Below are 72089 nucleotides of genomic sequence, written 5' to 3' on the forward strand. Positions count from 1 at the left end.
TTTTTAAATAAAAAAATCTTAGCATTTAATAAAAACCATTAATATTAATTAAAATAAAACATAAATTTCATTAACCATAAGATTGAAAATTACATTAGAAAACTAGAAAAAGAAAATAATATTTTGTTTAGAGAGTAAATTGATTGATCTAATTGTGGGTGGTAAGGTGGTGGTAATATGGATCACAACCGAAGACTAAATTTGGGTTGAAATCATTTAGGTTGTGGGAATAAATTTTCAAGAGGTGTGTAAAAGGTTTGTGATACAATTACGCCTCAAGGTCCATCAGATAACACGCCATCTACATACAAGGAACGCAGGCCCAAGAGAGAAGTCACGAAACCGGCCAAGCTGTTGGCACATGGACGGATTTATTTCACTGAGGATGCTTTGAGTTGGTACAAGCACCTCGCCAATAACCAATGGGCACATGGACGGATTTATCGAGAGCATTAGAACTTCGCTTTGGACTATCCACCTACAAAAACCACCAGGCATCATTTTTAAAACTCACACAAACAAGCACCGTGGCTGCGTATCAAACTGAGTTTGAGAAAGTAAGCATATGTCACCGGTCTCATGTCAGGAGCTCTCCTTAATTGTTTTCTTTCCGGTCTACGTGCCAACATACAAAACGAGATAACACTCCATCATCCCACCTTTCTTCATCAAGCATACGGACTTTCAAAGCTGATTGAAGAGAAAATCACCCTAGCCAAGCCTCGTTTTACTTATAATCGCCAATACCATACTAGCACATCTTCAGTAAACCCACATGCCACATCGATAACAACCTCACCACAAAATAAAACCACCACTCCTCACCTACCCACCCCAACCAAAACATGTTCCCCATTACCATTCACAAATCTATCACCCAAAGCATTACAGAAAAGGCGTGCATAAGGCTTCTGTTTTCGTTGCCCAGAGAAATACTCACCAGGTCATAAGTGCAACCCACCATAATTCTTATGGATAGTGGGTAGCAAAGGGAAGTTGATGTTGATGAGAGCGACATCACCATGCCACTGATCACTGAAGCAGTACATCTCACCAATTCTTCTAACTATCTACTACAACGCTTTTTGGTCTTGACTCACCCCAAGCACTCTGAATCACGGGCTACATCGAATCTCAACCGGTCAAAATTTTACTCGAGTGTGGGAGCACTCACAACATCATTCAACCAAGGATGGTTTCATTCTTGAAATGATAGTTGGAAGCCATTCAACCTTTTCCCGTCATGCTCAACAGCGGAGATCACCTTCAATGTATACGTATCTGCTCAAAATTGGTAGTGCAACTAGAAAACAACCCTTTTACTATACCAGTTTTTATTTTACTTGTAGCTGGGGCCGATTTAATTCTTGGTCTAGCATGGCTATGCATGTTAGGCCCAATCCTGGCAGATTTTTCCATCCCATAGATAATGTTTGATTAATGGCCCAATGTTATCACCCTACATGGAGAGCCACTGTCAATACCAATCTCAACCACATCCTTACAAACCCTAGTCCAGAAAAAGAGTATAGCGTATCTACATGCTATGTATTTCCACTTCGAACCAATAGATACACAAAAAAACCCAACCACATTAACCCCACAGTAAAACAACTACTCCAAACCTACTATGAGATCTTTGATAAACCAAGCACACTACCCCCGTTACGATTTCAAGATCACCGTATACCTACTTTAGCCAATTCCAACCTAATCAATGTTAGACTTTACTGATACCCTTATTACCAGAAGGAGATCATGACCAAACTCATTATGCTTGAAGACAAGATCATTAAGTCAATTCAAAGCCCATATTCTTTTCCTATTCTATTAGCACGCAAGAAAAATGGCACATGGCACTTCTGTGTTGATTACATGTCTTTAAATGTAACTACAATCAAAGATCAATTTTCAATACCAACTGTCGGTGAGTTACTGGACAAATTTTAAGGGGAAAAAATCTTCTCCAAAATCGATTTACAAGCAGGCTATCACCAGATTTGTGTGGCAACCCAGGACACACATAAAACAACATTTTGTATAGTGGATGGACATTACAAATTCCTCATAATGCCCTTCGGGTTATCTAATTCACCTTCTACCTTTTACGAAACCATGAATGACATCTTTCGTCACATTCTTCTCTAATTTGTTCTGCTCCTCTTTGATGATATCTTAATATACAGTGCAACCATGGAACAACATTATCAACACTTACAATCAGTATTTTTTTAGACTAGCTCAACACCAGTTCCATGCCAGGCTATCAAAGTGCATGTTTTCCACAGACATCATCAAGTAAGTGGGCCATATTATTTTAGCGGAAGGAGTCTCAACTGATCCAGAATTACATGGGTTCTTAGGCTTGACTGGATACTACCCACGATTTGTTAAAGACTATGCCCACGTCGCTCCCCCCCTCACCAATGTACTCAAGAAACGGAACTACGAACTAAATGAAGCAGCTCTCCACTCATTCCACTAAATCAAAACAACCATGACTTCACTGATAATACTTATACTTCCAAACTTTACTACTCCATTCATGTCACAATAGATGCATCAATTGTAGTAATTAGCAAGGTGCTATCCCAACACGACCGACCCATATCCTTCTTTAGCATGAAAATGTGTCCATGAATGTAAGAAACCGATGCGTATGTCACGGAACTCTTCGCCAACACAGAAGCAGTAAAAAATGGTGCCAAGACTTGTTAGGCCGAAGGTTTCGTATCTTTACTGTATCGACAAACCTACAACGCTATTTTGACAGTTGAATCCACCTAGTTGGATGATCTACACGCCTTCTACAAATCTTGAACATGTCAATTGCTACTCAACAAACTTCTACACAACCGAGACAACCATGATATTTTCTAGTTCCAAGATGGGTTACTACACCAAAAGACCAAATTATATGTTCCCGATGAGTCTTCTATTCGCAACAAACTACTCTTGAATACTACTCATCTCCGCTTGTAGGTCACTCCGGTATCACACCCACAATCCATCGATTGACAACTACATTATTATGGATTAAACTAAAATAAGAAGTCACCACCTTCATCCAAGAATGTCACATCTGTCAGCACGTTAAATACCCAACGCATAATCCTGATGGTTTACTCCAATCACTTCTTATACTCGCGTTAGTTTGGGACCATATATGTATGGACTTCATAACCTACCTACCAGTGTCAAATGGTAAATCAGACAAAAGAGTAATAATGAACATATTCTCCAAATTCTCACACTTTTTAGCTTTACCACCAATATTCAGAGCTATCTATCTTGCTACCATGTTCCTATAAAACATTTACAATTTATATGGAGTCCCTCAAAGTATCATCATGAACAGAGAACCAATATTCTTGAGTCCTTTTGCAGGAGTTATTTAAGAAATTGCGCACCAACTTACGTTAATCTACTGTCTACCATCCACAATCCAACAGACACGCTAAGGTGATCAACCGTTGTCTCCAAAACTATCTTCGGTCCTTCACCAATGAACAACACAAATATGGAGTACTGGTATAACACAACCTATCACAGCTCAATCAAAATGCCTCCATTCCAAGCACTTTAATACTTTATGGAAGACAAGTTCCTGACATTAACCGTTACCAACCCGGACTGTCATCTATGGTCTCTATTGACGCTACCCTTAATGAACACAACTGACAAAAATGCCACTCTTAAATCGAATATGGAAAGTGCACAACAACGGATGAGGGATTTAGCAAATGCCCACAAGTCTGACAAGGAATTGAAAATTAGGGCCATGGTTTATTTGAGGCTTCGCGATTATCGACAAAAATCCGTTCAATCCCAAGCAGGCAAGAATCTAACCAAGTGATTCTATGGACCCTTTCTAGTCATAGAATGCATAGGAGCAGTAGCATATCGCCTCAACTTCCACCAAACGCATGTATACAACCAGTGTTCCACATCTCCTTGCTCCAGTAAGCATATATGAATCCTACACAAACACCACTGCCTGCATTTCCAACTGAGGATACATAACCAATCTCGCCAATGAATATCCTAGAGCATCACTTCCAAGGAAAGATACTGCAAGTCGTTACCCAATGAAAGAACCACGTAGTAGCAGAAGCCACATGGGAAACCTATAATGACTTTCGTGACCGCTTTCTAGAGTTCTATCTATAAAATACTAACGACATGCAGCTTGAGGACGAGCTGCTTGCCAAGGAGGGGGTAGCTGATACAATCACGCCTCAAGGTCCACCAAATAACGGGTTATCTACATACTAGGAAAGCAGACCCAAGAGAGAAGTCAGGAAATTGGACAAGCTGTTGGACTAAGCTAAACTGAATCAAAGACAAGAGTTAGATGATCACTTGGTCTCCTCAATTGGTTATCAGTAGATATATTCAATAGCAATAAAGTAGGATCACATTTCCATTTTCTGCATGCGATTCTCCTTAGCTTTAGCATTTAGTTTTGTTTTGCATATTTATTTCCCTGTAATGCATTGAAGTAATATACCAAAAATTGCTCCAATCTGCTCATCTTGATCTTTATTTTCTGGAGATTTCCTCTCTCGAACGTGGCTTCTATCAGTTTGTATGTTGTAGTGATAAAATCATAAAATTTTGGTAAATATATAATGGTAAATGTTTTTACAAAACATTAAGTACATCCAACGACAACACTACTAAAAAAACATGCCTTTTCTGAGGGACAATTTCCTCGGAAATTCCTAGGAAATTGGTGGTTGCGAGGAAATACCAAGGAAAAGTTGTGCGTAGGTAAAACCCTCATAGGAAATTTTTGTGTGGAATTTCTGAGGAAACTTCCAAGGCATTTCCGAGGAGATATTTTTTGTCGGAATTCCCGAGGTATTTCCAAGGCTATATTTTTCTGTGTAGTTTCCTAGGAAATATATTTGCAAGGAATTTCTTAGGAAATGTTTTTCTGAGGGATTTCGTAGGAAATATATTTCTGAGAAATTTCCTAGGACCATACCTTTTTGACAGTTTTTGGTGACACTTTTGGTGGCAGAAGATTCTTAAGACTTTATTAGGAAATAGGCAGCTTTAAAAAAAATTAAAAAAGATGAAAATTTTATTGGCCAAAATGCAAAATAAAAATAAAAATCAATAAATAAATAAATACAAATGACGAAATTCTATTTGACATTCATACACAAAAACAATAAATCTAAATCTAAAATTATATAATACAAAACAAGTTTTAACAATCATCTAAACGACAAAACATAATAAAAATGTCTAGAAAAACATACAAATATTTACTAAAATAACCTAACGAGCATTCGGTGGATTGGGCTGATTGTCGGGATGGTTATTACTATTGTGTCTCATGATTTCGACCATTTGTGCTTGTCTTTCGGCTATTTTGCATTGTCTTTGGGTCATTTCTTGATAACTATGGTCCAAATCCCTAATGTAAAAAAATGTTAAAACAAATATACATACATTAGTAAACACAAAAATAGTAAAACAAAATATATATTAATATTTTTATCTATTATTGTAACATACAACATGTATTTACAAACAAGTATTTCCTAGGTCTTTGTACTTGTAAATGTAAAGCCTCTAATGAAAATAAACAATGACCTTAAGTAATTAGTTGAATTTTTTGAATCTTACCAATGTGATCTTTCACATGTTGTCATCTAAAGTTCCATGTCTGCTCTTTCAATTTAAGGTTGAGACTATAGTGCATAGCCTATGCCAAAGTTAATAATGGAGACTAGTATAATTAAAAATCTAATCCAAAGTTTAGGACTTTTATCCAGAATTTCTAAAAAGAAAAGTAGTTAGTTCATAATCATTCAATTTGGCATTTTACTTAGCATTTTATCAAACTATCAAGAAAGATTACAAAATCACCCAACAAGTAGATTAACATATTAGTTCAGTCATTTAGACATTTTATCAATCACATGGTGATATTTAATAAATGTAATAATATGATAGCTAATTGTAGAATTCATAAAGACAACCTTGATAGCTAATTATTTAATTCATAAAGACATAACATTGATAGCTAATTGTAGAATTCATAAACACATAACAATGGATATATATATATATATATATATATATATATATATATATATATATATATATATATATATATATATATATGATACAATTTATAGAGTGTAATAGCAATAAAGTAGAGTAGGTTTAAATTACTTTTTTTTTTAAAAAAACAACTTACTTGTTCATCATCTTCACTTCCACCTGCTTTGACATCATCCACACAAGATGCTTCCAACATCATGAATCTGCTAAATACCAGCCACCATAACAAACCACCTAGTTGGACCGCCATTATACTGCCAACAACAGCACCCTAACACTGCTTACCATCTACCATCAACCACCGACATTCACCCACTACGCCCACACTACCATCTGCTCCACCAAAAACCACCATCGAACCTCCTGCCATCAACACACCGATCCATCTCCATCCTTAACCTCTACCGGAACCACAATCGAGCCCAACTTACCCCACCGTCGTTGTCTTCATAGCTAAAAACACCAATATCATCCCCGTCGCATAACCACCATACACAAAATGCTTTAACCTTCACCCTCCACCACCGGCTAAAAACTCAAACAAACGCTTCATGTTCGACCATATCAACCATCTTTTACCATGACCCAATGAAGAAGAAAGAAGAGTTTGTGGCGTCCACTTTTGGCTGCATATGAAAGACACACACAACATACAGATAGGGCACAATAATTACTCGGCTTAAATGGGCTAAAGATTTAAATTTAGGCTTGTGAAAATACTATCGTTAATTAATTTCTTCGAAACTTCCTCAGTTATTCCGATACATTACCGAGGACCAAACTAAAAAATGAAAAAAAATATAGTTTCCCACTTTAAGTCATCTTTATTAATTATTATTATTAATTTAATATTAAATTTATTTATATCATCAACTTATTATTATCATTATTTATATTCTTGTTGTTGTTGTTGTTGTTGTTGTTATTATTATTATTATTATTATTATTATTATTATTATTATTATTATTATTATTATTAACAAGATTGTATTAATACATAGACACACATATATTAAAATATAATAATGTTAAAAATACTAATAATGTTAAAAAAAAAGATAATAATAATCATAATAAAATAGTTGGAAAAATAATGAATAATATTCAGTTTCCTCGGAAATGCGTAGGAACTTTCGAAGAAATTCCTAGGAACATAATTTCTTTTTTCATATTTCAGGTTTCAAACGCCACTTTTTTAGTTTCCATTTTTGTAAAACTTTGTTCTTAGCAAGTTATACTTATTATCCATATACACAAATATAAATATAGAATAAAAAATGAATGTTTTGAGTAATAAATTATGAAGGTGCAAATGCATGTGTTGGGTCAAAAATATGGTTTATATTTTGCTTTTCTAGGCAATTGTGTTTTTCTGTAATATTTTATGAGTTTACGGTCAGGTTTACGGCCAGGGAGGTGTTTACGGCCATAAAGTTTACGGCCGTAAACCTTGTTTACGGCCCAACCGTAAACTCATTCACGGACCATGTTCATCAAGCTCATGTTTCTTATGTATAAATATAGGTGTTAGGTGGTTGAGGAGGGATTGATAAGCAGAAGAGAATAGGGAGCTTAAGTCTGTGAATCTCTTGTATCCGGATCATCATTCTATTCATCAATACATTGAGATTCATATTATTCTTCTTCTCCTTCTCTTCTATTTGATCTGACATCATCCGTTTGATTGGGATTCCGCACCATCAAACGGATCTGATTGATACACAGGCAAATTAGGGACTTACAATTGGTATCAGAGCAAGGATTGTATCAGTCAATTTTGTCAGATCTGGAGCTTATTTGATCTTATTTTCGAAAGATTTTTGTGTTTTTGGATAGATATCTGAAAAATAAAGGGGGTTTGTTCTTTGCATTTTTCATAAAAACGAGTTTTTGATCGAGTTTTAGAGCAAAAAGGGATGAAAACGTCATTTTTTGAAGGGTTTACGACCATTGAAGGGTTCTCGGTCGTAAACAGTTTGCGCCTAGGGTTTCTCGGCGACGGCTAGGGCTTCGGAGTTTACGGCCTCGGAGTTCACGGCCTGAGGTTCACGATCCGAGATTACGGCCCTCGGTTTACGGTCCTCGGTTTACGGCTAGCGATACATAGGGTCTGAAGTTCGGACCTCGTCCTCGCATTGCATCTTCGCCTCGCACCTCGCACGCGCCTTATTTAGCAAAAAATAGGAAACAAATTGGGGGTGTCGGGGTTCAAACTCGGGACCTCTGATTCATCAACCCAGCACCTTAACCAACTCTTCTAGCTAGCTGGATGATAAATCCCTTCGTTTCTTAATTCAAAAGGCTTCGCTGCTGCAACCAAGTTTCGCATTTTTGACACTTTTAACCCCAATATTCAATTTCTTTTAATTTTAAATTCCTTTTTCATCTAATAAATAAATAAATAAATAAATAATAATAATAATAAATAAAAAAATTGTTTTTATTTTTGACTTTTTATTTAAAATTTTGACTTCGACTTTCAATTTTGACCTTTGACTTTAAACTTTGACTTTTTCGTTTAATTTTTGAATTTTCAAATTTAACTTTTCGGTTTGACTTTTACGTTTGACTTTCTCAAGTTTGACTTTTGAGTTTGATTTTTTTAAATTTGACTTTTAAGATTGACTTTTGAGAAAAAGGGCATTTTTAAATTTGACATTTAATTTTATTTAGCTTCGAGTTGTGCTTTTAATGGCTTTTGAGGTCAACAAGGGAATTAAAGACATCAAAGAGAATCGTCAGGATATGTTAAGACAAAATTTCAACATGTTCAACTACATTCCCGGAGAAACCATGGAGGCTCGGCTGCAGCGATTTACCACACTCACTACTAAGATGAATATAGTTGGGATCTTCTTGACCAAATCTGAGATAAACAAAAAGCTACTTAATTCACTTCCAAAATCGTGGGATATGAACGTAGCTGTCATCAAGAAGACAAAAGATCTCAATCATCTTAGTATTGCTGATGTAATTGAAGAGCTTGATGCTTTGAAATGTGGAAAAACAATGAGTTCCACAAACGTCCCGGCCAATGAAGTTTCATGTACTCCATCTTGTGAAAATACGATTAAAATTCTTTGTGAACATAATGATTTGCTAAGAAGTGAAGTCGAGGACCTAAATACAAAGGATATCAACTTAGGAAAGGACAGAAACCCCTGAAGGCTGAATTAGAAGCAAGAACCAAAGACTTTAGGAAGCTTCAGGAAGAGTATAGCAAGAAGTGTGAAAATTATGACTATATTAAGAGACAACTTGCTGCTGTAACTGAAGAACTTGACACTTTGAAAATTAAGTGTGGAAAAACAGATGTTAGTTTCAAAAATTATATTGTGTCAAGTCAAACAGTCGAGTCCTTATTTGAAACCCAATTAAAATTCAAAGATAATCAAACAAAAGGTCTAGGGTATGATAGTGTTCCTCCACCTTTCAATCATAACTACACATCCATCCCTATCACACAGGAAGAAATTGACAAGGAGGCACATCTTCAATATGGCAAACCAGCTGGATTTGTGTCAGGAGTTATTCAGGATGAAAATACTAATGTTTCTACTCCATCTGAAGGTAAAGTAGCAGAAGATGAGAACAAGGAGAACATTACTGAACAAACCAATGACTCCTTGAACTCAGAATCTGTTGCTTCGAATTATGTTACTTCTAACAAACCTGTCGTTGAGAAATACAGGCCTCCAATTCCAGCGCAATAGAGTGCTTGTTGCAAGTGTGCATGTGGGATCAATAAGAGACAAGGCATGCATACGCCACCAGGGGCAAGAAGAAATAACTTCACAGTGAAGAAAAAGACTTGTAACACTGTGGAACACCTGGACACATTGCCAGAATTTGTCCTAATTGCGCATACGTTCCCTTATATGCACAAGGCTGGCAGAACACGCAAAGAGGGAGTTTTTCCAAAAGAAACCCCTCAAGGTCACGTTCAGACAATGATGATTGAAACGCGCAAGGCAAAGAATCCAAATCCCAATGGAAAGAAAGGAAACCCACAAGGCAAAGAATCCAAATCCCAATGGAAAGAAAGGAAATGCCTGCCAAGAAGCCAGATCCAAGATATGCTCCAGTGAAACAAATACCAGTTAGGTCAAGGTCATCTCAGAAGCCGACATCAAGATCGAAAGAAAGCACTGAGCCACCCATCAGATCGAAAAAGAAATGGGTTAAACCTGACTACACATAGGTACCAAAGGTTCAATCTCCCAAATCACCTAATGCTTCTAATATTTCTACATCTTCTATTTGTGATAAACAAGATATGTCATGGGAGAGAGTACCATGCAAGGATGAAAAAGGTCAACCCAGTTTCAAAATGGACTGGGTTCCAAAGACCAACTGATCCCACTCTGTGTCGGAGTAGCTATGGAGGCATATCATCAGACTTCGGTTTGTTGGTAGTGGCTGTTCCAGGAACATGATATGGAGGCATCTCTCAATTGTACAACATTGAATCCTTTGTTTGAGAGTATGTGTCCTTTGCGGGAAGGGAAGAAAGGAAGGGATCACCCATGCGGTTAGTGCTTAACGATGTGAAGAATTTTTGGATCTGTTCTGAGATTACGCGTGTTGTTCTCAGACCTTCTGGATGCAAATTCAATCGGTGACTTACGGTTTGAACTTTCTTCTCTATACTCCTGAGTTTTTCTTAAGTTGATTCGCTTTAAAGACTAATTTTTGTTTTAGGATAGTTTAAATTTGCGAATTTACTTTCGTTTCTCTCTTATGTACAAATTTATGGGGAGAAATAAAAACAAAAGAAAAATTAGAAAATTTTAATTTAAAAAATCCAAAAACATTAGAAAATCAGAAAATCAAAAATATGGTGTTAATGGAATGTGCTTGCAGGAGATGTTTTGGGAAGTGATATAATCATGTGATAACAGGCAATCTGAATCTGTGTAAGGGACTGAATCTGAATTGTCTAGGCTCTATGTTCGATGCGCTGGTAGGCACGAAAGATTTAAAATGGACTTGACTAGGCATGGATGAACTTAAGGAATCTAGAGACTTGAAAAATCTTAACCTAGATAGATCCATTTAGCCTGAAAATACGACACTCAAATAGGTTGAGCAGGGAGATATACATGATAATCCACCGGTCACACTAAAATTATCTGTATCTAGAACCGTGGTTTAACTCTTCCTCGATTTACGGACTTTGTCCTTAATTTTGGTATTGATGGGGTGACTGGGGAATTCCGATAAATTAGGTCTGTAGAAGATTATTTTCTTTCTTTCTGTCTGTTAGTCATATGTTGCCTCCTCTGCGTGATTGAAATACATCCGACCTGGACTGTAACATATGCAACTCTATCTCTATGCATCTTCCATCTATGCAATTCTTTCTATCTATTAGCCATATATTGTATCCTTTGTGTGACTTACAATCCAACCTGGTACACAGTATATATGCATCATTCTTCTTCTCAATCCCTCTAAAACTTCAGTTAGTCATATGTTTCACCCTCTGCAAGATTAGAAGAGATCCGACCTGGGTGTATAGCATATGCATTCTAAATCTGACTTCTCTCATAATAACTGTCTGCTCACCTAAAGTAAGGAGTACTTTGGAATTTCCTGATTATTGGGGTATATCAGGAAGCAGGAAACACATTCTAGTACATTTAAAATTGAACAATCACTAGGTTGTCTGTAGATCTCGCTGCTCAATTTAGGTGGACAACAATATCTTTGGTCGTCGTCAGCTGAATGGTCCTTAAGGAATATTATCTAGGAACTTAGGATCACATTGTTACAGGTGTGTTCTTTCATAGTATACGAGTCTGAACTGCTCCGTCTTCACAAAACCTGGTCGTCGTACCTGTCTATTTGTGACCTGAGAATACAAGTTATTTTGAAAGTGAGTATCAGCCAAAAAGCTGGTGAATTCATAAGTATTAATGTGTCTTTGATTTGTAAAACTTCTAATGAAAGTCTTGACATTGTTTTGAAAGAAATTTCATACAAGTGTGGAAATGTTTGTAAGTAACGGAAAGCGTTTGAAAAACCCTAGAAATCCCTATGATTCCTATTAGTATAGATGAAATCTTCTACCAAGACCTAACTGTTTTGAAAGTAACAAAGATGGGTTTTCCCTTGTATGACTACTATTAACAATATATATATATATATATATATATATATATATATATATATATATATATAGTCTACCTCATCGTTTATGTGAATGTATCACAAAATAAAAGTAGTTGGAAAATATAGCCATGTAAGTGTTTATCCTTTTTAATTAGGATCAACCCGACATCGCGACTGCCGAAATAGTAATAACCTTGGACGTCCATAGATGTTCATTTTCCTTTGTAGCTAACAGCAGGGTGTAGGAATGGTTAGTCCCGTAAAGGTACCCTAATATAAGTATTAACCGTAGGCATCCGTAGATGTTCATTACCTCTATTGCTAACAGTTGGGTGCCGGAATGGTTAGTCCCGTCTAGTAAGTAAGTAGTCTTCTCACGAGACATGCTGTAAGTAAGTAATAATATGATTGGTGGTCCCTATTCTACATTTGGAACTAAAGGTGACTTCCGCAACGAATCGCTAGGTCGTAATCCATATTTATTACCAAATAATATATAAGCCCAAACTATACCTATAATAGCTTACTAGGGATATATGAACGCATACCTTTGCTACCCAAAGGTACTGAACTGACTTACTAGAACTACTATGTCCGTATATGTACACATGATATATATAACTAATATTTAGACAACTTTCGGACGGATATCCGATACCCTACCAGACCACATCCCAACGAGGAAAAGGAAATAAACCAGGTTAGCCTTCCTAAGTCCTTTAAACATTACTTATATAACTATACATATACAGACATGCTTTTAACAAAGTATCTATGTAAAGGTATCCAAGTAAGTGTATCCATGTAAGTGTACTCAAGTAAGTGTATCCATGTAAGTGTATTCAAGTAAGTGTATCCCTTCATATATCATTTAGTATAGACTCATGAATGAACTGACTCTGGTGTATTCCTTGTACTTGGAATGGTAAGTAGTATCTCCTAACTATACCTATAATAGTTACTAGTAAGGTACAACTATACTGAAGGTATACCTTTTCTAGCCAAAGGTACTGAACTGACTGAGGGTACTTTTATGTCTATATATGTATACATGATATATAACTAATAGTTGAATGACCTTCGGATGGATACTCGATACCCTACCAGACCACATCCCAACGAGGAAAAGGAAATAAAGCGGGTTAGCCTTCCTAAGTCCTTTAAACATTACTTATATAACTATACATATACAGACATGCTTTTAACAAAGTATCTATGTAAAGGTATCCAAGTAAGTATATCCATGTAAGTGTACTCAAGTAAGTGTATCCATGTAAGTGTACTCAAGTAAGTGTATCCATGTAAGTGTATTCAAGTAAGTGTATCCCTTCATATATCATTTAGTATAGACTCATGAATGAACTGACTCTGGTGTATTCCTTGTACATGGAATGGTAAGTAGTATCTCCTAACTATACCTATAATAGTTACTAGTAAGGTACAAGTATACTGAAGGTATACCTTTGCTAGCCAAAGGTACTGAACTGACTGAGGGTACTTTTATGTCTATATATGTATACATGATATATAACTAATAGTTGAATGACCTTCAGACGGATACTCGATACCCTACCAGACCACATCCCAACGAGGAAAAGGAAATAAAGCGGGTTAGCCTTACTAAGTCCTTCAAGCATTACTTATATAACTATATATATACAGGCATGCATTTGATAATATAAAAGCATAAAAGGAGTTTTATAAAGCCTTTGAAAAATATTAATATCTAAGAAAAGTTCAACTTGATGTCAGTTTATAAAGCGGTTTGATAAAGAGTTTTAAACATATAAAACATTTAATGAAACATTTGAAGAAATCTGTTTGGTAAAACAACTAACGTATAGTAAATCTAATTGCATGTTAGTTATTAATCACATGTGATTGATATAATAACTAGCATGATTCAACTTGTATCCCCCCCCCCATAAAAGCATTTAAAAACATTTAAATCATTGATTAAGGGGGTATGAACTCACCTGTAGTGAGTGGCTTGTTCGGAAGTGTCGGGTAAGGTGCTAGGTGTCAAGTGAGGACTTGAACACACACAGTGGTCCTAGTTATCATATAATAGACATATGTGTAATCTAATTAGTCAATTAATAACTAATTAATCAAGTTAAGACACTCTAGGACATGGGAACACTTTGTTTCAAGTGTTAAAGATCACAAGGTTTGCAACCAAGAGTTATAGGGCATGGCTTGTGAGTGTAGGGTTCAAAGAAAACTCCCTAAGGGAGTTTACGGTTTTGTGGTCACAACCAAAAGAGTTTACGGTCAAAAACCCTTGAGTTTACGGCCGTAAGCTCCTACTCTTTTGACCATTTGATGGTTTGAAGTCTAAAAAGTCCCTATAAGCTTTTCTACTTGAAGTATAAACCTATGGAAGAAGTTAGGGCACCAATTCACTGCTAATTGGAGTTTACGGTCCCTAAACCATTTCCCTTTGAGTTTACTACCATAAACTCATAAGGTTTATGGTATTTTGGGGGTTTTCAAGTCCTTAGCTCAACAAAGAATGGATCCATGCTAGCTTCTAAGGCATAAGAAGGAATATGGGGCATTTATACATACTTTGGGATGTTTATGGTTTTGGGAGCTCCCCAAACCATAAACACATATAAATGAGAGATTTGTGTGCCCTTTTTATGTGATAAACACATCAAGGAAGGATCTAGGCATGTCCCTAAGGCATTGTGAAGGGCTAAGGCACCCAAAGGCACCCTTTGGCACCTTTACTTGGTGTTTACGGTTCAAGGACTTCTTGAACCATGAACACCTTGTTCTTGGTGTTCTTGGGGTGTTTTCTTGATGTTTGGAAAGGTAATAAGCTTTACAATACACTAGTGTAGAAGCACTTACTAGTTAGAAGCTTGAAAAGGTGCTAAGGGCCCAAGAACACTAGTGTGTGTTCTTGGTGTTTTGGAAATCTAAACAAAACACGAAATTTGATGGATGAAAAGATGTATAATCACTAGATTAAGTGATATACTAACTTGAAAGAGCTAGAAACACTCACTAGATTGAAGATCTCGAAGAAAACCGAGATGATACTTGAGGAGTTTACTCTTGGAAAGGTGGAAAAATGCTAAAAATGGCTAAGTGCCACTTTTATACCCTTCCCCCTTTAGGGTTTATGGCCGTAAACACCAAGTTTAGGCCGTAAACTCTAAACTTTTGATGTGTTAGGACTTTATTGTTGCACAATAAACCCTAGGGCATCCTCTCTCCTGATATCTCCTAAAGTGTTAATCCTAGAATACTCAAACTTATTCCAAAAAGTCTGAAATTTAACAATAACTGTTCTGACTTCTATTGACTTGATATGTTATATAGAATGGAAATTTCGGGTTGTCACATCATCCCCTCCTTAGAAGGAATTTCGTCCCGAAATTAGCTTTCTTAGCATCACTACTGGGGTTGCGCTCTTCTGATTGGCAAAATACCCACTCGTAGACTTGGAAACTTTGCCCTTCTGTTCATGATAGGATTCATACCTGGTCCATCTATCATTTCCTCGTGTATACAAGCCGTATATAATTAGGGTTAGTAGGACTGTCGGATGTGAGACTCTGCCCCAACTCCACAACCCAACGAGGACAGGAGATAGAGCGGAGACACACATACTAGATCTGTGTAATCATAATCATATACCACCCTTGCGTATACACTAAATAATAATAGGTCGGCTGTATTCGTCCATAGCCTTTGTGCTCGAACTTGGTCTACTGGACGAGTGGTATTTCGTGGAGGTTTGCTGAAGTTTCTTCGGAACGGATATGAACATGAGGTACTCTATGCATGAGTACTCCGGTGTTCTGGAATGGCGGCTTCGCTAGCAAGACGATTTCGGAGAAAAGATGTGCGCACGAAGCTGGTATTGCAAGGATCGAATTGACTCAAGTTGTATGATAATGTCGGAATCATATGTAAACTAAAGACATTAGATTTGAACATAAGGCTTTACAGAAAAAACACGACAGTGCAACCTTTAACAGAGTTACTGTACTTTAGTTTATCTACAAGACTATTGCTGCGAACAAGGTATACTACAAAAGGCAAGTATACGTAGCAAGAGGATCCCTTAACTGACTGGATCTTGCAAAAGATAAGGCTCTAGTTGCACTAGTTCTAAACAGTTTATAAGTCTGTTACAACGGAACGCCATAATTACTTTAACGTGGGTCCGGAGTAGTCTCTCCTGTGGCGGTGATCGTTAGCATCCTTTCGTCTGTGCCAGTATTCGCTGCTTCTGGGCAGTTTCTTTTGTAGTGACCAACCTTGCCACAACCGTAGAAAGCCTGGATCATACCAGTGTTGGGTACTTGGTTGAACGATCTTGCTGGACTCTTGTAGTAACGTATGGTGTGTCCCTTCTTGTTGTAGTTTAAGCACTGCATCTCCCGACACGGCCCTTGGTGGTGATAGTTGTATTTGTTGCAATTAGGGAGGTTACCCGCATATGGATTTGCTGGTAATGGGTTAGTGGAGACTATTGCAGGTACTGTAACAACATTAACTGTAACTTGCTGTTGTTTCCTTGAGGATCCTTGTGAGGACTCATCTTTCCTCTTGTTCTTGTTGTTGTTTCCTTCTTGTTGATCTTGTGCAGAAATTTTTGAGTTCCGATGGTTTCCGTGGTCAATCAAAGATTGTGCTAGTTCTTTGGCACTATCGAAAGTATCGGGCCTTGATGCTAACACACTTGACTGAATTTGGGGAGACAATCCCCAAATATACCTCTCTAATTTCTTGCTCTTTGGAGCAACCATATCTAGGCACAGGTTTGCCAGATCACAGAATCTACCCGTATAGGTTGATATATCGGTACCAACCATTTCCAGACTCCAAAGTTCTTGTTCGAGCTTTTGAACTTCCCCTCAAGGACAGTACTCTTTCATCAGCATGATCTTCAAGTTTTCCCAACTTATCAAATTTGCCACTACTATAGTCAGGGACTTAACATGGCCATTCCACCAAGTTCACGCTCTGTCAGAAAAGGTACAAGTAGCAAACTTGACCTTGTTGCCCTCCGGGCAGGTGCAGATCTCAAAGACTGCTTCTATCTTTTCAATCCACTGCCTTAGGACCATAACCCCACCAGTTCCATTAAAGTTTCGGGGTTTAGCATTTGTAAAATCCTTGTAGGTGCATTCCCTGGGATGCCCATGGCTCTCGCCGTGGTGAGAAAGAGGTGCACCCGTTCCCGATCCACTAGGGACAGGAGCATTGATGGCTGACAAGACAGCTACCACTGCAGCCGTGAAGGCTTCTTGGAACATGGCAGCGTCGAAAGGAGGAGGTGGCTGAGGTGGTGGAGGAGGTGGTGGTATTGGTGTTTTGTTATTAGGGTTACGCCTTGGGTTCCTGCGAGGCGGCATCTTTTGACTATATGATGAAAAGATGACAACATGGTAAGAATAAACAAATAAGGAGAGTGACTCATGGACTAACTCTCGATAGTCCAACGACACAATTTAATAACACGTTTGAAAGAGGATCTAGTATCGAAAGGTGAAAGCATTTGGAGAATAATGTCCATACGATTTGGTATCTGTCAAAAATACTGGAATTATAGATGTAACATGTTCTGGAAAAGTGGCTTAGGAGTAGGCCTTACGTCAACCATTATTGGGAAAGTTTTGACAGGACAACGATCTATTCAAGACCAAATAGATCTAAGATTTACGACGATAGGAAATTAGACCAGAGTTTTACATAAACTAGGTTATATCCGAAGGGGAAGTCCATGAGATTCTATCGGCGACGAGAACTACCAGAAAAGTCTTCAGTTGAGTGATCATTCGGAGGGATTGGGTGATCATACTCTTGCTCCTCTCCGAGCCATCCAACATTGTCGTGGTTAGGGTAGTACGGGTTGTCGTGGAGATGGAATCCAACCATGATAACTATGCGAGAAAAGGGATATAAGAATTAACTAAATAGACGAACTAACTAAGATAATTATAAGATCATCCTTATCAGTTGCTTCAATACTTGTTTAGTGCATACCAGTTATATGTATTTAGGATAGGATCGACCTTCGAATAAGTGACCCTAACCTTAAGCCCCCAACCCAACGACAACAGGACATAAAGCAAAGATTCACAGATTCTAAGTCTATGACATCCTAATACATATAACCTTAGTGTATCCACTAAACGACTATTGACATACTAATAAAGATCTATTTAGTTCTCAAATAAGTAATTACAGTAACACTAAATACCCCTATGGTATTTCTTTTGTGGTTGTGTTGGTAAGTTTTTAGACTTGTTGCCACATCACAACCATTCTTGGGCATGTGCTAATCACTCCTCCAAACATCATAGTTAATCAGGCTATGCCACTCCCAAGACTGACTATACATCCTCAAGCTTACTTGTGATATTCAACAATCGTAATACTTTTGTTCTTGTCGTTGTGAGACCGATTTTAGTATGAATGCAGGCATGTATACTGAATTAAATATTTTATTATTTAAAAGTATAAACTCTTAGTCAGAGTATTTTAATCCCATTGTATTTATAGTTAGCATATTTTTTATGGGTTGATATACTATATTCACTATAAACAATGCTCTGATACCAATCTGTCCCACCCCAAAACCGGAACGGCGGAAACGTTCTGGGGCGGAGGACGTCATGTAATCTATCACAACAATGCAAAGTAGTAAACAAGCAACAACATCATCGATTGCATTAATAGTATAATTTTAGTTACAAGTGTGTTCTTTCATAGTATAAGACAACAAAATGCACAATCAAAATAGAAGACGAGTCTGAACTGCTCCTTCTTCACAAAACCTGGTCGTCGTACCTGTCTATTTGTGACATGAGAATACAAGTTATTTTGAAAGAGAGTATCAACCAAAAAGCTGGTGAATTTGTAACGTCCCAAAATTCAAGACTAGAAATTTCTTTTAATAAAACATTACTTTAAGCAAGTTCATCATTTCAAAACATCAACAAGGTATTAGTTTCCAAAATACATGTTCGTTATCAGAGTAAACATTCCCAGGCTGTCTTAAACTATGGTGTGTGCCATGCGATCACCCCGAGCTCTTCCCTCCGCTACCGGAAGTACCTGAAACCAAAACTGAAAACCATAAGCACGAAGCTTAGTGAGTTCCCCACCCTACCACATACCATGCATAACCACATACTGCACATACTGGGCCACGCCCGCTATCCTGGGCCTCGCCCACCCCTACCTCGGGCCTCGCCCGCTACAACGGCCCCGCCGCTCCAGGCCCCGCCTGGCTTCGAGCCCCGCTCGGATACAGATCTGTTTCACTTAGGCCTCGCATGTCACAGGGCCTCGCCCACTAACATATAATAGCACATAAACATATCACATCGCATCACATAAGCTAAACACATACTAATGGATCTTGTCCTAAGGCCTCGCCTATCTTTGGGCCCCGCCCTTGTCCTGCTACTGATGAGTCATGGAACCCCGTCCATACTCCTGCTGATAGTGAGGTACGGGCCCAACCCACCCTCACTCCTTCCCTAACTTGGGCCTCGCCCCTGATCTGCTGCTACTGAGATGTGGAACACCATCCACACTCTTCTATTGGTGAGATACGGGACCTCGCCCACACTCACCTCCCTACCAGGCACATACAAGTATCACACAGACAACAAGCATAAACTATCACATAGACCATTCCTTGGGCACCCGCCCTCTATCATTGGACCTCGTCCTGAATATCATACTAGCATACTGTGCCTAGGGCTAACCCCCGGGTCTTCTACTCATAACTAAATGGGCCGGCATTGTGGCCTAGACCCATTCATACAAAGGGAAACTCACCTGATACTGCTGAACTACTGCTGCTAATCCCTTTGACCGCTACCTGACCACTAACTCCGAACTGCTGCTCCACTAGCTCCCCGAGCTACCAATATCAACATAACACTTAATCTAACTAACCTCCAAAGGTCAACTAAGTCAACTCTTGCCAATGACAAAGTCCTGGTCAAAGTCAACCATTTCCAGGTCAACCCCACTCGCCGAGTCCATATACTGACTCGCCGAGTTCATATACTCAGGGTCCTTCCATTCGCGACATGACTCGCCGAGTCAGTCCATGACTCGCCGAGTCCAACGATTTCCAAGTCCTAACCTGTCCAACTCGCTGAGTCTCCATCCGACTCACTGATTCGAATCTCGACTCGAAGGGTTTGGGGCTACGCGATCTGACTCGCCGAGTCCAAGAACAGACTCGCCGAGCACAAGGAAATCTTCATCCAACTCGCCGAGTTCATGCCCATCTTCATCCGACTTGACAAGCTGTTCATCCCACTCGTCGAGTTCCTCCTCATCTTCATCTTACTCGCTGAGTCCACTTGAAGGACTCGCCGAGTCCATTCAGATCTACATACATGCAGAGGACTTTTGAGTCATGCATGGACTCCAAACTGTAGATCTACCCTTCCTAAGCCTATTCCCCACGTAAACTTGCAAACTTTACATATAGAGAAGGAGATCTAGGCACAATCCACCATAAACTAGGGTTTAAGACCAAGAGGCTCCGAAATCGACTCAATGGCTGATACTTTGTGCTTCTCTAGGCCATAACACACTTGGATCTGAAGTAGCAACTCCAGATCCAACTTCTAACTCAATTGGGTGGCAAACCATGGCTTAAAAGCCCCAAATCTCACAACCATAGAAGATCTAAAAGAGAGAAATGACTTATTACCTTCAGATGCTCAGAAATGTTCCCCAATCTTCAGATCCAAGACCAATTCTTGAAGCCTCAATGATTTCCCCTTCTTCTTCCTCCAAATCACTCAATATGGCTTGGGAGCTTGAATGGGCAACAAAGGGGCTTGGGGTTCGATGCTCTGGGTGCAAGAGGTAGTAAAGGGACCCTAGGAAGGAGATTAAGGCGTTTATAAAGGCTCCAAGTCCCGAATTTAGGTTTTTCCTCGCACAGACCAGGCTCGCCGAGTCACCTTGGCCGACTCGCCGAGTCGGTCACTTACTCCTCAACTCGGATCCCGCTCGGACTCGCCGAGTCGCCCCTAAAAATTAGGGTTTCTTTCCTTTCTTGGCCTTCCAGATTTTGGGTGTTACAACTCTCCCCCACTTAAACTAAACTTCGTCCTCGAAGTTTGCCATGGTCCACCGCCTGCGATCTGCTTCCAAAACCCACCAATTATCCCAATACCAGCTGCCTACCTTTGCTGGTCTTGCACCTAGTCATTCTGACTAACATAAACCCTGTGGATAAAACCTCGGGTCAAACCTGACCCTGAACAACTTAGAAACACAACTTACTCAAACGACAATCCTTCTGGTACTCACCGAGTACTGCACTGAACCTATAGGGGTTCACCCCTTCTTTCCTTGCACAATTCCTTGCCTTCCCAAGGCTAAGCTCCATAACCAACTATTCCTTCTGTCACTGTGAAGGCCCTATCCTTCACCAACTCCATCACCCCCGCTATTACTAGTACAGGTCATCACAGTCAGTAACCACTGACACTCCCCTCTGCCAAAACTGGGTGTCGAGCACCCCTCGATTCAACTAACTGAATTCCACCATACACTGCTCACCCGTGGTACTACTGACTGATAATCCTGCTATTCCTTGTCTGCCTTCCAGATGAACTGAGACCACCCTGGTCCCTACCAACCTATCAGTGTCTGGATTATTGGCTCCCACCGGTAGCTAGACCCAACACCACCACTAGTCGCTCCCAGCGACTTCTGAAGAAATTCGACCACCTAAAACTGCTCAATCTATTCTGCCACTCAGGCATTTCAATCCTGGGATTCCCGATCCCCTAACTTGACACTAAGGTCCCTACCAGGTCCCACCTGTGTTGCTAAAACTCACGGGCCTCGCCCACGGGTCCCACCCGCCTCTATGCTTCTAGTCCCACTAGTCTAATCACTCTCGCTCGGGCCTCGCCCACGGGTCTCACCCATCCATACTACTGAGCAACCCTGCTCCCAGGTCTCATCTACACTGCTAATCTCATACGGGCCTCGCCCACGGGTCTCACCCAACTATATCCTGGAGCGGCCTCTCCCAAGGTCTCGCCTCTCTAGGGCTATACAGGCAACTCCCTATCATTCTCATCCACTACCCATTCCTGATCCTTATCTGATCACTAGGAAATAAGGGCCCTGCCCCAACTCCGCTAACGAAGCTACTAAGGAACGCTACGGCTTACCCATAGTCCTTCATCACCATCCATTGCTGACTGCTAGTGAATGCTACGGCTGCCCCGTAGTCTTACATCACTTCCTACCACTGATTGCTAACACGAAGGCACCCATGTGCCATTAGCTCTCAAGATCCTCATTCCGATTCCCCCGAGCCCTTCGGGCGATCCACAACCTGAATTCCCAACCACGCACTATCCATTACCATCACACGCAATAACTGATGGGGAGTTTCTCAAACTCCCAACCCTGAATCCTCAATCCATCAAACGCTGAACTACTTCTTTTCCTTCTCGTAGGTCACGTACTCATTCTGGGTCTGCGTGCTCCTACCTTTGCACACTCGGAGGATTCTCCCCCACTTCGATCCTGCTTACCCCTTGTTACTCAATACTCAAAAAGAAATCCCAATCCTTGCTACCATTCCATAATCAATCTGTTGAGGAACCCAAGCTTACCATAGCTAGGGATCTAACCAATCCATCTCTAACACTATACAACTCCGATCTAGCGAGACATACCAATTCTCTCCCAAGCATGCTACAGTTACTGCATCCTATGCAACCTTCTCCAATAGGGCACATCCTCTCACTACCATTCGAATATCCAAGGTATGCAGATGGCATATAACTCGATCACAATCAACCGCTCAAACATAAAATACACATACCGATAATGATGCAGAACCATAAAAATATAATCATGCACAAATAAAAGAACTAAAAACAGAAATCGCATACCTGCAAAGTTCGGTGCTGATCGCGCCTCTAAGGTAATCATCTGAAGAGCTCTGCCTCCTACCGCAGACGCCTCTGCACGGCCCTGACGGCCGTCTGTGATCCTCAAAGTTGCAGGGGCAGGTGCCATCACCCGCCCTGCTGAAAACAAACTAGGGCACTAGGGCTTCTTGTGGCCCCGCTGATTGCATTGAAAACATAACAAGTCTTATCCCTGCGTGGTGGTAACAGTACAATCCCTGCTGAAATGACCAGTCCGACCGCACTTGAAACAGCCAGACTCACCACCGCTACCACTCCTACACGCGCCCCCGTGCGCCCTGCCACACTTCCCGCACTGACTGCGGTCCTGATAATCCCTCGATCTCGAATCCGATCCCTTGGGCCTTTTGCCCGAACCTGCAGCTACCTGAACCTCATCCGACTTCCTCTTCCGAATCTGCTCCAAATCAATTTCCCTCTCTCTAGCCCGAGAAATCATATCTTCCAGCGTCTTACAGCTTGATCTGCTCACGAACTCCCTGATGTCATCCCTCAACATCTCATGGTATCGGGCCTTCTTCATCTCCTCATCCGCGACATACTGCGGTACAAGAAGAGCCCTCTCCCTGAACTTGGCGGTGATCACCACCACAGTCCCAGTGGTCTGCTTCAAATCCTGAAACTCCCGTGCCAACTACTGCACCTCAATAATCGACGAAAACTTCGCCCTAAACCTGGCCGAGAAATCGCTCCAAGTCATCGCGTCCAACACGGCATCATCCCCCAAAGCATGACCAATCTCCTCCCACCAATCCCTCGCTCTATCCTTCAGACGACAGGAAGCGAGTTTGACCTTGTCCCCCTCGGGACACTTGCTCGTACGAGAAGCGTTGGCAACATCAGCCAACCATCTGCTGCTAGCGATGGGGTCCCTGGCCCCATGATAATCTGGTGCCCCGCAAGCCCTGAACTCTCGAAATGTCAAGGTACGCGCTCCCATCAAAGCCATCATCTCAGCACGGAAGGCTCCCAGCCTCTCATCCAAAATCTCCAACATACCCTCCTTGACCGTGCCAAAGATCACAGGAGTCTGAGCTAGAATACTATGCGTAACCTCAGCTGATATCAACTCTCTCATCCGCTCCTCGAGCTGCTCGGCCCCTGAACCCGAGCCCGATCCCTCTCCAGCGCCTGATCCGCCTGCTGGTCTCTCTCGCAACATCACCATGATGAAACACATAACACAACCACTATCAGAATACCCATCACTGCTACGAGACCAAACACACGCACTACCAGGTTCCTGGTCTTGTCTCGGCCTTTCCCGAATCGAGTACGGATCCTCTGCTTTCAGTTGTACGGGCCCATACTACCTTCCACATCTATCCGTACTTTCCTCAAGAACTGCCTTGACTCCACCAGGTCCCTTTTCTACTACTTCTGCTCCCAACACTACCTCATCCTAGGCTTACCCTAGGGAAACCTCTGACTCAACTCAAGCCAGTCCTCAGCTGCTGAAGGTCTCCTTGTGATGCCAATTAGCCATTACCTGGATACCATCACATGTGACTAGGCTCAGATAATCCTTCGAGTAAAAGACTCGTCCCTACAATGGTTAGACTCAAACGAGAGCTGCGCAATAGGGCCAAATCTAGCACTCTGAGATTATTCAACCCTAATCACATGTGACTTGACGTATTCACCTAATGGCTAACTCCCATCACTCAGAATTCCATAATGCACAAAGCAAGCAACATTCAGACAAGGGGAAAATCTAACCATAACTTACTCAAGCAATCATATCCACATAGAAAGAATCTGAACTAGCGTGCAACATAAACTCATAAACTCAGGCATAACCTAAACAGGCTATCCTACTACTGTCTAATCAGCACTATCATGCAGCTCAAAAGCACAAATAACATGCACATAAGGCATCATCCCTAGATCCTTAGTCCTATTCTAGCATACTGTTCTATTATCTGATAATCATAACATAAACTTGTATGGGTATTTTAGGGTACTTACTTGAGCTCGGTTGATTGCATGCACCACACCCCCTTTCTCTTTTCAAAGCTCTTTTCTTTCTGAATCCTTTTGACTTTCTAAAACTGTTTTATTCTAAAAACTTTCTGTTTACAAAGTTGTCTTTTCATTTTTGAAAACTTTTTATCGAATCCCTCAGTTTGAGTTCAGACACGCTCGAGAGCATGTCCGAATCCCTCAAACCAAGGCTCTGATACCAACTTATAACGTCCCAAAATTCAAGACTAGAAATTTATTTTAATAAAACATTACTTTAAGCAAGTTCATCATTTCAAAACATCAAAAAGGTATTAGTTTCCAAAATACATGTTCGTTATCAGAGTAAACATTCCCAGGCTGTCTTAAACTATGGTGTGTGCCATGCGATCACCCCGAGCTCTTCCCTCCGCTACCGAAAGTACCTGAAACCAAAACTGAAAACCGTAAGCACGAAGCTTAGTGAGTTCCCCACCCTACCACATACCATGCATAACCACATACTGCACATACTGGGCCACGCCCACTATCCTGGGCCTCGCCCACCCCTACCTCGGGCCTCGCCCGCTACAACGGCCCCGCCGCTCTAGGCCCCGCCTAGCTTCGAGCCCCGCTCAGATACAGATCTGTTTCACTTAGGCCTCGCCTGTCACAGGGTCTCGCCCACTAACATATAATAGCACATAAACATATCACATCACATCGCATAAGCTAAACACATACTAATGGATCTTGTCCTAAGGCCTCACCTATCTTTGGGCCCCGCCCTTTTCCTGCTACTGATGAGTCATGCAACCCCGTCCATACTCCTGCTGATAGTGAGGTACGGGCCCAGCCCACCCTCACTCCTTCCCTAACTTGGGCCTCACCCCTGATCTGCTGGCTACTGAGATGTGGAACACCATCCACACTCTTCAATTGGTGAGATACGGGACCTCTCCCACACTCACCTCCCTACCAGGCACATACAAGTATCACACGGACAACAAGTATAAACTATCACATAGACCATTCCTTGGGCACCCGCCCTCTATCATTGGACCTCGTCCCGAATATCATACTAGCATACTGTGCCTAGGGCTAACCCCCGGGTCTTCTACTCATAACTACATGGGCCGGCATTGTGGCCGTAGACCCATTCATACAAAGGGAAACTCACCTGATACTGCTGAACTACTACTGCTAATCCCTTTGACCACTATGTGACCATTAACTCTGAACTGCTGCTCCACTAGCTCCCCGAGCTACCAATATCAACATAACACTTAGTCTAACTGACCTCCAAAGGTCAACTAAGTCAACTCTTGCCAATGACAAAGTCCTGGTCAAACTCAACCATTTCCAGGTCAACCCCACTCGTCGAGTCCATATACTGACTCGCCGAGTTCATATACTCAGGGTCCTTCCATTCGCGAGATGACTCGCCGAGTCAGTCAATGACTCGCCGAGTCCAATGATTTCCAAGTCCTAACCTGTCCAACTCGCTAAGTCTCCACCCGACTCACTGATTCGAATCTCGAATCGAAGGGTTTGGGGCTATGCGACCTGAATCGCCGAGTCCAAGAACAGACTCGCCGAGCACAAGGAAATCTTCATCCAACTCACCGAGTTGTTCATCCAACTCGCCGAGTTCATGCCCATCTTCATCCGACTCGACGAGCTGTTCATCCCACTCGTCGAGTTCCTCCTCATCTTCATGTTACTCGCCGAGTCCACTCGAAGGACTCGCCGAGTCCATTCAGATCTACATACATGCAAAGGACTTTTGAGTCATGCATGGACTCCAAACTGTAGATCTACCCTTCCCAAGCCTATTCCCCACATAAACTTGGAAACTTTACGTATAGAGAAGGAGATCTAGGCACAATCCACCATAAACTAGGGTTTAAGACCAAGAGGCTCCGAAATCGACTCAATGGCTGATACTTTGTGCTTCTCTAGGCCATAACACACTTGGATCTAAAGTAGCAACTCCAGATCCGGCTTCTAACTCAATTGGGTGGCAAACCATGGCTTAAAAGCCCTAAATCTCACAACCATAGAAGATCTAAAGAGAGAAACGACTTATTACCTTCAGATGCTCAGAAATGTTCCCCAATCTTCAGATCCAAGACCAATTCTTGAAGCCTCAATGATTTCCCCTTCTTCTTCTTCCTCCAAATCACTCAATATGGCTTGGGAGCTTGAATGGGCAACAATGGGGCTTGGGGTTCGATGCTCTGGGTGCATGAGGTAGTAAAGGGACCCTAGGAAGGAGATTAAGGCGTTTATAAAGGCTCCATGTCCCGAATTTAGGGTTTTCCTCGCACAGACCAGACTCGTCGAGTCACCTTGGCCGAGTCGCCGAGTCGGTCACTTAGTCCTCAACTCGGATCCCGCTCGGACTCGCCGAGTTCCTCCTTGGACTCGCCGAGTCGCCCCCAAAAATTAGGGTTTCTTTCCTTTCTTGGCCTTCCAGATTTTGGGTGTTACAGAATTCATAAGTATTAATGTGTCTTTTATTTGTAAAACTTCTAATGAAAGTCTTGACATTGTTTTGAAAGAAAGTCCGTACAAGTGTGGAAATGTTTGTAAGTAATGGAATGCGTTTGAAAAACCATAGAAATCCCTATGATTCCTATTAGTATAGATGAAATCTTCTACCAAGACCTAAATATTTTGAAAGTAACAAAGATGTTTTTTCCCTTGTATGACTACTATTAACAATATATATAGTCTACCTCATCGTTTATGTGAATGTATCACAAAATAAAAGTAATAGGAAAAATATAGCCATGTAAGTGTTTATCGTTGTGTATTAGGATCAACCCGACATCGCGACTGCCGAAATAGTAATAACCTTGGACTTCCGTAGATGTTCATTTTCCTCTGTAGCTAACAGCGGGGCGTAGGAATGGTTAGTCCCGTAAAGGTACCCTAATATAAGTATTAACCGTAGGCATCCGTAGATGCTCATTATCTCTGTTGCTAACAGTTGGGTGCCGGAATGGTTAGTCCCGTCTAGTAAGAAAGTAGTCTTCTCACGAGACCCGCTGTAAGTAAGTAATAATATGATTGGTGGTCCCTATTCTACATTTGGAACTAAAGGTGACTTCCGCAATGAATCGCTAGGTCGAAATCCATATTTATTACCAAATCATATATAAGCCTAAACTATACCTATAATAGCTTACTATGGATATATGAACGTATACCTTTGCTACCCAAAGGTACTAAACTGACTGACTAGAACTATTATGTCCGTATATGTACACATGATATATATAACTAATATTTAGACGACCTTCGGACGGATACCCGATACCCTACCAGACCACATCCCAACGAGGAAAAGGAAATAAAGCGGGTTAGCCTTCCTAAGTCCTTTAAACATTACTTATATAACTATACATATACAGACATGCTTTTAACAAAGTATCTATGTAAAGGTATCCAAGTAAGTATATCCATGTAAGTGTACTCAAGTAAGTGTATCCATGTAAGTGTACTCAAGTAAGTGTATCCATGTAAGTGTATTCAAGTAAGTGTATCCCTTCATATATCATTTAGTATAGACTCATGAATGAACTGACTCTGGTGTATTCCTTGTACATGGAATGGTAAGTAGTATCTCCTAACTATACCTATAATAGTTACTAGTAAGGTACAAGTATACTGAAGGTATACCTTTGCTAGCCAAAGGTACTGAACTGACTGAGGGTACTTTTATGTCTATATATGTATACATGATATATAACTAATAGTTGAATGACCTTCAGACGGATACTCGATACCCTACCAGACCACATCCCAACGAGGAAAAGGAAATAAAGCGGGTTAGCCTTACTAAGTCCTTCAAGCATTACTTATATAACTATATATACAGGCATGCATTTGGTAATATAAAAGCATAAAAGGAGTTTTATAAAGCCTTTGAAAAATATTAATATCTAAGAAAAGTTCAACTTGATGTCAGTTTATAAAGCGGTTTGATAAAGAGTTTTAAACATATAAAACATTTAATGAAACATTTGAAGAAATCTGTTTGGTAAAACAACTAACGTATAGTAAATCTAATTGCATGTTAGTTATTAATCACATGTGATTGATATAATAACTAGCATGATTCAACTTGTATCCCCCCCCCCCCATAAAAGCATTTAAAAACATTTAAATCATTGATTAAGGGGGTATGAACTCACCTGTAGTGAGTGGCTTGTTCGGAAGTGTCGGGCAAGGTGCTAGGTGTCAAGTGAGGACTTGAACACACAGTGGTCCTAGTTATCATATAATAGACATATGTGTAATCTAATTAGTCAATTAATAACTAATTAATCAAGTTTAGACACTCTAGGACATGGGAACACTTTGTTTCAAGTGTTAAAGATCACAAGGTTTGCAACCAAGTGTTGTAGGGCATGGCTAGTGAGTGTAGGGTTCAAGGAAAACTCCCTAAGGGAGTTCACGGTTTTGTGCTCACAACCAATAGAGTTTACGGTTATAAACCCTTGAGTTTACGGCCGTAAGCTCCTACTCTTTTGACCATTTGATGGTTTGAAGTCAAAAAAAGTCCCTAGAAGCTTTTTCTACTTGAAGTATAAGCATATGGAAGAAGTTAGGGCACCAATTCACTCCTAATTGGAGTTTACGGTCCCTAAACCATTTTCCTTTGAGTTTAATACCGTAAACTCATAAGGTTTATGGTATTTTGGGGGGTTTTCAAGCCCTTAGCTCAACAAAGAATGGATCCATGCTAGCTTCTAAGGCATAGGAAGGAATATGGGGCATTTATACATACTTTGGGGTGTTTACGGTTTTGGGAGCTCCCCAAATCGTAAACACATATAAATGAGAGATTTTTGTGCCTTATTTATGTGATAAACACATCAAGTAAGGATCTAGGCATGTCCCTGAGGCATTGTGAAGGGCTAAGGCGCCCTTTGGCACCTTTACTTGGTGTTTACGGTTCAAGTACTTCTTGAACCGTGAACACCTTGTTCTTGGTGTTCTTGGAGTGTTTTCTTGATTTTTGGAAAGGTAATAAGCTTTACAATACACTAGGGTAGAAGCACTTACTAGTTAGAAGCTTGAAAATGTGCTATGGGCCCAAGAACACTAGTATGTGTTCTTGGTGTTTTTGGTGTTTTGGAAATCTAAAAAAACACGAAATTTGATGGATGAAAAGATGTGTAATCACTAGATTAAGTGATATACTAACTTGAAAGAGCTAGAAACACTCACTAGATTGAAGATCTCAAAGAAAACTGGGATGATACTTGAGAGAGTTTGGGAGTTTACTCTTGGAAAGGTGGAAAAATGCTAAAAATGGCTAAGTGCCACTTTTATACCCTTCCCTTTTAGGTTTTATGGCCGTAAACACCAAGTTTAGGCCGTAAACTCTAAACTTTTGATGTTTCGGGACTTTATTGTTGCACAATAAACCCTAGGGCATCCTCTCTCCTGATATCTCCTAAAGTGTTAATCCTAGAATACTCAAACTTATTCCAAAAAGTATGAAATTTAACAGTAACTTTTCTAACTTCTATTGACTTGATATGTTATACAGAATGTAAATTTCGGGTTGTCACAAGCCTTCTCAATAAGTCTCCTGCTATCTTAAACCTGTTGAAGTGATCCAGAAGATTAGTTCTCTCTGATGTTCTCTCTGAAGATTCTCAAGTTGAAAGCGCTATCTTTCAAGAATTAGTTCAAGAAGCCCCCTCACCTAATGTGCGTTCAATGTCAAATTCTGAAGAAAATCCCAAGCTCTCGATGAAGATTGACAAGAAAAGTCAGCTACTTTTTAGGGGGGGCTTGTTGGGTCAATTAAGAAAAGAAATCTATAAACCAAGGGGGAGATTGTTGGGCCAAAAATATGGTTTATACTTTGCTTTTCTGGGCAATTGTGTTTTTCTGTAATATTTTATGAGTTTACGGTCAGGTTTACGGCCAGGGAGGTGTTTACGGCCGTAAACATGTTTACGGCCCAACCGTAAACTTATTCACGGCCCATGTTCACCAAACCCATGTTTCTTATGTATAAATATAGGTGTTAGGTGGTTGAGGAGGGATTGATAAACAGAAGAGCATAGGGAGCTTAAATGTGTGTAAGTGTGTGAATCTCTTGTATCCAGATCATCATTCTATTCATCAATACATTGAGATTCATATTATTCTTCTTCTCCTTCTCTTCTATTTGATCTGACATCATGTGTTTGATTAGGATTCTGCACCATCAAACGGATCTGATTGACACACAGCCAAATTAGGGACTTACAACATGTATATCTATGTATGTATCCCATTTAACTGAATAAGATAACAGTTTTTAATGTATAACAAAGTTGTACAAAATACGAAACTAAAAAATAAAAAACAAGTTTTGGTCCTAGAAAATCCCTTGAAAATACCTACGTATTTCCAAGGGATTAGTGACAAATTTTGTATTGTGTAGGAAATCCTTCGGTATTTCTTACTCATTTCCAAACGATTTCCAATTAGCATAATCTATTTTTCATTTTTTGATTTCAAGCGATGTTTTTTTCGTTCAATATTTTGTTTAACTTCCTTATACATGAATTACTTTTATTTCACCAAGTTAAACACAGTGTATACATACATCCATGCACACCATCAGAACCCATTACTCTAAACATTCTTTTACCATTATAAATCTATATGTATGTATATATGTATAATATGTATACGAAACCTCCCAAAAATGTAGTCCAAAAATTTCATTTTAAATCATTTAAGAAAAACTGATAGTTCATAAAACAACATAATAAAATCACAAGTTGTGTATCTCAAACATCATATCAAAATATTGTATCAAAACCATGTAACAAAATATCATAGTCTAAACATCTCAGGTAGAATCAATGGTGTGTGCACTGCAGTCATCCCGAGCTCTTCCCCTTGCTACTGGAAGTACCTGAAACCAAAACTGAAAACTGTAAGCACGAAGCTTAGTGAGTCTCCCCAAACTACCACGTACCATACACATAATCATATAACCATATACATTAGGCCTAGCCCGCTACATTGGGCCCCGCCCAACATCAGACGAATTCAGCATCAAGCCCCGCCTGACATCGAGCCCCGCTCGGTATACAGATCTGTCTCTACTAGGCACCGCCTGTCTCTAGGCCCCTCCCTCTCAACAGATATGAACATATAATCATAATCATACTAGTACATAACAGTCAAACACAAAACTATAACTGCTAGTATCAAGGCCTCGCCTATCCTGGGCCCCACCCCTACTATGCTAATAATGAGATATGGAACCCTGTCTACACTCAGCTAGTGATGAGATACAGGTCCCCGTCCATACTCATCTCCCGACCAGGTACATACAAGTATCACAAAGACAACAAGTATAACTAATTATGCATTCCTTCCTTGGGTACCAACCGGCATCGAAACGTAGCTCGGAAACATACATATAAACCTTCCTTGGGCCTCGTCCGACATCGGACCAAAATCCAGAAACATATAAACTACATCGAGCTAACCCCAACATCGGATCTAAATCCGGTATACACTAACATACATAAACGGGTCGATATTGGTGCCTTCGACCCATTCCTACTGGAGAAAAATCACCTCACAACCTGACTGCAAAATCCCATGAATAGACCTATCCCTACTAGCTGGCAGATCTCCAAACTGCTGATCTCTCGACTCCCCAGCTATCATTACCAACATAATACTTAGTCAAAAACTGATAATCCTTCTTACGGTAAAATGGCCATTTTACCCTTGGTCAAATTCAAAGTCAACCATGAGTTGACCCAACTCGTTGAGTCACTCCCTTGACTCGCCGAGTTCCCACAGTACTCACTGACGGGACATGATGAGTCAACTCGTCGGGTCCTTCTATAGACTCACCAAGTCCTGCCCTCCATGGAATCAAGACAAACCAAACCGAATCATCGAGTTCTTCCAGGAACTCTTCGAGTTCCTCTATCTGTTTGGCTATCTTGATGGATTAAGCCCCTACACCTCAGATCCAAGCTTCATACCTCACATAAACCTTGAAAATGTCCTTTTAAGGGTAAAGTTTCCAACTTTACCCGTTAATACCTCTTCTTAATGGGTTTAGCCACAACCCTGACTCCTTGGGACCTAAAACATGGTCCTTAAGTGATCCATACACATAACTAAACTTACAACCACAGATCTAAATCCTTAACACTACTTGGAAACGTAAAGTTCCCACCTTTCTCTTCATGCATGGCCTTTTGAGCTAAAAAGGCCAAAAAGATACTTTATGGCTTGCATGGGGGCTCTAATTGCATTAAGTTTGCTCCTTTATGCCCTACCAGCATTTTGAAGGTCTTAGATCTAGAAGAATACCCACTTGGGTCGTCCATTCACCAAACGTTATCATTCTTGGGCCAAAACCCTTATAAAGAGGAAGGAAAAGATCTAATGAACTAGTGGAAACTTGATTACCAGAAAATGTAGCCAAAGAAGTGTACTTTCTGGATCTACTCTCTTCCTCTTGAGTATTCTAACTCCTTCTTCTTCTTCAAGCTTCAAGAACACACAAGATTACTCACAAATGGCTCACACACTCACAAAATGCTCTAGGGTTTGGGACTTTGGGGCTATAAATGAGGCTGAGGGGTGGGAATTAAGATGCTTAAATAGGGTGCAAAACCCCGAATCTAGGGTTTCCCAAACCCAGACCAACTCATCGAGTTGGTCCTCCCCAACTCGTCGAGTAGGTCTCTCTACCCACGTCCAAAACTTATTGCTACTCGTCGAGTTATCCCCCTTGGGATCGATGATTAGACCTTCAATTTACATAATATATTTCCTTAATTAGCCCTCTAGTTTCCGGGTATTACAATTCTCCCTCACTTAAACTAGACTTTGTCCTCGTAGTCCTCTAGAGCCACCTACCCTGCAAACATCTTACGTACCATCGGCACTCGCCCTCCTGGAAGCACCACTAACATATGGCACACTCAAAGGCCTTCCCAAGGCAGCTGAACCCAACCATCGAAATCTTCTAAACCTGATGAAGGACCGTCTTCACTGACATACTGAGGACTACTTCTATCCATCCGAGATCTGAAATCTATACTGGCCTCTCACCCCGACAAACGGCTCATGCTGAAATATCAACATGTCGAAACCTCATCGAATAATTGTACTATAGTAAAACTTCCCGCCTTTCCTATCTCGAGTAGAATATTCATCCCTAAAATGGTTAGACTCAGACAAGAGCTACGCAATAGGGTCAAATCAACTACTCTGAGATTATCCAATCCAACTATAAGTGTCTTCGCTCTTCGATCAGCAACTACCCTTCTCACAAGAATCCTCACATCACTACTTCTAACTGCACATCATACTGTCTCTTATATATCCTTCAAAGGAAAAGGGACCTCCCAAGTCCAAACTTATCTGTCCACTACCTGGAATTTCGTATTCCACCCGGTTACTGAACTAATGATCACCCTCTCATTCACTCCCAGAGACTTCCAAAGAAAACTTCGGCTATCGAAACTGCTATATCCATCTTGCCATTCATGGATCTATATATCCTAGAATCCTTGATATTGTATCTTGACCCCATGGTCTCTGCCAGTTCCCACCTGCCTTGCTACTAACACACGGGCCTCGCCCACGGGTCTCACCCAAACCATACTACTGTGTGGTTTTCCCCTAAGTCTCACCTATATAGGGCTACGCAGGTACAACTTCGCCTCGAATCCTATCTACATATCCTTTCCTGATTATGATCATGCTAACTAGGAGATACGAGCCTCACCCACACTCTACTGACTAGGAGATACGGGCCCCGCCCACACTCCGCTAACTAGGAGATACAGGCCTCACCTACACTCTGCTGACTAGGAGATACGAGCCCCCGCCCACACTCCGTTAACTAGGAGATACGGGCCCTCGACCACACTCCGCTAACTAGCTGGTAATGAATGTTGTAGCTAACCCATAGTCTTACAACATTTTCCCACACTATTTGGTTGTTAGTGAATGCTACGGCTATCCCACAATCTTACAACACTCTTGATACTGTCTGGATGCTAGTGAATGCTACAACTATTCCATAGTCTTACAACACTTTCCACGTCGATAATGCACACGACCTAACATCCTGGCTAGATTCGCGTTCTGACAAAAATTTCCCAACCTGATTTCTCAAAGCCAATTATCGAACATCAAAATATGCGAATCCTATGTTAGGAAGTTTCCCAAACTCCGAACTCCTATACCCCTAAAACCAATCAGCCACTTGGGCTGCCTTCCTTCCTGACAAGAATGTGAATCCACTCTGAATCCACACTTCCTTTGGTTCCTGAACCCTTGGAGAACTCTCCCCCACTTTGGTTCAACTAACATATTACCGCACACCCGGATGGAAACATCCTCAATCCTTCGTATCATCTAATGATCAATCTTGTTGGCAACCAACACTTACCACTATTTGTGTTCCCAAAACTAACCGACACTAAAGCAGTAAGACCCTTGAAGACTGTCAGAACACTCTTGGGTTCCAATCACACTTGCTATAGCTACCACATCCTAAGAATCCACTTTATATGAAGACGTCCCTACACTGATACTGTCACACCCCCAAACCTGAACGGCGGAAATGTTCGGGGGCGGATGACTTCATGTGGTAACGTAACAAATGAATACATAGTAAAGAAAGCAATACAACCATCATATATATAATTGAAAGTTTACATTTGTCAAAAGTTACATGTTCAAAACCAATTACAATATGATGTCAAAATATGAAATTAAACTGGCGCCGCAGCGTCCCTTCTTCAAAAGCATACTGTTACCTGTAATTACTGAATCCCTAGGACATACAAGTAATTTTGAAAGAGTAGATCAGCATTTAAGCTGGTGAGTTTCATAAGTATTAAATGACAATGTTTGTATGAAATGAAATGTTTTGTCCTTGTTTGTTTGTTTCTAGAAAATCCTATATTTTCTATTAGTATAAAAGTAGTCTTCTCTCAAGACCAATGTTTGTTTCTAGAAAATGTATGTACGCGTAAAATAACCAATATGTTTGAAAACCTCGTAAATCAATGTATTTTTAATACCCCATGTGAGTTTTATAACCATACTATTGACTCAGAATGCCCATACACAACGTTCTTCAGGCGTTGGAATGTTATGACGTTTGTCACCCCAAATGGTGGCCTGTAGCTAACAGTCAAGGCGCGGGTTGTCAAGCCCGTATAGATCTATACACAAACACCATGCTCCCTCTCCAAGGGATTCTGGTATATAATACAGGACTTGAAATGTGTACTCGAACGTACGTGAAGTTAATGTCTCACAAATCGTGGTATAAAAACAGATTTACGTGTTAAAATGTTCGTTTGTTCTTGTGTATGAAAGTGACTTCTTGGAAATTTTGTTTCTAGTATGTAAAAGTTAGCAATATTTTCGTAAAACTATACCTATTATAGCTTTCTAAAAGTGTGTCTCATTTGTTTAGAAATCCATAGAAAATGAATCACTTGATATGAAAGTATAGATTTTTATAGTGTCTAAGATAGACACGTATACATATAATCTAAGCAAAATGTTTAGTTTATACATGCATTACAACAATTTATATTTCAAAAGATAGAATGCTATTGTAATATATTTTATATACGAGAGTTCCCTATAAAGTTTATAATTCACATATGATTCTATTTAATAAAAGTGTATAATAAAACTTTATATATAACATCGGATAATAATCGTGTGTTTTACTTGTATTCCCCCCCCCCCCCCCCTTGAAAGCATATAAAAGCATTTAGAATATTTAAAAGGGTTAATTAAGGGGTATGAACTCACTTGAAAGTTTGAAGAAAGCGAGATGGAAACCGGGCAGAATTTCGTCTCGGGAAAACGGATTTTCTCGGCATTCTCGGGAATCTCGGGAGTACAAACGATCTTCGGGACTTGAGCAAAGTGATCGGGGCTTCGGGTTAGCACGGGCACGGAAAACGAGGCAAGAACGCAAAAGAAATGAGATAAATGGAGCCCTTTCTTCGGAACCCTCGCATCCCTTATATAGGGGTTGGGAACCGCCTCGGTACGTGGGGCGTACGAGGGTACGCTGGGCATACGCGTACGTCACGCATGACCGGATCCTCGACTGCCTCGGACTCGGATGGGACGGGCTGCTAGCTTCGCATAGGGCGAGACGTGGACGATCCGAAGCCTAGGCCTTTAGTACGCGGGGCGTAACTCGGCCCTATCTGATGACTCCCCTTCGGATAATACCAAGGATTAATAATTAAATTTATATTTTATTTAATTAATAAACTTCTAAAATTCATATCTTCTTCATACAAATTCCGTTTTTGATGGTCTTTATATCCACGCGTAGGTGAGACTACGCTCTACAACTTTCGTTTAGATTCCGTCGGCAAATTTCGAAATTATTTTTATTATTTATTTTTAAAATATCGTTTTTAAGAGAATTTCGTTAGAAATTCATAACTTCTTTATCTGACGTCAGTTTTTGCCAGACTTTTTACCGCTGAAATACCATTGTCGAGACCTTCGATTCTCGTTTAGGTCATTCCGACCAAAAGTCGCTCGATCTCTGATTCGAGTTTTTAGCTGTCTGTTGCTAAGCCGAACTTTGGAAAAATCATAACTTCAATATACGAAGCCGGATTTGGGCATTCTTTTTACGTACGATCACGGTTTAATGAAATCAAACATAGTAGGTAATTAAATAGAAACTTTTTGGGCATTTTATTATCAAAGTTAATTTCATTAACTCAAAAGTGGTTACAATACTTGAATTTTTAGGTCATTACAAAGAGTTGAAATATCGGGTTGTCACAAATACCCTATGACCCATGGTATGCAGATAGCAAATAATCTGAACATAAGCAGGAAGTATAATCCTTAGATACAGCTACTCATATGGATGCGAGAAAATAATAATAAAATCATAAATAAAAACTAGTAGGAAAGCAAAAGATAAGCACCTGCAACATCAGAAGTTGCTCGTGTCTCCTCTGTAACCAACTGAAAAGCTCTGCTCCTCGCCGTAGGCGACTCTGCCTGGCCCTGAAGGTCATCAGTGATCCTCAATGCCGCTGCGCAAGTGCCATCACCTGACCCGCTGCAGCCAAACTCAGACATTGGGCCTTCTTGTGGCCCCGATGACTGCAATGGAAACAGATCAAGTATGATCCCTAGGAGGTGGTAGCAGTATAATCCCTGCTATAATGACCGATCTAGACGCATTTGAAGCAACCAAAATCACTACCACTACCGCTCCTACACACACCCTCGTGTGTCCTGCCACACTTCCCATTGCGGCTACAGTCCTAATTACCTCTCGATCTAGAATCTGATGTCTTGGGCCTCTTGCCCGATCCCGCGGATGTCTGAACCTCGTCTAGCTTCCTTTTCCTATCTGCCTCTAAATCGATCTCCCTCTCCCTAGCTCGAGCAATCATATCCTTCAGCGTCTTATAGTTGGATCGGCTCACAAACTGTCTAATGTCGCTCCTTAGCATCTCGTGGTACCGAGCCTTCTTTATATCCGCGTCTGCCACATACTGCGGAACAAGAAGGGCTCGCTCTCTAAAATTGGCGGTGATCTCCGCCACTATCTATGTTGTCACAACAAGAAATTTGTGTGCCTTGTAAACTACAGCAACTAAGTCAAATTGTGAATCAAAGACATGAGAGCATGTATGATGCATACTCTATAACAACATAATTTCAATCAAACACTTCATACAAGCATTTCAACATAGTCATTAAGCAATTGGAAACCCTACAAGTTCTTGTTTAGGTCCATTTTGGACTAGGACTTCCTTATTGGGCCAAATGGACCAATAAGCTTCCAATTTGACTACCTTGGGCTTAGAACTCTTAAATGGGCTCTAATTGGACCCACTTTCATTTATTTTAACATTTTGGGCCATAATGGGCCTAGAATAAAATAAAATACCCTTATTGGGCCATAACAAATCTAATTAACCAAATTGGGCCATGAGGCACCCTAGGAGTCCAATGGGTCGAAAAACAAACAATATGGGCCCATGATTTGGATTTAAGCACCAAAGGCCCAAGTCTCCATCTCTCCCCTCTATCTCTCGGCCCAAGTAGAAAAAAAAGGGGAAAGAAAAGAAGAAATTGAGAATTAAGGAGGATTAGCCACCTCCTTAATACCTATGGGACATCCAAGCATATCTCACATGTTTCCATGCATGTCCTCTCACTTCTCTCTCTCTTCTTCTTCTATTACTCTCGTCCGAGAGTATCACACACCCACACATAATCATTCACTTAAACACTCTCAAGAACACACCACAAATCCCTTCACTTTCCCTTCAAAAATTTCGAGATTTAAGGACTTTGCAAGGAGGATTCTTCACAAAAATCATCATCATAGGTAAGTTGATGCTTGGATCCACACTCTAGACTCCTTGTTCTATCAAAATTCTCTTCTTAACTCATATGAAATCATGATCTTGTATCTTAGAACCCCCTAAATTCGAGATCTTCCAAGAAAAGGTTGCTAGAGCCGAAAATAGCAACAAACTCTTCTCTTTTCTTCTTCAAATCAAAACCACAACTCAAGGTGAGCTTCATAACCCCTATTTTTCTGTTTTTATAAGTTTTTGTGGGGGAGAATACAAGCAAATGTGTAGATCTATGAGTTCATGTATGTCTTGTGTGATTTTATGCATGTATGTATGATTTTATGTGTTATGTGATGATTATGTTAGCTAAAAATACCTAAAAACTGAGACATACAACATGAGGGATTAAATAAACATAGCTTATATCATTTTACACTAATCAAGTCAATAAAAATGATTTACTTAGTTAAGATGAACATTTTTGGACAGAAAACCCATTTTTGGGCTCAAAATGCTAAAAATACAAAACTAAAGGGCCCAAAACGACAATATACAAATTCTGAAGGTTGAGATGAGTCTAAACAGTTTCTAATATGTATTTTCTGAATATCAACACTTTTGAAGGGTTAAAATGTGAAATTTAAACATAATGGGCCAAAATGGGCTTTTCGGCCCAATAAAGCCCCAAATTGCTAAATTTTTGATTTGGAGGGGCTGAAACTACACATTTTTGTAAAACAGGGGATTACTAGTGTACCAAGTCCATTTCAAGGGTCAAAAATGCTTTTCAAATTAAAAAGGGACCAAAGATGCAAAAATTTTCCTTTTTGGGCCAAAATTGTAAAAGTTGCGAAAATGCGGGTTTCAACCGAGAAAATTCCATTTTTGAAGGACTTAAGCTGTTTATTAAGTAAACCTGGGCTGAAAATGTCTTTTCAACAAGTTTTAGTACTAAAGTGTCAAGAAAAATGGTTCAAGGACTAAAAATGGAAATTCTTTCATATAAAGGGCTAAAAGTATAAATTTTATCCAAGGAGGGGCTTCTAAAAGAAAAACTCTATTTTTTTCAACAATAAGTCTCTTAAGGTAAAAATTCGAGTACCACGGCTACCAGCGAAACGTATTAGCAAATACACCCTCAACACCCAAAAATCGTTACCAAACGAATTGATTCGGTCTCGAATCAATAACAAATCACAAATCAATTAACAACGATAGTTCAATACACACACGGAAACTTTACGAGAAGTCAATACACCATCTTTGGGCTCAAAAGTTTCAAATCGTGCTTGTTGGGCCTAGCTAGCCCAATGACATGATCTTTAGGCCCGAAGGGAACGCGCTTACATGTTATTGGGCCTTATATGACCTAGTTTCGTGTAAAAGGACTTTCAATAGCTTTATTGTGCTGTTGGGCCCCAAGGGTCCTTTGGTACTGCTAGCAAAGTCAAGAAGTCAAATGCGAGTCGGGGCAAGGGCCTTTCGCATTCATGATAGCCTTGAACGACTCATGGAAATAACGGGGGCTTTGTACCCTCTTTTGTACTCGGTTGTGGGGCTATGAGAAGTTAGGGTGGTTGGATTAAGTGAGTAGTACGGACGACGCCTAAGGGATCGTTTGTATAGTTGTAAACTAGTCATTTTCATTAATGCGTGATTATAACGACTCACAACCCGTAATTAATCCAACGTCACCTGGAATTATCGAAAACAACTTCGTATCGGAATAATACTAACTCAGCCTGGTAATTTAATGTATTGGGAAAAAATCGGGTTTTCCTGGGAAATTCAACGCTCTTAATTATGTGATATATACAAAGTTTAACAATTACTCACATTCATATTAATCAACAAGCATACTTACGGATCTTCACACTTTTCTTACTTACAATAATCTTTTCGGAAAATATCGGATTTTCTGGTGGTTTTCAAAATTATACAAATCATTTATTTTCAAACCTTACTTATGAGCTCACCAACATTTCATATTTTGACGTTTTTCCAAAATACTTGTATTCTCAGGTAACAGGTAAATCGAAGGAAAAATGTACCCAGTGATGTCTTGTTGTTTTTTTTAATTAGTATCGAACAATTTACGTTTTGGAAATGTAATGTTTTGAAACAACGTACTAAATGTAAACAATACCGGTTGTAATATTTCAATGCATGGTGATGAATGATGTTACGTTTCATGTATATTCATTGTGATGGTATTCAATTGAGTCACAATAGCCCTCAGACGTTTCCGCCGTCTGGTTCGGGGGTGTGACAGGTTGGTATCAGAGTTCTGTTTATAATGAACTAGCATATCTAGCCACACATTGATATGCAACTATAAACCAAAAGAGGGACTAACACAACTCTGAACAAAACAAGTAAAACACCACGATAAAACACCCTTGCTTGTATTAGGAACGAGAACCTAACACTGAATCAAACAAGATAATGCTAGTATCTCGGTTAATCCAGGACTGTTGTTAGTTATATCAAGGAACGAATGTAGCCTGATCAACTACATTCTCTCCAAGGTATAACTAACACACGTTTCGATGAGATCGTGATAGCTAGGGAATCTTAAAAAAAAGTACCCTTTTAGCACCAAAAAGAGAACGTCTATTTAGTCTATACCATAGTTGTAGCATCCTAGGAATAATGTTAGCATATTTACACACTCTCGCAGACAGCATGGCTGGTTTCCATCACCCCGGAGATCCTTACTTCCCTAACCAGGGAAATAACGGATGGTTAGACGAGGAGCCTGAGGAAGAGCCTGAGGAGGACCCCGAAGAGGAATCTGACGGGGAACCGGAGGCAGAAGTCGAGGGCGAGCCTACCGAACCAGAAGAGGAACAGGAGGAGGAAGAAGATGAAGGAGGCTTCGAGGCGGAACCCGATGACAGTGAAGGGGGTGATTTGGACGCAGAGTCTGAGGTCATCAACCCCCCTTACCCGATTAGGGTGCCTGCTTACCGGGTGGGCCCCACTGGTCCTACACCCCCCTGGGGTATTGATCTTTGGAGATGGAGCAGAGAGCAGGGACATCGACCACCGTTCGACATGTCGCGCGAGTTCTTTGACCTGAGGGATGGAGGACTGGCCGATCGAGCCCTTCCGGTCATGGTGAGATGGTTACGGAACACTGGCGACCTTGCTCAGAGCACCGCCGACCAGGTACGTCAACTGTGGACTAGGGTCGAGCGTGCAGAGCAAGAGACATGCGACGTCCTTCGAGAATTCCATATGAGGCAGGTGACGTGGGAGTCTCGACTCCAGGACACAGAACGACACGTGGCTCGTCTTCAGGGAGCATCCACATCCTCAGCACCACCCTCGGGCACAACTCATCGCGGTTAGGGATAGACTTATCTTACTAGGTCATTAGGATATATGCTATGTACCTCGACTCTATGTTTAAGTGACTACACTACTCATAGAGCCGTTATGCTGTCAAACTAGTATCACTCATGTATGCTCTTACGAGCGAAATTTTCATGTATCAAATGCGGATAATATTAGTAAAACTTTTACGTGTTTTATTATGACATTACAAATTGCTATGTGTTGCGAATCCATGATTGTAGGCTAAATGGTAGAAGTACTTAAGTTCGTACCATGCACCTAGTCAGTAGGATCACAGCCTCACAAAAACCACATACACTCAACATCTTTCCGTTTCATGACAGAAAGATGTGTAAAGCCCGAAAAATGGATCTACCAATGATCAAAGACAAATAACAGAAGCAAAGATGAAATAATAAGCGAATAACAAAATGAACCAAGCTTGCATACGCCTTAAAGCAATAAAACATCGGATACAACTTGGAGAAAACACGAAGGCATCAACAACCTTTAAAGACTGACACAACGCCCTATTTATAACCATGACTTACAACCACAAGGAGTTTACGGCCGTAAGGAGTTTACGGCCGTAAACACATGACAACTGTAAAATAGACAAAATCAGTTTTTCCTACACAATCACTACCACTAACTAGTATGCCTAGACCAAACCATTAGACAGGGTCTTTCAATCTCCCCCTTGGTTTGGACTAGCTCGAGTCCATCCCTTTGTCGACAATCATCACATCCATCTGGCTCATCGCTCCATTCCACATTCTCTTGCTTAGAATCTCCGCGACCATCGTTGTGTACACCTTGGCTCCTTCCTCATAAATATCTTCAACAACTTTAATCTGAAAGTTGCTAAGATAATGAATATCCCATTTCCTGAATTGCAGCAAGTCTCTGCGATCATACAAACGAATACACCCATTCTTAAGTTTGATAACCACTCCTTAAGTATTTTCATCATAGAACCAGCATTCCAAAGAACTGAGAGATCCATCTTGATAGCCTTGAAGTACAGGAAATTGCTTGACTTGTTTTGTTGCAGGCCACATCACTACCTGCAACGGCTTGTCAGTAGATGGTTCCAAGACATCTAGGTGTTCAAATATGACTGACTCTGCCGTCGTCATCGATGGAAATCCTTTCTTCACTTGATCATCCAGAAAGTGTTTAAACTGAGTAACCTGAGGAGTGTTGAAAAGATTGATAAACGGAGCTTGAGACAATTCCGTTAGATCGATTCTCGTGAACGACCTAAAAGCATGAATATCCTTATACAACTCTGAATTACCAATCTTATGAATGACAATCCACATTCTAAGAGCATCATGAAATCCCCAGGCAGCCACTCCTGATCTATCTCCAAATGTATCTCGGAACCTAACAACTTCAAGATCAGTAACAGTTATTAAGGGTTCGCTCCGAAATGTATTCTGATTAATATTTCATTTAAACAACAATTGTCCTCTCTGAACATCATCTCCTTAATTGCGACGAATAAGTTCTCGAATGTGTGGAGCCAATGGAGGATCAACAGCAACACGTTCAGCAGTACTAGAAGACTGACCGACTGGTAGGTCAACTGGAAAAGCTTGTACGTGAAGATTAATCCTTTGTTCTTCAACGGACGTCTGGTATTTCTCACCAAAATCAACTTCAAGTTTCTTCTTTAACTCAACATAACTCGAAGTCAGCAGATTAAAATGATCTTGTAAATCGGAGATCTGCTTGCTTTTCACCTTCTTATCCTTCTTGAGTTCAACCAGTTGTCCGCCAAGACTAGATTTATCTGATTGTAGATTTGAAACTTGAATACGAAGAGCGACATTCTCGGCACGAAGCTCTGCCACCTGAATATCAAGTTCAATATTTTTCTGGCTAAGAACTGAAATTTCTTTCTGCAGACCAGCAAGAGTAAGATTGTCATCCCTAGCACCACCTTCTTCAATGGAAACACCCTTTCCTCGAGGACCTGGCGATACAAATTGTTCTTCAGCCATGTGCAACGCCAGCCTTTCAGAAGCAACATCTCGACAGTATCTAGGAACTGAGAAACCAGGCGGTGCAGAGGAACCACCAACATCAAATGTTGAACTCGGACCAGTAGGAAACATCTTTGTAGTGGTGAGCCTTGTAGTGGTAGCAGTGAAAGGTGGGGTAGGAAGACCACTAACCAAACTTTTGATCAGTTCAGATTGTCTTGCATCAAGTCTTCTTCTTTTAGATTGTTGTTGGTCATCTTCGGGAGAAAACACACTCACAAACGGTTCGGGAGTAGGAGAAACGGACACGGGAGGAGAACATCCCATAACCATCTCCATAGGAATAGAAGTCGACACCATTTGCTTTGAAGTAGGAGTTCGCGTATCAAACGTCTCGCTCGATTTCCTAGTCTCAGTTGTTTGAAGACCAACGTCATCGACATTATGGAAAATTGTGTCAAGATTTTCATGAGACACAACATTGGCACTGCTTGCAAACGAAGCTGAAATATCATCGTGATCAAAACCAATCAAATCTAGATCATCAAAAGAGTCATTTCTCTCTTCACCAGTACTCATCTCTCCACCAACTTGATCATCACTCAACTCTTTTTCATGTTCTAAGACAGTTTGAACTTTGGGAGTTGGAGTGTCTTCTTTCTCGGTTTCTTCATCTTTGGACACATCTATGACAATGTTGGTTGGCGTTGACCTATCTGCAGATGTCTGCTCTGAGGAGGATTGCTCAGACGACTCATATGACTCTGGAGTTTCATCCAGTTCAGTAAATTTCCCAAACTTTTCAAGAGGATATAGTCCTCGAAATATAACTTTGCCTTTCCGATTTTGCTTGATGAGTCCCACCGTGTGAGGACCCAAGGACTTCATATCCAATGTTTCTCCCGACTTTCTCACGTTTGGAAACTGAATGTTAATGAACATTTGTACGAAGCGGCGATACAACAGAAAAGTATCCCGAGTAGAAGCTCTGATGTTGATAACAAATTCCTCAAGGATGAACTTTGAGAAATTAAAGCGAAACCCAGCAGCAAGAGATACCAGAGCACCAGTTGTGCGCTGACAAATCCCGTCTGCCCCAGACCTCCTTCCCGAGATGCAACTCACAAAAACATGGCCCAAAAACCTCCAGTATGGGTGTAGCAACTTTTTTAGCGTCGGCGGAAAGGTTCCCTCGTAACTCATTCTTCGTAGAACCCTTTGAACATCTTCGATTCCAATCTCTGTTGGGAAATTGGGTTGATCATCAATTAGCAGCGCTTCACGAATAAAGCCTTCATTAATGACAATCTCTCGACCCTGTACTTTTGCCTTCACCGTAAAATTGCCATCATCATCCATGTGTGTCTCCGCAGACACCCAAAACTCGCGTATCAAACTTTGATAAACCACCGGATTGATAGTGATTGCGGATGCTAAGCAGCATTCACGCAATCGATGAATCATCAAACGCATATCCGAGTGAACAGTTGGAGGGTCCGCGAGTACAATTGCTAGGTTGTGCATATCTACAAATTTTAGGTTCGCCACTGTCTGCACTCAAACACAACTGTAAGAAACCTCAAAATAGAATTTTATTTTGACCAAAAAAATTTAATTAAAATTATGACCAAAATAAAATTTTATTGTATATAAAAAAAATGATAACATTAAGTTTACTGCCAAGATGTTGAAGGAAATCGTGAAACAAAACAAACTGAAAAAACTGTTCTTGGGCCGTAAACTCGAGGTTTACGGCCTAAGAGTTGTTTTGAAAATCAACACGTGACATTGCCTTAATTATTTCATTCGAAACGACAGCAGTAAACTCATTGTTCCTGGGCCGTAAACTCGGAGTTTACGGCCTAAGAACCTTCAGTGGAAAAATCCCCAAAAATCGATTCTACACTTCGAATTAACGCATAAGACTTGAAGATTCGTGAATGTAAGAATCAATATCACCATAAATTAAAACCAAGTCCAAAATTCAAGTGTTCGGAGTTTATGGCCTAAGCTTACGGTCGTAAGCTCCGTCGAATCGTTTTTCGTGATTTCCGGCATGATGACACGGTGAAACACGAAACAAATTACATATTTGTGATCTAGAAGTGATTACCTTTGCGATGATGTAAGCGGTTTTCCGAAAATCAAAGAATTTTTTTTTAGCCTTTTGAGAGGGTTTGGAAAGAGTTTGCGGCCGGAAACTCGTGAATGGGGAGATTCCGGAAGTGAACTCCTTTTTACCCCCTTTTACCCTCACTTACCCTCTTACCTGATAATTACCCAGTATTTCCAACTTCCAACAAAAATTTTGAGGATTAATTTAATTTTGAAAAATAAAGTAAAATAAAATAAAATAAACGAAATTAAAATAAAAATTGAAATAGCAAAAGTAATTAAAGATTAAAGTCTAAATTAACATTTTTACAAAAAAAATAAAATTAAATAAAATTAAAATAAAATAAAATAAAAAATAAAAATGAGAGAAAAATATTTTAACTAAAATAATTTTACACAACAAATTTAACCACTGTAACCTTTGTGATGCTTGGATCAAAGTTGTTGGACGGCCTTATTCCGTTTGTCGGTACCCTTATCTTCACATCTTCATCTGACCGATTGCCAGTATTGTGGTCAACTTAAGCATGAAATATTTGTGACATTTTTTGGACATTTTACCAATGACATAATTCAGGCATATACCTAATTGTAAATTTCTGTAATTATGATAACTCCTAAATCTTAAATAAATTCACCTTATGACCATTTAACTGACTACAACCAGGGATATTGTTGTCCACCTAAATCGAGCAGCGAGGTCTATAGACAATCTGTATGAGTTCAATTTTAAGTATACTGGAACGTGTTTCCCGCTTCCTGATATGCCCCAGCCATCAAGAACTTCCAGAGTACTCCTTACACCGGGTGAGCAGACAACCATTCAGAGAGAGAAGAGATTCAGAATTGTATTGCTAACTACTTCAGAGGGGTTGAGAAGAAGAAGGTTGCATATGCTGTGTACCAGGTCGGATTAGAAGTCGCGCAAAGGAGACAACATATGGCTAATAGATGAGAAGTATTTCACACATATATTTCACACACATATATATATCCTGCAGAGAAATAGAGTTGCATATGCTGTGTACCAGGTCGGTTTAGAAGTCGCGCAAAGGAGACAACATATGACTAACAGACGGAAAGAAAGAAAATGATATTCTACAGACCTAGTTTATCGGAATTTACCAGTCGCCCCATCCAACCGGAATTAAAGACAGAATCCGCACATCGAGGAAAAGTTAAGCCACAGTTCCAAGTACAGGTTCAATTAATGTGACGAGTAGATTCTCATGTTTATCTCCCTGCTCAACCTATCCGAGCGTCGTGACATCAGGTTAAACGGATCTAACTAGGTCAAAGTTCGTCAAGTCCTCAAATTCATTAGGTTCAACTTTCCTAATCAAGTCCATTCAAAATCTTTCGTGCCTACCAGCACATCGAGTACAGAGTGTAGACGATTCAACTTAGGTACGTTACGCTGATTCAGGTTGCCCTTTATCACTTGTTCATTTTATTTCCCATCACAGTACTTACAACCGAAGTTGTCAACAATAAATTTTAAAATGCTGAACAGAATTAACACTATTTTTGGATTTTTCAATAAATTTTAAAATACTAAACATAAATAACACTATTTTTGGATTTTTCAATAAATTTTAAAATGCTGAACAGAAATAACACTATTTTTGGATTTTTGTAATTTTTGTTGTTTTTGGAATTTTATTTCTCCCCCTAAATTTGTGCATGGGTGAGAATACGAAACAAAATAATGCGCAAATTTTAAACTATCCTGAAACTGAAAAAAAATTAAAATGTAAACTAATAAAACAAAAAAATTGAGGAAAGAAAGAGAAAAAAATAAAAAAAACTTAATCCTCAAAACGTATCATTTTCAGAAATCCAACAAGCACATCGAAACGAGCTTTGTTAAAAGGCTTTGTGAACAAGTCCGCCACATTGTTATCAGTGTGGACTTGTTCGATTTGAATTAAAGATCGTTCATAACAGTCTCTGATAAAGTGAATTTTAATGTCGATGTGCTTGGTTTTAGAGTGTTGGACTGGGTTTTTAGCTATTTGAATTGCCGCTTCATTATCACAATAGATAGGGGTTTCGAAGTAATTCAAACCGTAGTCCAACAGCTGATGTTGGATCCAGATAACTTGAGAGCAGCAAGCTGATGCAGCAACGTATTCCGCCTCTGCTGTTGAAGTCGAGACAGTGTGTTGTTTCTTGCATTGCCATGAAACTAATCTGTCACCTAGGTATTGACATCCTCCTGAAGTTGATTTCCTGTCAAGCTCACATCCTCCATAATTACTGTCAGTAAAAGCATAAAGATTAAATTCAGAATTTTTCGGATACCAAAGACCCAATTTAGGGCTTCCTTTGATATACCAAAAATTCTTTTAATAGCAATAAGATGAGAGAGTTTAGGATTAGCCTGATATCGAGCGCATTGACAGACTGCAAACATAATGTCAGGTCGACTTGCAGTAAGATACATCAGCGATCCGATCATCGATCGATAGAGAGTTTGATCTACGGACTCGCCTTCAGGATCTGGAGTCAGGAGAGGTCGTTCAGCCATCGGTGTAGAAGCAGATTTAGCATCGTGAAGCGCAAACTTCTCAAGAATATCCTCCACATACTTGGCTTGATGTAGCAGGATTCCGGTTGAATTCTGTTTAACCTGAAGCCCCAAAAACATGGTCATTTCCCTCAACGAACTCATTTCAAATCTTTTCTTCATTACACTTTCAAACTCTTTGCAAAGCTTTTGGTTTGTTGATCCAAAGATTATGTCATCGACGTATATTTGTACGAGTATCTGGCCCTTGTCGACATGCTTTATGAATAATGTTTGATCGATAGTGCCGTAAGTGTAACCATGTTCGAGCAGATGCTTTGTTAGGGTTGCATACCATGCTCTAGGAGCTTGATGCAGCCCATATAACGCTTTGTCCAACTTGTAGACATGATTAGGATACTTCGAGTCGACAAACCCTGGAGGTTGATCAACGTAGATTTCTTCCTTTACCTTGCCATACAAGAAGGCAGTCTTGACATCCATTTGAAAGACAGTAAAGTTCATATACGAAGCATACGCTAGGAAGATACGAATAGCCTCCAAGAGAGCTACTGGAGCATAAACTTCCGTGTAGTCAAGACCCTCGACTTGTCGAAACCCACGTACTACCAGTCTGGCTTTGTTTCGCACAATAACCCCTGAATCGTATTGTTTGTTGCGATAGACCCATCGTGTGTCAAGAGACTTGCCCTTTGGTAACTCAACCAATTTCCAAACACCGAGTTTTTCAAATTGATGCAATTCTTCATGCATTGCATCCACCCTGCTAGGTTCATTTAGAGTCATTTCTACATTCTTGGGCTCAATTTGAGAGATAAAGCAAGAATACAGACATGTATTCACGTCTCCACTCTGACTTCTAGTTTTAACACCATCATCTAGTTGGCCAATGACGTTTTCGATCGAATGATCCCGTTGAACCCTAGAAGGTATTTCTTGGCTGATGTCATTGAGAGAAACAGGTAGAGTGTGAATGTTGAGACCTCCTTCATTTGCTGGTTGTGTAGTACCAGATGGTTCTGCGACATACTCATCTGCAATAAGGTCAGGAAAGAGTAATTCCATAAGGGTTGAAGAGACAGCGGAAGCATCATTTGGAACGAACTCTTTCTCTGAAGATATTTGAGGTGTCGATTCAACATCAGAAGAATCAGTGTGGACTGATTGAGGACTATGATGTTCCAAGAACGGCCCCCCTTGAGGAGTAGTAGAGGACTTTCCCGAAGATGTTGCAGAAGACTCCCCCTCAATTGCAACAGAAGGCTCCCCCTCAGATGCAGCAGAAGATCCTCCCTTGTGCGAATCAGAGGACTCTCCTTCAAGTGAAGTTGTAGATTTTCCTTTTGATGAATCAGAAGATTTAGATACAGGCTTGTATACGACTTCTTTGTCTTCATCTTCAGAGATACTCTTCCAATGCGAACCAGTTCTAGATACATCATTTGAATACACGTTTAAGGATTTGAAAAGGGACGTATAATCAAACAACCAATCCGGACCCACTCTTGCGTCTGTCTCATTCTCTTCCAACCAACGCACGTCATATGATTCCACAATCTGTTTGGTTTTCTTATTGTAGACTCTATAAGCGGTGCGAGCAACATACCCTACAAAATAGCAGTCATCGGCTTTGGCATTGAACTTCGGATTGGCATCTAGGTGAAGAAGGGTGCAAGGACAGCCAAATACTCGGAAGTGACTGACTGACGGCTTGTGTCCATAGTAAATTTCATACGGAGTTTTCATTTGAGTTTTGTTGATAAGCACCCGATTCTGAACATAACAGGCAGTGTTTATCGCCTCCGCCCAAAAGAAAACAGGCAGCTTTGAGTCACACAGGATCGTTCTTGCAGCGTCTTTGAGTGTTCTGTTCCGCCTTTCAGCAACACCATTTTGTTGAGGTGTATGAGCTGAACTAAATTGACGCAGGATACCCTTTTCAGCGGAGAAGTGATTGAGAACGGAATTCTTGAACTCTGTTCCATTATCGGTACGAAGCGCCTTCACCCTATGATTGGTCTGATTCTCAACAAGTACAATGAACTTCTTGATCAATTCAGTGACACCCGCTTTGTTGAATAGAAAGAAAACCCACGTAAATCAAGAGAAATCATCAATCACAACTAAACAGTAAGAACTTCTGTTGATGCTTAGCACGTTCACTGGACCAAACAAATCCATGTGAAGTAATTGAAGAACCTGACTGATTGAGTTAACCTATTTTGGCAAGTGCGACTTTCGATGGTGCTTTCCTTGAGCGCACGACACACATTTTTCAAACATAATGAAGTCCTTGACGGGCAATCCATAGACCATCTCATTTTTCGCAAGACGATTTAGATTCTTGGCGTTAGCATGACCTAATCTTCGGTGCCACAACATTGTAGTTTGCTCGGAGATCTTGGAGAATAAACAAGTAACTTGTTCTGGGAGATTGCTATTCATATCAATAATATAGGTGTTCCCATCCCTTTTTGATCTTACGAGAATCCATTCTTCAGGGATGACAAAGCCTGGATTTAAGACCATGAATTCCTTGTCAGTGAAATGCGTAGAATAGCCCTTGTCACAAATCTGAGAAACGCTTAACAGACTGTGTTTCAACTCGGGAACGAAATTCACGTTTTCGAAACTTAGAACTCCATTTGTACGGTTCCCCTTTGAGTGATTTTCCCTCCATCTCCACCCGCAAAAGAGACATACCTCCCATTAAATGATTGAATGTTGCGCAGTTGGGTGATATCTCCCGTCATATGCCGGGAACAGTCACTGTCGACAAACCAGGGTCTGACGACATTTCCCCGCAACTGTCCCTGCAAAATGTGCGGGTTTAATTAGATTTGGGCACCCAGGTCATGATCTGCCTAGGTGATCCCGATACCTTTTCAGATTTATTGCAGTTAAACTTCTCTGAGGACACAGATGATGTATTGGGAGCAGGTTTGGGCCTCCATTTATAATTAGGTTTTCTGAAAAACTCAGTCAACTTTGTCATTTTATGTTTAACAATCTACTTAAAGCATGTGTTACTTCTACCAGAGTTGGTTGAAGATCCACTACTGCTTTGGGATAAGCTTGACCAGTGCGTGGCTATGCTCCTTTTTGGCAGACTGCTCGGGACAAGGTGATTAAAAACCTTTTTATGTCTGTGAAAAATATCCCTTTTTCTATTTCTTTCATCTACCCAATCATCATTTCGAGAGCGACTTCTAGAGGAATTTCTATTTAAAGACCTTCCTCTGAACTCGTTCTCCCCTCTTGGAAGATTATGACTCACAAACAATCGATTAAGACAATTTCTAGCAATATGACCACTAGTGCCACAATTAAAACAAATCTGCTTGTTATTGTTAGAACTTGTGCTGCATTTATCAGATTCATTTTCCCTACAAACACCCTTGCTTGTCTCACAGGAACATGCAACATTATTAGGTTGTGAAACTAGTGGTGTCTCAACATTTTTATCACAAACATTCAAATTGTCAACCAAATTGTTCAAACATTTATCAGACATATTAAAAGCACTCAAAACTGTATTAGAAGTAGCAGCTACTGTATCAGAAGAATTAAAAACACCACAAGAAATATTTTCACTTAAAACATTTGAAAAAGAATTGTCTTTATTTAAAATGAAAACTTCAGGTTTGGACTCGATTTTATTTTCAGAAACACATCCTTCAACTTTGTGCTTTGACTGATTCAAGGATTGATCTGCAGGAGAAGTAGAAATGTTAGTATTTTCAACATTAATAAATCCTCCCGAAACAAAACCGGAGGGCTTGCCATAAATCATAAATGATTCATTGACAATCTCTTCTTTGGACAAAGGCTTGGACACATATGAATGATTGAAAGGAGGGGGTACATGATTATACCCAAGACCTTTTGATTGATTCCTTTTAAACTGCATACTTTGGTCTATCATATTTGCAACCACCTCACTTGAGAAATCATATTTTCTAACATCAAGTTTGGTGGTCTCAAATTTTCCTTTCAAAGATTCAACTTCAGCCACTATCTCAGCATTTTGTTTGACTACATAATCATAGTTCTCACATTTGTTACTGTAGTCTTCCTGGAGTCTCCTAAAGTCTTTAATTTTAGATTCTAGTTGAGCTTTAATTGGTTTTTGTCCTTTTCGAAGTTGGTACCCTTCATACCTAAGGTCTTCTATGTTTCTTATTAATTTTTCATTGAGTTCACGAAGAATCCTAAGATTTTCTACTTCATTGCCTAATGTCTCAATTTTATCCTGTAAAGTTTTTACATAATCTATACAAGCCTTAGAGCATGATGGAAGACTTACCTTGGATGAATTAGGTTCATGGGAAGAGGATACCATCAAATAAAATTGTAGCTTCATCACACTGTCTTCAGCTGCTACAATCCCTGCAGCAGTATCACCCCTTACCTGTGCCAGATGAGCATTTTCTGGTCCAGATAAGTTGAGAGCTTGTATTTGATCATCCCAATCGAAAGATTGTGCAACCATAGCCTTTTCATTGTTTGCTTGACCACTGCTTCGGTTATTACCAACTGCAACCATTGTTCTGTCATTATTAACTCTTCTATCGGGGTGTCAGCAATCAGGAGCAAAATGCCCTGGCTCATGGCAATTGAAACACCGAAGCTTTCCTTTGTTGAATCCAACCTTCTTATCAGCGCTCATTCCCCAATTGTTCTTCCCTGTCTTTTTGGCAAACTGTTTTGCCCTAAATACAGCCATGGCAATTTTCCATGTGATGTCCATTTCCTCAACGTCCTCCAGATGGATTTGATCAAGATCTGCAAATGACAATTGAGGCAGAAGCTCCCCAGCTATAAGTGCATTTTAGCAATTCACAAGCCCTGCTGCAAAGACAAGGTTTTCATCACCCTCCTTTCCTTTTGAAGAGGAGGCCACATTTGAGGTTGGAGCAGTTTGGGCAGACACGAGTGGTTGACTTTGTGGGTAGTGAATGACTGGTGCAGAAGAAGATGAACCTGCAGGGGTATAAGAGAGAGAAGAGAGAGCATTGTTAGTTGAAATGCCAAGATTGGCAGCTGAGTAGGAGTTCACATGATTGATCTCTCGCTGCTTGTCATCAATATCACACGCTTTGATGACAGCCATCACTTCAGCTAGAGAAAGGCGATTGAGATCCTTAGTCTTCTTAATCACATCTACGTTCACGTCCCAAGATTTTGGGAGAGCATTTAGTAGCTTCTTATTAACTTCTGACTTTGTATAGAAGATCCCTGCCACAGTCATCTCCGTATTGAGAGTTGTGAATCGCTGGAGTTAAGCTTCGAGAGTCTCTCCAGGCACATAGTTAAACATGTTGAAACGTTGCCTCAGCATATCTTGGCGACTCTCTCGCATGTCTTCATTTCCCTCATATACTTCAATAAGGGCTTCCCACAATGCTTTAGCAGAAGTGTACTCTCTGAATCCTTAAGCAATGTCTGGAGATAAGGCCATAGTCAAAATGGCCAATGCCTTTTCTTGTTCTTCTACACTCTCAAAATCTTCATCAGTGTAGTTTTCAATTTTCTTGTCGACCACCTGCCCCCCAACTGTAGTGGTGATTCTGACTGGATCCTTTATAACACATTTCCAAATCTTGAAGTCATTCATCTTTATATATTTCTCAATTCTATATTTCCTTTCGGGGAAACCATCAGCGGACATGAGTATTGGAATGCGCGTGGTTGTTCCCATCACAGCATCGAGTTCTTGATATTGATTAGGACTTTGTGATTCCATTTTTTAAATTAAGGTTAATTAATTATTCAATAAAATCTAATTTAAAAAAATTTCTGTTTACTGTGAATTCTGAAAAATTACTCGACTAAAATTCAAGAAAGGTTTACTGCCGAGAAGTGTTTACGGCCGTAAACTCCTTGTTTACGGCCCGTGAAATATTTGAATTCTGGAACAAAGAAATTGACGATGCAATTTTTAAAGTCAATTATCTGATAATCGATTTACGACCAATGATTTAAAAAAAAATTCGAGTTTACGGCCAATGATTTTCTGTTAAGAATTTATTTTATTTGAGAATTTTAATGCAATGAAATATTATTCTGAAAGCCTTAAGTCAGGAACTCGATGTGCTGTAGAAGGGATTCGTTTGCGGTGTATGAGCCTTGAATAGCTTGCGGCCGTGAACTAGGTGTTTACGGCCGTAAGCTCGGACCGTGAACTTTTAAACACACGAGAATCGACTGGAATAAAACCCTTCTTTCGCTGGAAATATCGTTTTGAGCAAAATCGCAACTGTAGGACGTCTTTGACACTGGTCTCGCTCTGATACCAATTGTAAAGCCCGAAAAATGGATCTACCAATGATCAAAGACAAATAACAGAAGCAAAGATGAAATAATAAGCGAATAACAAAACGAACCAAGCTTGCATACGCCTTAAAGCAATAAAACGTCGGAAACAACTTGGAGAAAACACGAAGGCATCAACAACCTTTAAAGACTAACACAACGCCCTATTTATAACCATGACTTACAACCGCAAGGAGTTTACAGCCATAAACACATGACAATCGTAAACTAGACAAAATCGGTTTTTCCTACACAATCACTACCACTAACTAGTATGCCTAGACCAAACCATTAGACAGGGTCTTTCAAGATGCCTCACCGACCTACTCGCGGAAACCCTGGACCAACCCCACCCGAAGTTGACTCAGCCGCATTCCAGGCAGTTGTATCTACTGCAGTCACCGCAGCAATGGCACAAATTCATCAAGAGAACAATGGAGGAGTCAACGGGCAAGGGGCCGGGAGTTCGAACAATGGAATGAATCAAGGACCCACCAAAACCTATACCTACAAGGACTTCACAAACGCCAAACCGCGAACCTTTAACGGCACTGGAGGGTGATCACTCTGAAACGATGGATCGAGAAGGTGGAATCGGTGTTCGAGATATGCGATTGCCCTGAAGAGATGAAAGTAAAGTTTGATGCATGCACTTTTGTCGACCAAGAGCTTACTTGGTGGAATAGACACGTGGAAGCCATGACACTCCCCGTAGCCAATTCCATGCCATGGACAGAAATGAAGGAAATGCTGATGGCCGAATACTGCCCTCGTGGTGAGACTCAGAAAATGGAGCAAGAGCTGTGGAACCTCACTTTACGGAATGCTGATATCGATGCCTACATATCTAGATTTAGTGAACTATCTATGTTATGTCTGGGAATGATCACCTCGGAAGGAAAGAAGATTGAGCGATTCATCTGGGGACTAACCTCTCCGATCCAAGGAAACGTGATAGCTGCAAACCCCGAAACTTTCGACAGTGCTAAGAGATTGGCAAAGAAGCTGTATGACCACAACAACAAGAAGGGTGAGAAGCCAACGGAGGCTGAAGGCAAGAAGGAAGGTGATGGCAAGAAGGGGAAGAACAACAAGAGGAAGGGGCGTCAAGGCCCCGAGACTTCTAAGAAGCAGCAGACAGTGGCAGTTAATGCTGCCACCGCACAAGTTCCGGCCACACCACATGCTCCAGCCTCAGCTACTTCGAATGCTCCTAGACCTTATTCCGGTAATCTTCCCAAGTGCAACAAGTGCGGTTTCCATCATAATGGAGAGTGCAAAGAGTTGTTGTGCACAAGTTGCAATCGGAAGGGGCACACGGCAAGGTATTGTAGGACTTACCCTCCTCAGAATTAACAACAGGGAAGCAACAACAACAACAACCGCAACAACAACAACATCAATGCTGGCGGCAACAATACCGGACCTAGACACACCTGCTATGGGTGCGGAAGGACAGGGCATTTTCGTCGCGATTTCCCTAACAACAACAATCCCGCAAATGGAGGAGCAGGAAGGGTGCTGACTATGGGTCAGGGGGAGGCGATTCAGGATCCCGCTGTTGTTACCGGTACGTTTCCCCTAAACCACAATTATGCATGCATCCTATTTGACACCGGAGTCGAGCGAAGTTTTGTGAGCAATAAGTTTAAACATTTATTAAAACAACAACCCCATAAGCTCAATGAAACCTTTACGGTGGAAATGGCCAATGGGAAAACCGAATCCACTAGGGAAATCTACACCGGATGTACCCTAACCTTAAATCAACACGTCTTTCGAATAGACTTAATGCCTGTTTCCATTAGGAGTTTCGATGTGATTATTGGCATGGACTGGTTAAGCCCCCACCATGCTGAAATTATGTGTCATGAGAAGGCCGTTCGCCTTCACCTCCCCAATCACAAAACCCTAGTTATTTACGGAGACAAAACTAGCACGAACCTTTGCCTCATCTCGTGCATCCAGGCACAAAAGCATCTACGAAAGAACGATTTGACGTTTCTGGCTCACATAGTGGATAAAACCAAGGAAGAGGTTAAACTTCAAGACATTCCCGTAGCACGTGAATTCCCAAACGTATTTCCTGAAGATCTTCCTGGAGTACCCCCAGAGAGACAAGTTGAGTTCCGAATTGACCTCGTACCAGGAGCAACCCCTCTCGCTAAATCGCCCTACCGGCTAGCTCCTACTGAAATGCAGGAATTGTCCAGTCAACTTAGCGAACTCCTGGGCAAGGGATTCATCCAACCCAGCTACTCGCCATGGGGAGCTCCGGTCCTATTTGTCAAAAAGAAGGACAGATCTTTTAGGATGTGCATCGATTACAGAGAATTAAACAAACTCACCGTCAAAAATCGCTATCCACTCCCACGAATCGACGATCTATTTGACCAGCTCCAAGGAGCTAGTTACTTTTCTAAGATAGATCTACGGTCCGGATACCATCAACTCAAAGTCCGGGAAGAGGATATTCCTAAAACCGCTTTCCGAACTCGTTACGGACATTATGAATTTGTTGTAATGCCCTTCGGTTTAACGAATGCCCCTGCCGCATTTATGGACCTGATGAACCGAATATGTCGGCCATTCCTCGACAACTTTGTTATCGTCTTCATTGACGACATCCTAGTCTATTCCCGAAGCGAAGAAGAGCATGGCCAACATCTCCGACAAATCCTAGAAACTCTGCGATCAGAAAAGCTATATGCAAAACTCTCCAAGTGTGAGTTCTGGCTCCGTAGCGTGAACTTCCTAGGTCATGTTGTTAGTCAAGAAGGAATTCATGTGGATCCTTCCAAGGTCAAAGCCGTCGAAGGATGGGCGGTCCCGACAACACCCACAGAAATTCGTCAATTCTTAGGCCTAGCAGGCTACTATAGGAGGTTCATTCAAAACTTCTCTAAGATCGCCAAGCCACTTACCTCACTTACACAAAAGGGCGTACCATTCAAATGGACGGACAAACAAGAAGTTGCATTCCGAACCCTGAAGCAAGCCCTCTGTAGCGCCCCGGTACTATCCCTACCGGAGGGAACGGAAGACTTCGTGGTCTACTGTGACGCGTCAAACCAGGGCTTAGGTTGCGTTCTCATGCAGCGTGGAAGGGTGATAGCTTACGCATCCCGCCAATGAAAGACACACAAAGTGAATTATACGACCCATGATCTGGAATTGGGAGCGGTGGTCTTTGCTTTGAAGATTTGGAGGCATTACCTTTATGGTACGAAGTGCACCATCTTCACAGACCACAAAAGTCTCCAGCATATCTTGAATCAGAAAGAGCTGAATATGAGGCAACGAAGATGGGTTGAATTATTAAACTATTACGAGTGTGAAATCAAGTACCACCCGAGCAAGGCTAACGTGGTAGCTGATGCATTGAGCTGGAAGGAGTACTCTAATCGTCGTGCGAAAACTCTCTCAATAACCATCCAATCTCACCTAACTACTCAGATCGGGGTAGCCCATTCAGATGCCATGAAGACGGAAAACAGAGCAAGCGAAGCATTACGCGGAATGGAAAAGAACCTAGAAGTGAGAGAGGACGGAGTATACCATTTCATGAACCGTATTTGGGTCCCTAAACTTGGAGGATTTAGGGAGGTAGTCATGAAGGAAGACCACAAGACGCGATACTCCATCCATCCCGGCTCGGACAAGATGTATTTGGATATTAAACAACACTATTGGTGGCCTAACATGAAGGCAGAAATTGCCACCTATGTTGGTAAGTGCCTTACTTGTGCCAAGGTAAAGGTGGAGTACCAGAAGCCCTCGGGATTATTACAGCAACCGGTGATCCCTGAGTGGAAATGGGAAGGGATTTCTATGGATTTTGTGACCAAGCTACCCAAGACGCCGGATGGACTAGACACCATATGGGTAATAGTCGACCGACTGACGAAATCCGCCCATTTCCTGCCAATAAAAGAATCCTACAAGATGGAGAGACTGACGTGTTTATACATTCGAGAAATTGTGAGACTTCATGGAATACCAGTGTCTATCATCTCAAATAGAGACAGTAGATTCACTTCACGTTTTTCGCAATCACTTCAGAAAGCACTCGGAACCCATCTCGACATGAGCACCGCTTATCACCCACAAACGGACGGTCAAAGCGAACGAACCATTCAGACGCTCGAAGACATGCTTCACGCATGTGTGATAGACTTTGGGAAGTCTTGGGACATCCACTTACCCTTAGTTGAATTCTCTTATAACAACAGTTACCATTCGAGCATCAAAGTCGCTCCTTTCGAAGCACTATATGGACGTAAGTGTAGATCACCGTTGTGTTGGGCTGAGGTGGGCGACACCCAGCTAGCAAAGACACTAGCATCGGACAAGGCGCTAACGGGACCGGAGATCATTCGTGAAACCACAGAAAAGATAGTTCAAATCAGAGCTCGATTACAAGCATCGCGCGACCGACAGAAGAGCTACGCCGATAAACGGCGAAAGCCCTTAGAGTTTCAGGTCGGAGATCGAGTGCTGTTAAAAGTCTCACCTTGGAAAGGAGTCATTCGTTTCGGAAAATGGGGAAAACTAAACCCACGATACATAGGACCTTTTGAGATCGTTGCCCGAATAGGTCCAGTGGCGTACAAACTGCAGCTACCCGCGGAGCTAAACAGTGTACACCCCGTGTTCCATGTCTCCAATCTAAAGAAGTACCTATCAGATGAAACACTCATCGTTCCCCTTGACGAGATTGAAATCAACGAGAATCTCCTGTTCGTTGAAGAACCAGTCGAAATGATGGACAGGGAGGTGAAGCGTACTAAGCAAAGTCGCATCCCAATCGTGAAAGTACGGTGGAACGCGAAGCGTGGGCCAGAATTCACGTGGGAACGCGAAGACCAAATGAAGCAAAAGTACCCTCATCTATTCTAGCATTCTCAAATCTAGCTTTCAAAAAGAATTTCGGGACGAAATTCCCTCTAACGGGGGGATGATGTCACAACTAGAAATTTTTGTGCCTTGTAAACTACAACAACTAAGTCAAATTGTGAATCAAAGACATGAGAGCATGTATGATGCATACTCTATAATAACAGAATTTCAATCAAACACTTCATACAAGCATTTCAACATAGTCATTAAGCAATTGGAAACCCTATAAGTTCTTGTTTAGGACCATTTTGGACTAGGACTTCCTTATTGGGCCCAATGGACCAATAAGCTTCCAATTTGACTACCTTGGGCTTAAAACTATTAAATGGGCTCTAAATGGACCCGCTTTCATTTATTTTAACATTTTGGGCCATAATGGGCCTAGAATAAAATAAAATACCCTTATTGGGCCATAACAAATCTAATTAACCAAATTGCGCCATGAGGCACCCTAGGAGTCCAATGGGCCGAAAAACAAATAATATGGGCCCATGATTTGGATTTAAACACCAAAGGCCCAAGTCTCCATCTCTCCCCTCTATCTCTCGGCCCAAGTAGAAAAAAAAGGGGAAAGAAAAGAAGAAATTGAGAATTAAGGAGGATTAGCCACTTCCTTAATACCTATGGGACATCCAAGCATATCTCACATGTTTCCATGCATGTCCTCTCACTTCTCTCTCTCTTCTTCTTCTATTACTCTCGGCCGAGAGTATCACACACCCACACATAATCATTCACTTAAACACTCTCAAGAACACACCACAAATCCCTTCACTTTCCCTTCAAAAATTTCGAGATTTAAGGACTTTGCAAGGAGGATTCTTCACAAAAATCATCATCTTAGGTAAGTTGATGCTTGGATCCACACTCTAGACTCCTTGTTCTATCAAAAATCTCTTCTTAACTCATATGAAATCATGATCTTGTATCTTAGAACCCCCTAAATTCGAGATCTTCCAAGAAAAGGTTGCTAGGGCCGAAAATAGCAACAAACTCTTCTCTTTTCTTCTTCAAATCGAAACCACAACTCAAGGTGAGCTTCATACCCCCTATTTTTCTGTTTTTATAAGTTTTTGTGGGGGAGAATACAAGCAAATGTGTAGATCTATGAGTTCATGTATGTCTTGTGTGATTTTATGCATGTATGTATGATTTTATGTGTTATGTGATGATTATGTTAGCTAAAAATACCTAAAAACCGAGACATACAACATGAGGGATGAAATAAACATAGCTTATATCATTTTACACTAATCAAGTCAATAAAAATGATTTACTTAGTGAAGATGAACATTTTTTGACACAAAACCCATTTTTGGGCTCAAAATGCTAAAAATACAAAACTAAAGGGCCCAAAACGACAATATACAAATTCTGAAGGTTGAGATGAGTCTAAACAGTTTCTAATATGTATTTTCTGAATATCAAAACTTTTGAAGGGTTAAAAATGTGAAATTTAAACATAACGGGCCAAAATGGGCTTTTCGGCCCAATAAAGCCCTAAATTGCTAAAAATTTGATTTGGAGGGGATGAAACTACACATTTTTGTAAAACAGGGGATTACTAGTGTACCAAGTCCATTTCAAGGGTCAAAAATGTTTTTCAAATTAAAAAGGGACCAAAGATGCAAAAAATTTCCTTTTTGGGCCAAAATTGTAAATGTAACGACCGAAAAATACAACCAATTTTAAATTTTTCAAATCGATTCCATTAAATCTTTACAAAAAGGTTTTCAATACAAAACATTTAAGTATTCCCAAAATCACATTACTACAAAATCATGAGGAGCGGTACGATCACGCCTTCGCCTTGCCACGGTCTCCTGAAGAACCTGAAAAACATAAAACCACAACTGTAAGCCCGAAAGCTTAGTGAGATATCCCCAAAATACCAAACACTTATACCATACACGCATAACATGCCACAACATATATGATCACAGAACAGCCATGCACTTCGGGTCTACTGTGTGACTGGTCCGCCGCACCGGCCTACAGTCCACCTGGTCCACCCTCTGAGTCTAGCCATAAACCTCGAGTCTACAGTGTGATTGTTCCGCCCGCACCGGGCCTTCAATCCACCTGGTCCACTCTCCGAGTCTACCCACATACATCGACTCTGCAGTGTGATTGGTCCGCCCGCACCGGGCCTTCAATCCACCTGGTCCACTCTCTGACTCTGCAGTATGATTGGTCCGCCCACACTGGGCCTTCAGTCGACCTGGTCCACTCTCTGAGCCTCGGCATGTCTGGTCCGCCCTCTTGGGGCCTACAGCCTATCCGGACCGCTCGCTGGGCCTTCGGAACAACCGGTCCGCCCTGGGTATCTTGGCCTTCAGCACAAAGCAGGACCCGCCTCAACCCAACTCCAATCCAAACAACCATGTGCACATATACATACAATCATATAGCAATTCACAGTCAACAAGCAGATCAAATATATCACATAACATATCATCATCCTAACTAGGATACCGACCTATCAGGTCACTAGCATAGCATCTCCTTATCTCTCAAGATACCGATCTCAATCAGGTCTCTAACATATACCATCCTAGCTCTCAGGATGCAAACATATCAAAGCAATAACATAACCACAACTACTCGGATCTCAATCCGATAAGGGCCGGCCTTGGTGCCTTAGACCCTGTTGATATAGTGAGGATAACTCACCTCGATACTACCGACTGAACAGATAACCCAAGCTGCTCCGACCACTGATACGATCTCCACCACTAGACAACCACCACGGCACTGAACTCAAAACAATAACCAACAATTACCAAAATGCCCCTGGAAACCACTGGTCAACCTTTGGTCAAAGACAAGGTCAAAGTCAACCCCTGACTAACTCTACTCGCCGAGTCAACCCGATGACTCGCCGAGTCCCCATACTCAGAACTTCCCTCAATCTGCGACCTAACTCGCCGAGTCACCCCGAGACTTGTCGAGTCCAACAACTCTGAGTCCACTCGCCCACAACTCACCGAGTCATCCCTTGACTCGCCGATTCTCGACTCAACCAGAAAATATTGGGACTCTTCGACAAGACTCGCCGAGTCCAAGAACAGACTCGCCGAGTCTAAGGCTATCTTCAACCTACTCGCCGAGTTGTTCATACAACTCGCCGAGTTCCAGGCCATCTTCATCGAACTCGTCGAGTTCCAGCTCATCTTCAAGCAACTCGTTGAGTTCACCCATGTGACTCGCCGAGTACCACCGGTCTGAATCCATACAGAAGGATTCCAGGCCATGCAATTGATCCAAAACATAGATCTAGCCTCCTACAACCCATCCATCACGTAAAGTGGCAAACTTTACGTGAATCCAAAGAGATCTATGCATTTTGCACATTAGGGCTAGGGTTTGGGACATGATAGCTTCACCTAACACTCAACACAGGGACTTAATGCACATTTGGACCATCACCACTCCAGATCTGAGGTAGCAACCTCAGATCTAACTTCCAAACTCCAAAACATACCAAGATAAGCTCCCCACAAACCCCAAAATGATGAATCCATAAGAGTAACAGCCCAAGGACGAGATATTATCTCAAAAGAACGCCCTAACTGCAATGGAACTCGAATCCAAGCAAAGCCCCTTGCTCCAAGCCTCCTACCCTTCAAGATTTCCTCAACAATTGCTTCTCCAAGCTCCCAAATGCAACTTGATCCACTCACATATGAAGGTTAGGGTTTCTGGACTTGAGGATGCGTAAAGAGGCTGGGGGAATGGATGTTATGTTCTTTATATAGGGCTCAACCCTGAGAATTAGGGTTTTCTCCACTCAGCGCCTACTCACCGAGTCCATCTTACTGACTCGCCGAGTCGGCTACTTAACATGCGACCAAGTCGCGACTCTACTCGTCGAGTCCACCCATGGACTCGCCGAGTCGCTCTTTCCCAATTTACTCTTTTAGCCCTTCAACTCTACTCTTTATATTTCGGGATGTTACAGTAAAAGTTGCGAAAATGGGGGTTTCAACCGAGAAAATTCCATTTTTGAAGGACTTAAGCTGTTTATTAAGTAAACCTGGGCTGAAAATGTCTTTTCAACAAGTTTTAGTACTAAAGTTTCAAGAAAAATGGTTCAAGGACTAAAAATGGAAATTCATTCATATAAAGGGCTAAAAGTATAAATTTTATCCAAGGAGGGGCTTCTAAAAGAAAAACTTTATTTTTTTTAACAATAAGTCTCTTAAGGTAAAAATTCGAGTACCACGGCTACCAGCGAAACGTATTAGCAAATACACCCTCAACACCCAAAAATCGTTACCAAACGAATTGATTCGGTCTCGAATCCATAACAAATCACAAATCAATTAACAACGATACTTCAATACACACACGGAAAATTTACGAGAAGTCAATACACCATCTTTGGGCTCAAAAGTTTCAAATCGTGCTTGTTGGGCCTAGCTAGCCCAATGACATGATCTTTAGGCCCGAAGGGAACGCGCTTACATGTTATTGGGCCTTATATGACCTAGTTTTGTGTAAAAGGACTTTCAATAGCTTTATTGTGCTGTTGGGCCCCAAGGGTCCTTTGGTACTGCTAGCAAAGTCAAGAAGTCAAATGCGAGTCGGGCCAAGGGCCTTTCGCATTCACGATAGCCTTGAACGACTCATGGAAATAACGGGGACTTCGTACCCTATTTTCTCCTCGGTTGTGGGGCTATGAGAAGTCAGGGTGGTTGGATTAAGTGAGTAGTACGGACGACGCCTAAGGGATCGTTTGTATAGTTGTAAACTAGTCATTTTCATTAATGCGTGATTATAACGACTCACAACCCGTAATTAATCCAATGTCACCTGGAATTATCGAAAACAACTTCATATCGGAATAATACTAACTCAGCCTCGTAATTTAATGTATTGGGAAAACATCGGGTTTTCCTGGGAAATTCAACGCTCTTAATTATGTGATATATACAAAGTTTAACAATTACTCACATTCATATTAATCAACAAGCATACTTACGGATCTTCACACTTTTCTTACTTACAATAATCTTTTCAGAAAATATCGGATTTTCTGGTGGTTTTCAAAATTATACAAATCATTTATTTTCAAACCTTAATTATGAACTCACCAACATTTCATATGTTGATGTTTTTCCAAAATACTTGTATTCTCAGGTAACAGGTAAATCGAAGGAAAAATGTACCCAGTGATGTCTTGTTGTTTGTTTAATTAGTATCAAACAATTTACGTTTTGGAGATGTAATGTTTTGAAACAACGTACTAAATGTAAACAATATCGGTTGTAATATTTCAATGCATGGTGATGAATGATGTTACGTTTCATGTATATTCATTGTGATGGTATTCAATTGAGTCACAATAGCCCTCGGACGTTTCCGTCGTCTGGTTCGGGGGTGTGACATATGTAGTCTGCTGGAGGTCCTGAAACTCCAGTGCTAACTGCTGCACCTCAATAACTGGTGCAAAATCGGCCCTGAACCTGGCCGAGAAGTCACTCCATGTCATCGCGTCCAACGCGGAATCATCTCCAATAGCATGTCCAACCTCCTCCCACCAATCACGCGCTCTGTCTTTCAGAATACATAAGGCGGGTCGGACCTTATCCCCCTCGGGACACTGGCTAGAACGAAAGGCGTTGGAGACGTATGCCTACCACCAGCTACTAGCAATTGGGTCCTTAGCCCCATGACAGTCTGGAACTCCACAGGCTCTGAACTCCCTAAACTTCAATGTGCGCGCCCCCATCATGGCTGGCATCTTGGTGCAAAACGCACCCAGTCTCTCGTCCAAAATCTCCATAATGCCCTCCTTGACCGTACCAAAGATCATAGGAGTCTGGTCTAAAATATTGCGCATAATCTCAGCTGAAATAAACTCTCTCATCTACTTATCGAGCTGCCCGGCTCTAGAGCCCGAGCCTGATCCCTCCCCAATTCCTGAACCACCAACTAGTCTACCACGTAGCGTCACCATGCTGCAAAATATCATAACAACCATCAAAATACTTATCACTATCAAGGGATCACACACACTACAAGTTTTCTTGGTTTTATCTCAGCCCTCCTTGACTCAAGTACGGATCCTCTACTTTCAGTAATACGGGCCTATACTACTTTCCACATCTATCTATACTTTACTCAAGGATTTCCTTGACTCCACCAAGTCCCTTTCACTACTACTACTCCCAGCATTAAACTCATCCTAGGCTTGCCCTAGGGTAATCTCCATCAGACTCTCCGCCATCAGTTGCATAAGAAGTCTCTGCTATCTCCCCTAATTAGTTCGTGAACACCATTACATATCACTTAGACTAGATAATTCTTTGAATGAGAGATCCTACCCTACAACGGTTGGACTCAAACAAGAGTTGTGAAATAGAGCTAGACCTAACCTTCTGAAATTATTTAGTCCTTGCAATATGTAACTTAACATATTCGTTTACTAGTAAGTAAAAGATAACTAAGACTCCTAAAAGCACAAAGTAAGAAGCATTAGAGCATCGAGTAAACATAATCAAGCATATCCTAATCAGGCCATCATATCACTGACTAAATTGTACTAGCATGCAATTCATAAGCTCATACATGAATAACCGACACATAAGGCATCCTTCCTAGATCCTTAGCCCTAATCTAGCATGCAGTTCTCATAAGCATATCATAACAAAAATTTGTATGGGTAATTTGGGAGTACTTACTTGAGGTCGGTTGATTGCATGCACCACACCTTTTTCTCTTTTTAAAGTTCTTTTGTCTTTTCAAAATTCTTTTTCTTTTTCTCAAAGTTCTTTTTATAAAAATGATTTTATTTTGAAAATTTTCATACCAAGTCCTCAGTTTGAGTTCAGACACACCCGAGAATGTGCCCGAATCCTTCAAACCAAGGCTCTAATACCAACTTGAAACCTCCCAAAAATATAGTCCAAAAATTTCGTTTTAAATCATTTAAGAAAAACCCATAGTTCATAAAACAACATAATAAAATCACAAGTCGTGTATCTCAAACATTATATCAAAATACTATATCAAAACCATGTATCAAAATATCAGAGTCTAAACATCTCAGGCTGAATCAATGGTGTGTGCACTACAATCATCCCGAGCTCTTCCCTTTGCTACTGGAAGTACCTGAAACCAAAACTGAAACTGTAAGAACGAAGTTTAGTGAGTCTCCTAAAACTACCACATACCATACACATAATCACATAACCATATACATTGGGCCTACCCCGCTACATCGGGCCCCGCCCGGTATCGGATGAATCCGGCATCAGGCCCCACCTGACATCGAGCCCCGCTCGGTATACTGATATGTCTCTACCAGGCCCCGCCCGCTATACACATACAAACATATAATCATAATCATGCTAGTACATAATAGTTAAACACAACACTATAACTGCTAGTCTCAAGGCCCCACCCCTACTCTACTAATAATGAGATATGGAACCCCGTCCACACTTAGCTAGTGATGAAATATGGGTCCCCGCCATATTCACCTCCCTATCAAGCACATACAAGTATCACAAAGACAACAAGTATAACTAATCATGCATTCCTTCCTCGGGTACCACCCGACATTGAACCGTAGCTCGGAAACATACATATAAACGTTCCTCAGGCCTCGTCCGACATCGGACCGAAATCCAGAAACATATAAACTACATCGGGCTAACCCCGACATCATATCAAAATCCGGTAGGGGTGAGCGCGGTGCAGTTATTAGCCAAAACCTGACCACTAACCTCAAATGCGGTTAATCCATTTTCAAAACCGCTTAATGCGGTTATTTTTGCGGTGCGGTTAGGCGGTTTTTTTTGCGGTGCGGTTTTGTTTTTTCTGTGTTGCGGTTATCAACCGCATAGATTTGGTGCAGTTATTTTGTGTGGTTTTTAACCACATTTTAGAGCTCAAACGGTTTTAAGATTTCAAACATATTACTTTCAATAATAAAAAACCATAATGTATAAGACAATTAAGTTAAATCACAAAAAATTAATATCTTAAAAACGTCAAATCAATAGTAATTAAGAATAAATTTCTTAAAATTGTCTAAATTCACAAATTTTCAAAGTTAAACATAACAAAAAACCATAATTTTGTCTTCTAGTATTTTATTCATCTTTCATTCATGAAACTTGTCTTATTTTTAATATTTAATATATTAAATTAAGAAAAAAAAAGTTGTGTATAATATATGCGGTGCGGTGCAGTTTTTTTGCGGTTTTTGAAAACTAATAACCGCACCGCACCGTAATTTTGGTTTTTGAAAAACAGAAAACCTTACCATCGGTTTTTATTGCGACTGCGGTTTATTAATTGTGGTTTATGCGGGTTTTGCGGTTAATTTTAGTTGTGGTGCGGTTTTTGCTCACCCCTAAAATCTGGTATACACTAACATACATAAACGGGCTGGCGTTGGTGCCTTCGACCCATTCCAACTGGACAAAACTAACCTCACAAGCTGACTGCAAAATCCCACAAATAGACCTCTCACTGCTAGCGGGCAGATCCCCAAACTGCTGAGCTCTCGACTCCCCGAGCTATCATTACCAACATAATACTTAGTCAAAAACTGATAATCCTTCTTACGGTAAAATGACCATTTTACCCTTGGTCAAAGTCAATGCTTAGTCAAATTCAAAGTCAACCCTGAGTTGACCCAACTCGTTGAGTCACTTCCTTGACTCGCCGAGTTCCCACACTACTCACTGACGGGACATGACGAGTCAACTCGTCGAGTCCTTCTACAGACTCGCCAAGTCCTGCCCTTCACGGAATCAGGACAAACCAAACCGACTCATCGAGTTCTTCCAGGAACTCGTCGAGTTCCTCTGTTTGTTTGGTTATCTTGATGGATTAAGCCCCTACACCTCAGATCCAAGCTTCATACTTCACATAAACCCCGAAATTGTCCTTTTAAGGGTAAATTTCCAACTTTACCCGTTAATACCTCTTCTTAATGGGTTTAGCCCAAACCCTAATTCCTTGGGACCTAAAACTTGGTCCTTAAGCCATCCATACACCAAACTAAAACTTACAACCACAGATCTAAATCCTTAACACTACTTGGAAACGTAAAGTTCCCACTTTTCTCTTCATGCATGGCCTTTTGAGCTAAAAAGGCCAAAATGACACTTTATGGCTTGCATGGGGGCTCTAATTGCATAAAGTTTGCACCTTTATGCCCTACCAGCCTTTCAAGGTCTTAGATCGGGAAGAATATCCACTTGGGTCGTCCATTCACCAAAAGTTATCATTCTTGGGCCAAAACCCTTATAAAAGAGGAAGGAAAAGATCTAATGAACTAGTGGTAAAGATAGAAACTTGATTACCAGAAAATGTAGCCAAAGAAGTGTACTTTCTGGATCTACTCTCTTCCTCTTGAGTCTTCTAACTCCTTCTTCTTCTTCAAGCTTCAAGAACACACAAGATTACTCACAAATGGCTCACACACTTACAAAATGCTCTAGGGTTTCGTGGATTAGGGGTTGGGACTTGGGGGCTGTAAATAAGGTTGAGGGGTGGGGATTAAGATGCTTAAATAGGGTGTAAAACCTCGAATCTAGGGTTTCCCAAACCCAGACCAACTCGTTGAGTTGGTCCTCCACAACTCGTCGAGTAGGTCACTCTACCCGCTTCCAAAACTTATTCCTACTTGTCGAGTTATCCCCCTTGGACACGACGAGTAGACCTTCAATTTACATAATATATTTCCTTAATTAGCCCTCTGGTTTCCAGGTGTTACAGAATAATTTGGTAAGATAAAAATATTTAATGTATAACAAAGTTGTACAAAATATGGGGAAAAAAACAACATTTAAACCTTGAAAAAATAAAAAGCTAGTTTTGATCCTAGGAAATCCCTTGGAAGTACCTATGAATTTCCAATGAAATCTCTCGGTATTTCCTATATATTTCCAAGAGATTTCCAAGGAATATTATTTTTTTTTTCATTTTTTGATGCGCAAATGACATTTTTTCGTTCTATATTATCTTCAACTTCATTCCGCATAAGTTACTTTTATTTCACCAAGTTATATGCGATATATACATACATATATGCGTGTACAACATCATAACCCATTACTCAAGACATTTGTTTGTTATTGTAAATATATATGCATGTGTACATAAGAACGGTTGTGTATGTGTATAATATGTGTAACTTTGTAAGATAAAGGTGTATAATGTGTAATACAATTGTACAAAATATGAAACGAAAAAAAAAAATGTTTAAACCCCGAAAAACCAAAAAAAACAAGATTTTGTCCTATGAAATCCCTTGGAAATATCTACGTATTTCTAAAGGATTGGTGACAAATTTTGTATTGTGTAGGAAATCCTTCGGTATTTCCTATATATTTTCAGGCGATTTCCTAGAAATAATCCGTTTTTCATTTTTTTTATATTCAAACGTCGTTTTTTTTTCGTTCTATTCCTTGTTCTATATTGTAGACGGAAATCATAATAAAAAAAATTAAACGATATAATATAATTAAACTAGCTAGAATACTAATAATATATATAATATTAATAATAATCTTGTTAATAATAACAATAACACTAATAGTGATAATAATAATGATAAAAAATGTTTATGATAAAATAAATAATACTATGATCATAAGAATGATTTTTTTTTTGTTTTATACCTTGTTCTATAATGTTTTAAAAGGTATATTTTTGCCGTTAGACAATTGCCGCCGGCAAAATTGAGCAAAGGGACAGTGTTTGCCACCAACAATAGTGGTCAGGTAGGAATGCCAACGACATTCAACCCTCCACACCGTGCAATCTTAACAATGCTTTCCTGTTATTAGAATTTTCCAATCCTAATGAAATATATTTTCCCTAAAGGTTATGTAACTTATATTATAAGATGATGATGATGATGATGATGATGATGATGATGATGATGATGATTTAAAAATTGAAGTAAATTTAACATGTGTTAGAGATCGTACAAAAGCTTTTTGGAGATGTCGGTTGATTTTATTGCTAGCATGTATAGGAGCCGAAGCTTTATATATAAATTATAATTAATGGTGTCCATAAAAATATCAAACGTAGCTAGGATCATTGTCTTGTTTGCTTTGTGGGGACATCCAATCGACAACCATAAAGCCTAATTCAAAGTTAAAATCTTCAATTACAAATCATTGTGTTAATTTTATTGCGTATGATACAGACGTTATTGTACAGATATTTCATGGGTTTGGACATTAATTTCAACTCTAAAGAAAAAAATCCAGGGCATGTGTTATGTGAGGGTAGAATGGTCCCTTGCTAGAATATTGATATCCATAACTGATAACCCGGCCTACCACTCATTCCAAAACCTCCACCACTACTGCGACCACCATCAACACCGGCCACCATCATTGGCCACATGCGATGGTGCATGTCATGTCATAAGGCAAGCAAACAA

Source organism: Lactuca sativa, chromosome 1 (genome assembly GCF_002870075.4).
Source record: "Lactuca sativa cultivar Salinas chromosome 1, Lsat_Salinas_v11, whole genome shotgun sequence".
NCBI classification, from domain to species: domain Eukaryota; kingdom Viridiplantae; phylum Streptophyta; class Magnoliopsida; order Asterales; family Asteraceae; genus Lactuca; species Lactuca sativa.